This window comes from Arachis ipaensis, chromosome B5 (assembly GCF_059453495.1).
Source record: "Arachis ipaensis isolate K30076 ecotype BB chromosome B5, ASM5945349v1, whole genome shotgun sequence".
Taxonomy (NCBI): Eukaryota; Viridiplantae; Streptophyta; class Magnoliopsida; order Fabales; family Fabaceae; genus Arachis; species Arachis ipaensis.
In genome coordinates, this window is record NC_142440.1 from 25,128,582 (window position 1) to 25,200,670 (window position 72,089).

At 36.6% G+C, this 72,089-nt stretch overlaps 3 protein-coding genes across 7 annotated transcripts; 2 read left to right on the plus strand and 1 right to left on the minus strand.

The window, feature by feature from the left end:
- Positions 1 to 9,473: 9,473 nt before the first annotated feature.
- Positions 9,474 to 13,521, plus strand: LOC107643350 (putative BOI-related E3 ubiquitin-protein ligase 3). 4 transcript variants are annotated; one of them, XM_088489014.1, is made up of 6 exons: positions 9,474 to 9,722; positions 9,836 to 9,882; positions 10,983 to 11,159; positions 11,366 to 11,467; positions 12,071 to 12,432; positions 12,739 to 13,521. In XM_088489014.1, the coding sequence occupies exons 5-6, from the start codon at positions 12,130 to 12,132 to the stop codon at positions 13,288 to 13,290; spliced, it is 855 nt and encodes a 284-aa protein (XP_088345140.1). In that variant the 5' UTR covers positions 9,474 to 9,722; positions 9,836 to 9,882; positions 10,983 to 11,159; positions 11,366 to 11,467; positions 12,071 to 12,129; the 3' UTR covers positions 13,291 to 13,521. The 4 variants fall into 4 exon arrangements, with proteins under 4 accessions (XP_088345140.1, XP_016202450.1, XP_088345139.1 ...); XM_016346964.3 differs by lacking the exon at positions 11,366 to 11,467 and having other exon boundaries at positions 9,481 to 9,722; XM_088489013.1 differs by lacking the exon at positions 11,366 to 11,467 and having other exon boundaries at positions 9,502 to 9,722; positions 12,742 to 13,521.
- A 1,130-nt stretch (positions 13,522 to 14,651) lies between these two features.
- On the minus strand, positions 14,652 to 18,730 carry LOC107640387 (DNA (cytosine-5)-methyltransferase DRM2-like). Of its 2 annotated transcripts, XM_088488305.1 has the most exons (10): positions 18,682 to 18,730; positions 18,342 to 18,508; positions 18,145 to 18,246; positions 17,864 to 17,969; positions 17,714 to 17,763; positions 17,140 to 17,262; positions 16,444 to 16,540; positions 16,178 to 16,305; positions 15,369 to 16,076; positions 14,652 to 15,198 (listed from the first exon to the last, which is right to left on the minus strand). In XM_088488305.1, exons 2-10 carry the CDS (start codon positions 18,342 to 18,344, stop codon positions 14,773 to 14,775), a joined length of 1,743 nt encoding a protein of 580 aa, XP_088344431.1. In that variant the 5' UTR covers positions 18,345 to 18,508; positions 18,682 to 18,730; the 3' UTR covers positions 14,652 to 14,772. The 2 variants fall into 2 exon arrangements, with proteins under 2 accessions (XP_088344431.1, XP_020979056.1); XM_021123397.2 differs by having other exon boundaries at positions 18,342 to 18,700.
- Positions 18,731 to 32,921: 14,191 nt separating this feature from the next.
- On the plus strand, positions 32,922 to 35,030 carry LOC107640388 (uncharacterized). Its single transcript, XM_016343912.1, has 3 exons — positions 32,922 to 33,888; positions 33,965 to 34,496; positions 34,553 to 35,030. Exons 1-3 carry the CDS (start codon positions 32,922 to 32,924, stop codon positions 35,028 to 35,030), a joined length of 1,977 nt encoding a protein of 658 aa, XP_016199398.1.
- The last annotated feature ends 37,059 nt before the right edge of the window (positions 35,031 to 72,089 follow it).

Consider the following 72,089-nt stretch of genomic DNA (forward strand, 5'->3'; position numbering starts at 1 on the left):
TTGTGCATTGGTGTAGGTTGATGTGTTGTTGGAATTGGTGTTAAGTAGTGAATTATGTGATCATATATATATATATATATATATATATATATATATATATATATAAATTGATGAATATTGGGCCGGAGGCCATGTGTTTTGGGCCAAAGGCCAGAAGAGGTAAGAACGGTAAGTTGATGAATGTATTATGTGATTGATGTTTGAAATTGAATGGAATTGTGATTGTTGTTATTTGGTTACAATGGATTGTATGGATTATGTGGTTATTGGTTTTGAGGGAGGAATTGATGTCTTTGTTGATAATGCATGTGAGTTGTATATGATGATATAGATTTATATGTGTTGGGGGTTAATAGAATTCGTATTGTTGGAACTTGAGATGTGGAATGAAATATATGATATGGTATTTTGTTTGAAATTGAGTTATTTGATTGAGATTGGTCAAGATGGTGGATTGGTGGATTGTGAATTTAATGAGAATGTTGAAAATATGAGTTGAGGAGGCTTGAGGTTGATTTTGGTAAGTTTTAGTTGGTTTTGAAAAGGTTTGAAATTGGTTTGTATTGAAAATTTAGATTTTGTTGGTTTTTATGAAAGTTGTGATTTTGGTCTACTTTGACGGAGTAGAAATTGGTCTCCGGATCCTCGATTTGTATCAAACTTATTTTAGAAATAAAATTGGATCCGAGATATTTATGCCGCTCGAAAAACGGGTGGAAAATGATTTGAAACGAAAAAGTATGCCCGTCGGAAGTTTGGGGTTTGAAAATGTAATCCTGCAGCTTTTTAAACTTAGTAAAATTTTTAGTAAAACGTACTCCGACGCGCATGCATGGCTGACGCGCACGCGTCACTCACAATTTTTACTCTCTCACGTGTGCGCCTAGCCGATGCATACGCGTCACTGTATTGATGCAGGTGCGTGGTATAAATTCCAGAGAGTTGTGATGGTAGCGTGCCAGTTTTGTGCGAGGAGCACAAAACGCATCCACGCGTACGCGTGGCTGACACGCACGCGTTACCTACTTTTCTCCGCTTCCCATGCGTGCACGTGGGCGACGCGCACGCGTGACCCCGTTTTCAGCAAAAATGTATTTTTGAGTTTTTAAAGCCGAATTTCAGACTTCTAAACCTCCATTTTCATTCTTTAAGTCCTAAATTTTTATAGTATGCCTAGTAATGAAAAGAAGCTAGAAAATGTGATAACTTGTTGATGAAGAAAGACTTGGAGTAATGAATTGTGATTGAGGAAGTGCAGAAATGATGGTTTGAAAATGAATGTGACGTGTGACCCGGGTAGTAGGCAGTAGTGTTGTCCACTTGCTCTAGGTATGAGATGGGGAAGGAGAATTATGATAAATGAGTTTAATTATGGAGTTTTGAATGAATGTATGTCTGTGATACCTGGGTAGTAGCAAGGGTTGTGGTTCGTCCCGCTTGCTTCGGGTCATTGTTTGAGAATTGGTAATAATGAAGAGTGATTATGAATGAATATGTATTTGTGATACCTAGGTAGTAGCAAGGGTTGTGGTTCGTTCTGCTTGCTCCAGGTTAATATTTGAGATTTGATAACAATGATGATTGATTTTAAACTGAATGAATGTATGCTTTGAGATCCTGGGCAGTAGCAAGGGTTGTAGTTCGTCCCACTTGCTCCAGGTCAGAGATTGTGACGCCTGGGTAGTAGTGGCAGTAGTGGTGATTTCATTCGCTCCAGGTTGAGCTTTTAAACACCCGCCTAGGTAGTAGCCGTAGTAGTGGTTGTTCCACTGGTTCTGGGTTAAGCGGGTAGTAGTAAAGAGGTTGTAGCTCAAGCCCACTTGCTCCGCATGGGTGTTTCTGTTCATGGTTAGCTACCAGGACGTGTCGGATTGGCTATATAATCGACAGATGATATCATCAGCCATATGACAGGCATGCATCATATACATAATATTTGAATTGCTTGCTTTTGCATTAATTGGGTTTGCTTAAATGATTACAATATGCTATTTGTTATATTTTCTATCTGCATTACTTGTAACCTACCTGTGTTTGCCATTGTCTGCTTGAATTCATGTTTCATTTGTCTGTGTGGCTCTACTGATATTTTGGAGGATTGTGGAGGAAGAGAAATAGTTGAGGATTTGGTTCTTGGTTTATTCTGTTGAAAGGTAGTGAAAGTATGAAGAGAATGTGGGTTAGAATAGAATTCCTCTATGAAAGTTACCAAGTTATGGATTAGTGAGAATTTAGGATGGATATGAAGAGTTAAGAAGTTTAAGATGCCTAGTGAGTTTATATTATAGTGCATTGTATTTATTTGGCACTTTTACCGTACTGGGAACCCATGGGTCGGGGGTTCTCATTCCGTATATATCTCTTGTTTTTCAGATACAGGTCCAGGTGCTCAGAAGTGAGCTGTAGTTTAGATGGCAAAGATCTTTATATTCTCTACTTTATATTTTGCTTAGAATCTCTCCACCTTTATTTTGAAAAGCTTATACTATGTATTGAACTCTTTTGAACTTGCTTATAGAGGCTCTTATGTTTTTTTTGGGAGAGATTAGGAGATACTGTTGTCAACTACTTTCATACTGTACCTTAGCCGGCCTAAACTTCGCAGGTCGCGACTAGTGGCTATTTACTTATATTATATATCTATATACTGTCCTCCTCTTATTCTCCTTTATACCTTTATCTGTATATCGCTTTCGACTTCACGCTTTATCTTTTAGTTGTCGATACGTGAGCAATACAATTTTGCAATTTTTATTTTACTCCTTTTCAGACTTCTCGTTTAATACTTCCTTTCACTTTTACTTATAATTATGTATTATAATCAACCTAAGAGTCGTACCACCGTAATATCATTGACTTATGACTCAAGCATAAGGATTTGAATATTAGGGTGTTACATGTCCTAATTCTGGGAATATCACGGAGCAAGGGTAGAAATTTCCAATGCACCCCCGCACCGAATTTGTCAGCAAATAACGTCGTACCAAACAACGACATAATGTGGCACCTGGTATAATGCTCCATAGTCTCATGAGTAGTTAATGTTATTCCATGTTTAACATTACGCAACCACGTTAGCTTGATAAAGCTACCTCTACATTCACTCGCTGTTGGTGCAACTCCAAAGTTCATCAGACATTCTTGTACCATGGCTCTGTGATTACTGTTGGTTGGCCCTCTAACTGATAACCCAATTCCTTGAAGTCTGAGGATCAAAGCTACATCTTCTAAAGTGATAGTACATTCATCTATAAGGAGATGGAACGTATGAGTTATTGAATTCCACCGTTTTACCAAGGTCAATAACAGAGCCATTTGTTCTGGAATTTTTCGAATCTGAGACATGTTGTAAAAGCTAGCAACTCTTAGATAGAGTTCTATTATCCGATCATATGGTTTTGGAGCATATAAGTGTCTCAGTCCAATTACTCTAAAACCCTAACAATGATAATCAATATATAGTGATAACTGTTAAAATAATAATAATAATAACAACAACAATAATAATAACAATGATAATAAGTATAGCCAATGAGTTATAACTCAAATGGCATAGTCTCTCCATACTCACCTAAGAGGTCGTGGGTTCAAGTCTCTTTATCTTTGGTAAAAAAAGAAAAGTATAGAAATGCACTCGAAGATGGAATATCTTTATTTTTAATTAACAATTTAAATACATACGAATATTGGTAACAACTTGTCACAATGCAACAATAGCAAGGATAAAATAATAACAATACTATAAACATAAACACGCACGTAATAATAGTAACATAATAAAATATTAATTCCCATAATATTTTATCGATTTTATAAAATAATAAACACCGGTTGTTGCTGCTGATGATGATAAAATTATTAAAATATTTTTTTCTACGATACCCTTTAATAATATTTTTTATTATTAACAACAATAAAATAATAAAATTTTAACAATTAACTAATAATAACAATAATTATACCAAATTTTGATCAATAAAAACAATTTTCTAATAATAATATATTATTAAAATTATAAAAGAATGATAACAACATCCAGCAATAACATGTGTAATAATGACAACAATACCAACATTATTAATGTTTTAAAGATTATAAAAAATGAATTATAACATTAATAATCACAATAACTATTAAAAGTTAATAACACTATCAATAAATATATAACTATCTCAATAATAATAATAATAATAATAATTAAAAAAATAAAATAGCCACTAAACTCTTAAAAATAGGGTACTCACATGTTTATATAGACTAACTACCATGTTTATATTAACTTAATACACTCAAATATATTATTATAACTAATTTTTACTCTATAATAACACTCATATAAGTTGATTTAAGCAACTTATAATTAATGTTAACATTATAAATAATTTTATAGGCCCAAAAAAATTACTTACATATAAAGGATGATCAAGATATTTCACAATGTGTTTATTCATTGAAATTTTCTTCTTCTCCATCTTAAAAAAAAATAAATCTGGAGCTCCAAAGAACATGCAACCTTCAAATAGAAAAAAAAATAATGGCTTTTGAAAAAAAAGAACCGAAGCAAGAGAGCCAGAGAATTAACAAGTAGTTGTGTTTTGATCTTTTGAATGATGAGTGACGGAGTGTGGAGAGAGAGGAGTCACAGACCACACAAGGACTCCTCGCATGTATGTGAACCATGTGGACTCAACAAATCGGTACTATCGATTTTCTTCATGCGTCCCAGCCGTTGATTACCCATCTTGCGGTTGTTATCCACTGCCTCTGTCTCTTCTCGTGGAGCATCTCCTTCTTTCTGTCTTTCTCTCTCACCACATGCTCACACCCTATGAAATCGGTACCCTCATTTTTCTAGCCGTTCCCAACTGATTCAACGCTTCCTACTTATCTTTCCACACTCTCTCTCCTAATAGAGAACGTTACTAACGATTTGTTTGAAATCGACATTGTCAATTTCTAAAGACGCCAATTATAAATCTCATATCTGTGCATAACACACTCAGAGGCCCATTTCTGGGTATTACACACAATCTTCTCTAATATTAAAAATAAAAGCTCAAATATTGAAGTTGCCGCTAGCAATTAGCATTGGATGTGACATATCACAAATTAGAAAAGCTTTTAAGTATACTGGTATACTAGTGTTTCAGTAAATTTTAATTGTTGATCTTAATTTTATATATATAATTAAAATCAACGGTTAAAAATTACCAAAACACTAATATACCGGTACACTTAAAAGTTTCTCATAAATTATTGGTAGCTTATAGGAACCAAAGTTAGGAGAGATGGATTATTGGATTTGTCTAAATATAATGGTGGAAAACAATCATTTATACCTATGAATTTTGTAAATGCTAACAAAAATACGCATCAAACAAAGAAACTAATGTTATATCCATAAAAGATAGGTTCCGTGTGAAAAAATACCCAAACATTAATTTTTTTGTTGAATTTTTATTAAAATTCTCAAATTACCTTTTATCTTCAACTTCAGTTCCACCCCCTTTTCTTTTCCAAATTTCAAACTTTCACAACCTTCACTACCACCAGTGGCTCCCCTGATTACCACCGCCTCCCCTTCCTCTCAGTCCTTCGCCAACACCGACTCTTTTGTTACCTGTGTCAAGAACTTTCTCACTCTCAACGTGCACACATTTTCGTAGTTCAACAGCAGATCTTCTACCTACCACACACACCATAAAAGAAACTCACAATATTATTTTGTTATATATTAATTTCAACATAAACCACAACAAACAGTCCAACACATTTCAACATGTGATGCAACTTTGGATTAGAGGGATCTAAATGTATACCACGGCTTTGGTCTTTGAGTAGAAGGATCCGATGAAGTTAGGAGTGTCCTCCTCCTTGAAGCTGACACCGGATCCTAAAGTGTGGAGTCATGCTCGAAGATGCACCCAGTAGCGTAGTTGATCAGAATGAGGCCCTTCTCGCAGCACACGTCGACCAGGGTGAGGGTGCCAACCACGTTCATGCGAATGGTCTCCACCTTGTGAGACTCGCACCAGTCCACGTTAGGCCTACTGGTCATGCCAGCTGCATTAAAGACGTGGCTGGGGTTCACATTGGCAATGTCTGAGCGTTTCTCGTGGCGGCCAGAGCTGTACACGAAGAGGATGCTTTGGACTTCAAAGAGCTTGCTGAAGAGGCTGCCAATCCATTCGGTGCACTCGTAGATCAAGAACTTGAGTTGCTCGTCATCGGCGCAGCCGTTAGCTGGTAAGCATATTGTGTCGGTGTTGATAAAAGACTGAGAGGAGAGGAGGCAGTGTAATCAGGGGAGCTATTGAGGATTGGAAAAGTTTGAGATTTGAAAAAGAAGAGATAGGGGTGGAGTTGAGGTTGAAGATAAAGGGTAATTTGAAAATTTTATTAAAAAGTCAACAAAAAAATAAGGGTTTGACTACTTTTGTTACATACAATGTTAGTTTCTTTGTTTGATAGGTACTTTTGTCAGCGTTTGCAAAGTTCATGTATACAAAACAAATTATACTAAAGTATTTATTAATTTACATTTTTATTTATTAAATATGTATTATAATTAATAAATTTGTAATTGGTCAATATAATAAATGCCTTACAATATGACTAGGGACAGATTCATAAATATTATTATGGGGCTAATAACATATATAATATTAAAATAAAATTTATGCAAATAAATTATAGAATAAAGTATCGTTTTTGTCCCCAACATTTGGGGTAAGTTCTATTTGTGTCCCTAACGTTTAAATCGTCCTATTTGTATCCTTAACGTTTGTAAAAGTGATTCAATGTTATCTTACTATCAATTAGACTAACAAATCAGATTATATTTTTTAATTATTCTCACTTAGATGTATTCATTCTCAATTAGGTCTCACTTGGATGTGTTCTATTTTAATATTATAACCACTATTTGTGTTTAGATTCAATTATGTCCCTAGAAAAGTGAATTATGTAAATGTTGTAGGAATTAGTTTCAACATTTGATGAGCTATTTTTCGGAGTAGATCATTGATTCTATTAGAGACATTTGTATTCTAATTTCAAGAAGAGATTTTTTAAACTCAAACTAAAGCACTCATGATGTGTAATTGATGGCAGGATAATATTGAATCACTTTTACAAACGTTAGGGATACAAATAGGACAATTTAAACGTTAAAGACGCAAATAGGATTTACCCCAAACGTTGGGGACAAAAACAATACTTTACTCTAAATTATATAATATAAGATACATTGCAGTAGAAATATACTAATAAATACAAAAAATATGTTTGTACTTTTTATTAATGAAATAGTATACGTCGATTCTTCATATCATAAAATTTATCATTAATAGAATTTTTATCAAATTTTTCAACAATTTTCTTCTCAATGTAAATCAAAAGACAATTAGCAAGAAATTCATCTTCTATTTTATTTTCGATTCTATTATGCACAATATTCATAGTTGAAAAAGATCTCTCAATTGTAATAGTTGAAATAAGAAGAACCCTTGACATAACTCAGAAATTGTGCACAAATTACTTAATTCAACAAGATTAGGAATTATAATATTGAGCTTGCATTCTAATGTGAAATTTTTCTTGATCACTAAATTTATTTGGATAAAATCATTATACTATTTCACTTACTTTTTAGATATTAAAAATTATTAATATTTGGACTAGACTTTTATTTATATTACACTAAATATTAATATATTTTTTAAACAAAAAATAAAATTAAATAATAATTTTATATACTTAATAACTTATTATTATTAATTTTTTCAAAAAAATCTAGGGAACCAAGGTTTCACTCACCCTATATATGCCCGTCCATGAATATGATAAATAGGTCTTAGATTCAGAATGAAACCACTCTAATTATCCTTATTATTATAATACACCTTTAATTATTGAACACCTTTATCCTAAAAAAAAAAAAAATCTCTATGACAAAATAGAAAATCTAATAAAATTTATCCATGCTCCAGAAAATTCAAAAAACTTTAGAAAATTTAGAATATTTATACTAAAATGACTAAACTAGATATTATCATCCAACAAGTTCTTTTTGAATTTGTTACCAAAATGACATGAAGTCTTAGAGAATAGATCAATACTCTTAGTGAATATAAAATATTGCAACTAAAAGTGTTTGCGGCGTGGTTTAGATCGATTTTAAATAAAAAACTCATTCAACCTGAATATTAATTTTACGTGTAGTGCCATCAAATTTAGTATTTACTCATAAAAATGAAAGCATATTTATGCTCATAAAAGTGATAGAAGAGTTATCTCAGTCTTTCTCAACCAAAACCTTCTGTATCCCTAGTAGAGTTAAATTGTAATTTTTCTGATGAAAAAGAGTTAATATTATCGAAACGCTGTTGGGATCGAAACGCTGACTTTACTATTTATGTTTGAGCGTGGCGTCCATTAAAACCTAAAACCCAAATAAAAATAGTATTTAAAATTCAAATAAAGATAGTATCTGATTTTATTTTCATTTAATTCCAAATCAAAAGTAATTATAACTTATTTAATTTAGTATTTACAACAATAAATAAAATTATCGTTGTATAAATTATTTAATTTAAAATAATATAATTTATAATTATAATTAATATATATTACACACAAACAAATAAAAGAATTAAATAATTTTCCAACCATTTTAACCAAGTTACAGAAAAAATTTGGTTAATAAAGCAAAACACAATACAAAATTTGGTTCCTATACTTTTTCAACGGAATAACAATAACATTGATTTATGGTGATTGATAAGAACACGGATATAACCAAAACCAAATTCAAATTAGAAGAATAACGTAATTATGTATTTATTCTATTTTATTTTAGTGAAAAATTCATTAATTATATGGTTAGTTTTATATCTAGACGTATATCTTTTATTTAATAAATTTTCTATGTGTGTTTTTAAAACAATTATCCATTATTACATAATAAATAAATTTGTGCAAAACACGTGACTAACTTCTATTCCATTCTAATCAAAATAATTATCACTTATATTTTTTGTACATTAAAAAATTTATATCTAAACCTATGTTATATTTAAGTATATTGGTTTTTATTGTATTAAGAAAAGTAGAAAAATACCATCATTTTAAAAAGAATAGTAAATAATATTATATGTCAATACTTAAATAGTTAATACAAGAAATTAAAGAGGGACATGATTTTGTGATTAGGCAAATGTTTATGTCACGCATGACAGAGAGTACGGAGAGACTTAGCGGGATTCCGGAAATAATGCTCTCTCTCACTCTTCACTTTGTCGTATCCATTTATCAAAATTCAACAAATAAAAAATAATAAATGAATAATATTGCTTTACAATTAAAAAAAATGAAAAAAGAGAGAAAAACCTGAAATTGGTTTCGGTTTGCGTAACCAGTTTCAATTTCAATGCATTAATATTAATAAATAAATAATAATATAAAATTAAAATTATATGAATATTTTTTGGCTTATTTTCTGCAACATCCACTACTCTCTATTCTATTTCTTCTATCCATCAATCATCACACATCCACTCTCTTAAACCTTCTTTTCCAGATCTCTCTCTCTTCTTCTTTTCCGTGATCCTTTTGGTCCATCGTTCTCTCTCGATGTCTATCAACTTGATCCTTTTCTCTTTCTAGAGGAATTTCCTTTTCTTCTTTCTTTCGGCCCTATTTCAAAGCATTTCATTCTCCAGGTATTAATCGCTTGCTATTTGTGCTGTTAATTCGTATTTTCTTGTTATAAAGTTTTGTTCTTTTCGGGTTGTGGTGTCTGATTTTGAGTATTTTACAATTGATTGCATTGCAGATTTTGTTTTTCCACCCAGGAGCTCAACAAAGTTCGTGAAACTCGAGGTAAACATGAATTTCATACTTAGTTCTTTGTCCAACCATTAAGTTTGATTTTTCATGGAAATTTTTATTTTTATTTTTTTTTTTGTTTTTTAATCTGCGTTGATTGTGATTGTGTTTTTATATTTAGGAACAAGATATGATTTTGTTATTGTTATTCATTCATCTTATGTTTCCCATCCTATGTTGTCTAATTAACATCATGCGTTGGCAATTCCTCAGAGAGCTTCTTGTGCTCAGATTTTAATGTATATCTGGTTTATCTGGAAGTCTAGAGTTTCCATTTCCAATTCTTCACCTGACTTTATGATTAAAAAAAAATGAGAAGCATTGAGGGGTGTTTCAATTTCTAATTTTCTGTGTGTAACCTTTATCATGTTCTCTTAGCATATTGAATGGGGTTTAGCTGAGTTTCAATCCATTTTAGTTTCTGGGTACTCAACATGCTATTGTACTACTTTTATGCTTTTAAATTTTCCCTTGATTGGAATTTGGCATATCTAATTAGTGCACATTTGTATCAGAAAACCTGCTAAATATTGTTTCTGCATAAAAATAAATAAATAAATAAATTTCCTTGCTTCTTATTATGATTCTTTAAAGGGAATGTTAGGCCCTTCTTTCTTGGATTTCGTTTTTGGTTGGACCTTGGAGGAACCCTAAGGGTTAGCTGCTTTGCGCTTTGTAGTTGTTAATATCTGGTGTTTTACTCTTAAACTTGTAGCTGCGAGAATGTCAGCATTTATCTGAGAATCTGTATGATAAATTATATGAAAGTGAAGATATATATGGCCAGCATTTGATATTCATATTGCTTCTGAAGAATTGCATCTTATTATTTTTGCAACCAACCAAACTTTTTTTTGTTTATTGAACTTCAAGTAACTGCTTTGAAACTCCTATTTATCAATTTTTAGAAGCTAGTGTATCGCTTTGTGAGCTGAAGCTTCATTGGAACATCAACTACCCCACACTTCTCAAGATATATAATTTAAATTGTTGTGGTGATATCATTGTTTTGGTGGTTCTTGGATATTTGTTGTTTACTTTTTCTTATCCTTTCAATTTGATGTTGTGTTTGACATTTTTTCTTGTTCGAGTAGGTATTTTTTGGTAGCTTCAACAAAGAAACCTAAAGCTACATAAGTTGAGTTAGGAAAGGGAAGTTTCTGGTATAATGTTGGGGGGCAACAATGGTAACCCGCTTCCTGTTTTCCTGGACGAGACTCAATTTCGATATCAAACAAATCCAGCAAATCAATTGCAGTTGTTTGGAAACTGTGAGTTCTCTTCTCCTTTTGGTTTTGTAGTGATATGATTGCTAGTTAGACGTTATACATTGCGTCTATTCTTTGTTTTGTTCAACTTATTTGTCCGGTTAACTAATTTTGAAGTTACATAACATCACTTTATTTTCCTGGATTTTTAGTCAAGAGCTACTTTACATATTTTTATTTTGAACTTTCTATGGTTCTGTCCCTTTCAGTCTTATCTGCCCCAAGTATGGTAACATTACCATTTTTTGTTGAATGTGGATGGACCGATGGAGGAGTGCAATGTTATGGCTTTTGAACTTGTCCTGTTTAGTGTATGTATGCATATTTTTCTTCTTGCATTGCAAGTATGCATTCCCGATGCTGTAGAACGTGATCAAGATTGTTTCTTGTACTTATCCTGGTCTCCTTTCTTATATATTTTGATGTTTAAATATTAGAATATAGATTGCTTTTATAACAGGTGATTGTCTTTGCTGCTGTTATTGTGATATTCTTATTTTATGTTGCTGAAATTAGGAACTATTTCTTCTTCCTTTTTTTTTCTTTCGAAATTTTGATAGTTGTCCAGTTCCTTGAGTTTTTGATTTTGAAATTATATATAAAATAACATTATTAGTACGGAGAGGATAAGAATGCAAAAAACATGGATAAGAGATTGTACAAAAGCCAAAAATGAGAAATCCCTCAAAAAAAGATCATGTGCTTTGCACCAAATGAAAGCTAAGCACCTACTCTTTTCAACAAGACTTGTCCTAAAAATTTGTCATTGAAGGTGTGAGAATTATGATTTAATCTAAGGTAGCAAACAAAGTATTCCAAATAGCTGCTTAATTAATTATACTTCCTTTAATAATTCTTGTATTCTAGAGTTCTACCTTGTCAGACTAGTGATGAAAGTGCAAACTCTGTTGCAGTACAAGCTGGATGCAGTGTTGATCCAGTTAATTACTTTGGAAATGAGCATATCAGTCCCATGATTCAGCCAAACAAAAGAAGCAGGGAAATGGAAGATATCTCGAAGCAGAAAAGGCTTCAGATTTCCTTAAATTACAATGTCTGCCAAGATGATGCTGATCGATCGGCAAGCATTCCGAATCCTAATCCTGTGTCAACAGGATTAAGGCTTTCATATGATGACGACGAGCGCAACTCATCTGTCACTTCCGCAAGTGGAAGCATGAATGCTGCACCCTCTATCTTGCTGTCACTCGGTGATAATATCAGAAGCGAGCTTGATAGGCAGCAAGAAGAGTTAGACCAATATATTAAACTTCAGGTAATATATCTTCGCAGGATTTTGTTTCCCCTAGATAATGTTGGTTGTTAATGTCATTAGGGTTATTGTGATCCATGTTTATGATATTTGTATCCTTCAGGAAGTTATGGATGATTATCCTACTCTACATCAAAAGGGAGAAATACACACATTATTCACTTTCATCTTTGATGCTTTCGTGCTTTTCTTATGAAATTGCCACTAGTATCATGTTTTTTAATATATCATTGTGCTATTATTTGGGCTGAATTTTCTCCTTTTGGTTATTTTGTGCTGTTCTGAGTTTTCATATTCCTCTCTGGACAGAAGGAACAATTGTCAAAAGGAGTGAGGGACATGAAGCAAAAACACATGGCTTCTCTCCTTACTTCGATTGAAAAAGGCGTTACTAAGAAGCTAAAGGAGAAAGATATAGAGATTGATAACATGAACAGAAAAAATAGGGAGCTAGCAGATAGAATAAAACAGGTGGCTATGGAAGCGCAAAACTGGCACTACAGAGCCAAGTACAACGAGTCAATTGTCAATGTGTTAAAAAACAATCTCCAGCAGGCAATATCTCAAGGAGTTGAACAAGGAAAGGAAGGATTCGGAGACAGCGAAATTGACGACACTGCTTCCTACATAGATCCTAATAACCTCTTCAGCGTTGCAGGCGCGCAGCATATGAAATCCACTTACAAGAATTACCAAGGCATGGAGAACCTGAGTTGCCGAGCGTGCAAGGCGAAGGAGGTTTGCATGTTGTTGATGCCTTGTAGGCACCTGTGCTTGTGTAAGGACTGTGATGGATTTATCAATGTTTGTCCTGTTTGCCAATTGATTAAGACTGGAAGTGTGGAGGTATATCTCTCATAAGTCATAACTCGCAAAATGGAAGTACTTAAAAAGAAAAAAAGAATCACTGTTCTCTCTGTGTGAAAAAGTTCATCATAATGTTCAAGTTAAAAAGTACTTGTCACCTAAAAAAAAATGAACTACTTCAAGGGATAGTTCTATACACTTGTGTTAATAACACTACTACATATGCTCCTTGTACCAAAAGCCTATTTCTATGTAGACTTTTTTTCACCATGGAGCTTCACCTAATTGCTGATGAGCTGCATCAATTGTTACAATGATTATGAACAGTGAAATAGGGGAAAGGTAAATGAGTCCTGAGGCTGACATTACTTGTTGAATAATTAAAATAAAAAAGGAAGTAATATTTGTAAGTCTTTCTTAACAAAGAAAATTACAGTTTTTTTTTTTTTTGAAAAAATAGAATTAGCTTTGTTTTTTTAAAGGATTAGCTATTTCCAACCAATACTTTGATTAGTATTTTCTAACTGTCAACCGAATTCGTAATGTTGTATGTTACCTAATAATAACCTATCCCGCTTTTAAATTTAATAAATGGTGGTCACCAACTACACAATTAAAAAGAAACTGAACTACATATTGTTGGTAAAATCTTGTGGAAGTCTTTGCAATTTGCGTAGGCTAGGATTGCTGAGCTGATGCATCTGTGTCAAAATCACAAGTCTGACTCTAACAACTCAAGCATTATCTTCAAGGCAAGCCAGGATATGTGATGAACTCACTTGAACTGTTATATTTGTCTATATGTGTGATGTAAATTCGTCCTTAGTTTGTTTTATACTATTTAGAATTGTGTAGAGCTTTTTGACAAAGTCTTAGACTTGGATGTTCATTACTGTTATGCCATGTCAAATTATAAATTACTCATTGTAAGGAGGCTTAGCTTTGATTTTCAATCAATGAAATTGGCTGCTGTTGACTAACAAATAAAATAATAAAAATAATTTAGTTAAAGAGCGCCTTAAAAATATTGGTTAAAGAGTGAAAGAGAAAAGTTTTTATTTTCTCAATGTAAGCAATGTATTAAAAAAAAATTTGAAAAAATAACATGAATTTAATTTTTGATGTACTGTCAATAAAATCAGTTTTATACGTGCATCTAGTTATATAATGCCACTTCAGCAAAAATAATTATTTTTTACAATAATCGTGTAAATAGTCATAAAAAACGGATATTATTGAACAATTGTATACAATATTTTATATTATCAGTGCATCAAAATTAAAACTCAAATAATATTTAATTTATATTTGCTATCAACATTTTTCGCCCATAATATCCTAAACAAGACCTAAGAAAAGGGTGAAGAAGAAATTGTATGTTAGAACAAAGATCTAATAAAATATGCGTAGCCATAGTGCTGAAAGAATCATGTCCCATATAAAACTGAAATGTAATAGTAGTCTTAATATTCAAGTAACTTTCACCCTCCTTTAAGTGGGAATCCCCTCTTTTTCCACTATCAAAAGCACAACACATTATCGTTGTGCTTGCATTACTTCATTAACAATCCTATAATATTCATAAAAGAGTGAGGAATGCTCCCCATCCAAGCCATCTCTACTGACTCTGTTACTACCAGAAAGGTTGTTACATGGGCTCCCACCAATGACAAGGTCAAACCCACCAAAACGGTTTATCCAATGGCTTATATGCTCTGAAGTCACCCTTTGTACATCTTCAACCTCAAATAGGTTACCCCTTTGTTCTGTCTGTTCCCACCAACAGCGAAGGATGTTTCTGTTGACTTCAGATATTTCCGCGGACACTACATTCTTGAGCTTTATTCCTAATCTATGAAGAGCAACTTCAGCACCTCCAATGCCAGAGAAGAGGGACAGAACATTAACGCCATTTGGATATTGATCCTTCAATACTGAAAGATGATAGGCAACTGTGTCAACCTGAAAACCAATTCCATTTGTTTCCACTGAATTAGTTAGTCATAAAACACCAACCTCTCCTAGATAAAAGACAAAGGTTTAGGGGAAAACATTTTTAGTTATTATAATGGCAAAACATTTTTTATGACAAGCTAAAGTTAAGTGCGTGAGAGGGTATAACACGAAGAAACCTGAAAGGCATTCCCAAGTGCTTTGTATCTATCTGTTCTGCTGATTCCTCCACCTCTAGTGTGATCCTTTGGGAATCCCAGCAGCATCTCATATTCATCAGGTTCAAGGGTTGCCACCTTGTTTTTCCCAACCCAAACCAAGTTCCACTTTTTACACAGTTTAAGCACAGTGTCTTGGACATTTGGAGGAGGAGTTTCAGCACCACACTCTTCAAGGTCTCTTCTTATTTTCTCTGTCACTGTGGCAGCTCCAATGCTTGTTAGAAGGCAATTGAGCTGTGTTCTTCGATCCCATTTAGGCCACCACTTTCTGGTGGTAGGCAAAGCCTCTTGGACAGTGAGGGGTTGGATAGGAAGCAATGGGAAACGGTTTTCAGTGGGGAGATTATGGATATACCCTCTTTTTCTTGTTGAAGCACAAAATAATTTTGAATCAACAAACTCTGGCTGAATCCCATATAGAAAATTTGAGATTTTATTCCAAACTCCTACAGGAGCAATAGCGACGTTTTCATAATAAAAGTATGGTGGACCTGCTAGTTTATCTGGGATCTTTCTTACAACCCTGGGATAGAGTCCTTTTGCTATGCTAAATCCATTTGTTGGGATAGATAGTTCTATCTCCTCCATGTCAATTTCTAAAGGCTTCTTTTGGCTTGTCCTGCACATTCTGCTTTTCTTTTTCCCATTATAGTAGTGATCTCTTGACTGGCATAGAAGAAGGCATAGACCTCATGTCAGAAAACTGCATGCATTACTTACAAGTAGAAACATCAATGATTAATTTGATAAGTTTATAAGCCTCAAACCCTTTTATGCACATGAAGAGAGGTATCATGTATCCTGTTAGGTCGATCTTGAAGATGAGACTCAATTTCCTTTTCTAATTGAGCAGCACAAATGAAATCTGCAAGGTCACTGAGATCTGCTCCAGGACCTGGCAGTGCCAAATGTTACAATAACAATTCAAGAATCAATATTAAACAAATATTGTGAAGAATGGCCAAGCTATTGAAAAAATAAACAAAACTCAAACATGCTAATTACTCATACAAAGATAGCAGAGTACATGTACCGCATTTGTCTATAGCTATCAAAGCTTCCTTGAAAGGGTATCCCATATTCACAAGTATTGACAAGGTCTCATCCTTCTCTGATGTAAAGGCATCTTCCTGCATAAGCATAACCAAGATTTATATATCTAGTGACTGCAAACTTTTTTATCTTAATTAGCAAATGGATTATGTATCTATGTTGCGAAGTTGATTGAGTTTGAAAAGATGTAATCTTTGCCGACTCACACTTAGATGTGTCAAAATTAATTTATCAAGATTATGACAGAAAATCAAAGGTCACACTCAATTAATGAAAGACTTCATTTTTTAACTCGCTGATTCTAGTGGCAATCCAATGACATGACTAGGCTTGCTATGTATTTCGTATATCACAACTTCACGAGTGTTGACTAATTATGATCCGAGTTTTTTCATCTATTATTGTCATTTCATGTTCTATTTGAGTTACAATAAGGATATCAAGCTCAGAACCCCGAAATACTCCTAATCTGAAAGAACCCCAAGGTCTAGCTAACCTACAGAATGCACAAAAATGCATAATATCACCCCTGTTGAGTTTAATGTATAATTGAAATTGAGGTTTAAACAGAGTAAATCCAAATGAGAATACTATTTTACAAGGGATAGGCTATTGCAATTACAAGGATGGAATGAAAGTTATGTGTATCAAAGAAAATTATAGAAAAGAAATCCACCTCAATTTCAGAATCACTAATATCATAATCATCATTATCATCAGATATGTCAATTGTTGTAACACTTTTCTTAGCAAAATCACATGGTTCTCTGAAAGCTTCTCGCATAGGATCGTCGATGGTCTGCAAGCTCGAGGATTCCATTAAAAAAATTAAAATCATTGCAACCCCTGCTGCTAAAGACAATGAAATCACTTGCTGCTAAACACATATTTTTGTACTTCTACTTGACATGAGTCACGAGATAAAATAGATGATAATATCAACAAGATTATCTTCACTTCTACATACTTAACTACTTCAAAGGATCGACAAATATAAATTCACTGAATCATATATGTGAAAATTAATAAGTAGCAGTTAATGATATTTAAAACTCTGCCTATGTTTATTGCAAAGCTTTCATAGCCAGTTCCAAGTCTGGATAAAAAGAAGTTTGTGATAGGTTATCGACAGCCAATGGAAAAACTTTGTCAAACTTTATTAATTAAATAAAACGAAGTGGTTGACTTCAATAGTAAATGGATAAGATGGTGAAATAGTAGGCAATTGACAGAAAGTAGTGTTTTCTCACAGCTGCAAGTGTTAGTAGAGTCTCCAGAATGTTTTCCTCATTGTCTTCTCCTACAACAGTTCGAAACAAAAATAAAGTTGATACCATTCAGATGCAAGGCGGAGTAAGAGTAATGCTTTCCAAATATGTGAAATGAGAATGCACAACAACCATCTTCCTCAATAGCTTTGATCACTTCCTCTACGGAAAACCCCATTCCCAAAAAGTGATGAATCAGCTTGCTGTTCTTGGCACTTGAACAAGTTGAACCACTCTCCTAAACAGAACATTGAATACATCCACCACATTATAGCAACAAGACTGAGAAATATGAAATACGAAACATGAAATTTGAAATTAATATTATGACATGTGGATTAATATTAAACAAGACTTTATACTTGTGTGATCTTAGCAAGTCTATTTGTAACACATTTGGACGCAGGATTTACCTCCACACTGTGTACATTGCTCTCTTGAGGCATGCCAAATACCTCAAGGTCGTCATCACTGTCCCAATCATATTGATTCCTTGAGCTTGAACCTTGTGAATGCTACAAAAATAAATAAATAAATTCAATAGCACAAATAAACACAACTGAAACTCTAAATTGGTAAGCGTAGATTTAGAAAGGGAACATGAACATACCATGAGTTTGAAGCTAAGAAGAAGAAGAAGAAGACGAAGAGTCAACCAATTTTGCAGAACTAGTTTCAAAATCCAAACACTACAGCTGTCACATTAAGGCTATGTTTGGTTGAGGAAGAAAATTTTCCGTGAAAATAATAAAAATTTTCAGTCCAACCAGACATACCCTAAAATGTATCAGAAAACACAATCGTTACTTTTTCTTGAAGCAGTTGAATGAAAATAGCGCAATGTAACAGTAAAACAATGGAAGATTAAACAAGCAAAAAATGATTGAAAAGGTAGGAACAATAGATGGAGAAAAAGCGGAGATAGAGAATGAGAGAGTAGAAAAGGTTACTACGCTAACACGGCGGTGGAATCAGGATTCAGAAGGAATGTGGTGTGTGTATTACCGTACTGTGTACGTGAGTTTTCTTGAAGCAGAAGAAAAGAGAGAAAAAAAAAAATGCGTCGTTCAGTAATGAAAGTTTAGTTCATTTCAAAACATCCATAATAATTTATGGATATTAATCCCATACTTATACAAAAATGAGAGGATAAATTAATCCTTCTTTTATGTATTATTATAAAATAAATTTAATTATATAAATGTTTAACATCGGAAAAAAATATATTTTATTTTAACTTTAAATATTATGTTTTAACTAAATTCTAAATAATTAATTTATCACATCATTTCTATTTTTATAGAACTATAAAACTTGAAAAATACTTGCTAATCTTATCGTGTATTTAATTTGTTGTCCAAATCTTATTTTTATATAAATTTTCACTATATATTAGTTAAAAAAAATGATTAGAAAGATTAATTGATTTAATTCTGTTAGGAAACCAACTAGAGGAGTAGCTAATTGGAGTTAATTAGTTGAAAAAATAGGTTCATTATAGAAAAAATAAAAAATAACTTTTTACTATCTTAATTTTTTAAATTTTAAAATTAAAAATAAGAAGAAATTAATTGAATTGGCTTATATTATAGTTAGTTCCTAAATTTTTTCTAATTGATAAGTCTACTTATTTTCCTGTAAAATTGACACTCACTCTACTATCATTTTTTTTTTTTTTTTTTTGGGAAATGCCAGGGTTATTTTTAGTGAAAAATAATAATACAGAGTTCGTTATTATTAGTTTAAATATAAGACAGTATAAAAAAATATATGTCACCTAAATTTTTTTTATTTTTTATTCTTATGTTACTCCTCAGACCTCACTTTCTTTCATATCTTTTTCCTACTCCCTCAAACTCAAAAAATTCTTCTAATTTCTCAATTCTCAAATATAAAATAATAACATCATCTTCCAAACTCAAAAAATTGAAAGCTCCTTCATGGAAGCATAATTAACCTACCAAAACGACCACAAAAATCATTGATCACTTGAGATACTCCTTCATGACACCATCATCGTCTCTCTGAAGTAATGTGTTCATGTTCCTTAGCCTTAGCGATCTCCACTGATGTAGTGTCAAACATTTTCTCTCCCTCCTACTCAACTTTGTTGAGAGTGACCCTGTAATCGCTATTAATAGTGTCATTGCCAACAACGCTTCTAACAGTGGCTTTGTCGTTGACATTGACAATTCCATGTCCACTCAACATTCACTCGGCAATAACTTTTCTGTTGCCCTTGCCAATGATGGCTTTGTCGAAAATTTAGAAGAAACTACCACTAATATTATAAATTTTACACATGTAATAAGTTGAATAACATTAACACCGTTATTTTTTATATTTTACATTATTATTATTATTATTATTATTATTATTATTATTATTATTATTATTATTATTATTATAATAGTATATAAAACTGAGATTCTTATTCTTATTCTATAACATTGATTTTAAACTTTGTTGATGTACATTTGTGAAAAGAAGAAAGGCACAAAAGAAGATTAATGGAGTCTATCTTAAAAGATAATAATTTAATGCTAACAGATTTTTTTTAACTTGTTTTCATGAAACTTTATTTAGTGTGATCTTTGGTTTATGCATCTGCAGATTTTATAAAATAATTATGAAAACATGACTAATTAGATTATTAAAATATTAAAGTGGTCATGACAAAAAATTTTATTTTTACCCTTTTGTTTTTGGATTAATTGGTGTATTAATTAGATATGTGGTTGTGCTTTTGTTATTATATGTCATTGTTCATTTGGCAATTTTTGTTCTATATGTGAAACTATTTCTTTATCATTTTCTTATATATTTGAGATGAATTAAATTTTGAATCTAATTATATAAAAGTAATGAATATTACTGAAATCTTTTTATTATAATTGATGATTTAACAATATTATAATTGAATAGTTGTAAAAAAAACATGAATAAAAAAGGATTAATCTCTACGTACAAGTGATTTTGTTATACAAGTCTTACAAGTCCTCTAATTGATATTACGCTCAAACGCGCTTGTTATGCACATATGTTTCACGCGCCTCTAACAGATTTTTAATTTTTAAAAGGATTCTGTTTCCTTTTTCGAATTTCTTGCCTTCTTTTTCTCTTTCTTTATTTACGTGCTTTTCTCTCTATTCTCTTTCTTCGTTATGACTTTTTATCTGACGGAGGGTGAATTGTCTTATTCTTTTAATTGAATTGTTTTAGTTTTTGTTTAGTTATGATTCATGAATCTGGTTTTTTTTATTTTTTTATGATGGTTTTATAGTTGTATTTGCATTCTATAGTTTATGCTTGTTTTAATATGGTGTATTTTTTTGTGTATTTTGCAGCCCTTCTGTGGTGTATTTTGCAGCCCTTGCTGATTTTGGTGGCTGATTTTAATGTACACGTAACATAACTCATTTTTATATCTGCAGCAAATTTGGGTGTAAAAATGAAGATATTTGGGTGTAATACGAAGATATTTGGGTGTAAAACGAAAATATTTGGGTATATTTTTATTCTGATGAGTTCTGCATAATTCAGAACTCTTCCTCTTCCTCCTCCTCATCTTCTGCTACTTCTTCTTCTTCATCTTCTTATTTCATATTCTCATAATTCTTTTTGGGAGAAAAATCAAACAAAGAAGAAAAAATAGTTGCAAAATCAAAAGAAGAATGAGGAGAAACACGATGATGAAGATGAAACACGCGAAGAAAAAAGAGGAGAAACACAAAGAATGAGGAGAAGAAGAAGGAAGAAGAGGAGGAGGAGGAGAAACGCGAAGAAAAAATGACAGTTGTGATTTTCATCGAGGAAGAAGAAGAAGAGTCCTTCATAATGGTGAGTAGCGCGCTTTGAAAACATGAAGTGGTTGAGTAACGTGCGTGTTTTTACTCTTGAATGTGGGAGTGTAATGCGCGTGTGTTTTGTTGGACTTGTGCCAACTTATAAAACTTGTAAGCCAAAAAAGCTTGTATATGTGTAACATACCTGAATAAAAAATTGATGATTAGAAAAGAGAAATATTCATTAAAGAATAGGTAAAATTTTGGATTGAATTTCTCTAAATCGAGTAGGTTGATAAAGTGATGCAATAATCACTCAACTCATAAATAATAAAAATTATAAATTTAAAGATGATTAAAATATTATTTTATTAACTTTTTATTTTAATTTTTTTTTACAAAATTTTAATGTGTTAATTTTTAGAGTTAAGCTAATTAAATATTTTCTATAACTTCTCTTAATTGAATATGTTATTATATCTTAAGTCAAAAATACATAAAATAGGCTACTATATAAAAATATATATGAGAAATCATAATTTACATTCTAGTTTCTGAAAATTATCAAAGCATTTACCTTTTGTATTTTGGAATATGCTCCAAATTTTTACCATCAATATAACTTTTTTTAGCATAATATAACTAAGAATTTAATTTTAATGTGCTGATACATAATTTTTTAATTATATCTATTTTTGAATGGTTATTCTTATAATTAATATAAAAATAGATATTTTTACTAAAATAACAATACATAATTAGATATTTATGTAAAATAATTTTATGATGACAGTACATTAAATTAAATTCGTATAATTAAATAACTTAGTGATAAATATTATATAAAAAAGATGAGTGTATTATATATTTTAAAACAAAAAACCATTGCTCTGACAACCAAGCTGAATTGGCCACCAAATCAATCCAGTTCAGGGTTAAAATTAATGGGTAATAAATAAGTCAAAAATTAGAGAACAATCGAATAGCCGATTAAACGACTCTGATTTGTAGTAGTTAACGAGTTTAAGATAATAAAATAAAAAAAATTTAAATTATATATTTTATATATAAATTAATGAATAAAGTGACTATTAAATTATCGAGGATTTCAATCTCGAATAATTAGTCTTTGAAAAAAAATATCAATTAGGTCCTTCACAATAATAAATAGTGAACATATATGTCTTTTTTTCAATAGATAGTGCGAAATAAAATAAATTTATCTATATGTATTTTATTATCTATGTGTGTTTTGTTGGTGCCACATGAACATGAAAATAATATAGTTTTGAACTGTAAAACATTTATTATATATCTTTTAAGTTTCTATATAACATTTATCAATTGTTCTTTTTTTTTTTTTATCACAAATCCTACCAAAATAGATGAGGTTGCGTTCCAAAAGTTGTTATGTATATTACGATTTTTCATAGATAGGCACGTCACAATAGTTAATGCTATATATAAGTAGGGCTGTAAGTGAGTCGAGTTGAGTCGAGTTAGACCAAGCTCAAGCTCGGCTCACAAAAATTGAGCTTGGCTCATGACTCGACTCATTAATAATTGAGCATATATCTTAAGCTCAAGCTCGGATCACCAAAAGCTCACGAGTTGGCTCAAATTATAGAAACATAAATACGTAATTTATAATTCTATATCAATAAATTATAACTTATGTATTTTAAAAAATATTTAAAAAGATCAATTTTATATATTTCTATCTATCAAATAAATTATAAATTTTTTATTTATGTCCTACATCAAAATTATATGTAAAAAATAAATATAAAATTTTAAATAATTAAGATTATATATATATATATAATATTAAAAATATAGATTAAATGCATATAGGATATGTGTATATATATAATCGAGTCAGCTCACGAGCTAATGAGGTGAGTTTATCCAAACTCAAACTCGACTCATTTAATTTATAAGCTCAATTCCAAGTACAATCTTAGCTCACTAGCTCACGAGCTCAGCTATGGGCTGACTTGACTCACTTCCAACCCTATATATAAGTATTACCGTTAAATTTTACATGATAAATCGATAAAATAACATCATGTGTCTACGGTTTGCTATCATAAAGAATCAAATTAATATTTTTTTTCAAAAATTAATTAATTCAAAATCAAAATCTTCAAGAATCTAATTATCATTTATTCTATTCTTTTATTATATCTAAATAAATTTTAATTAAATTTTTAATCCTTTAAACTTCTAGTTATATCGATTCAATTTTTGAACCCTCAAGAATACAAAAAACGCTATGACAAAATCAAAATGAACCGAGGCGTAGAACTAAATTTAATTATTTTTTTTTACTTCTCAGCTCCGTTCATTCTAAATAATTACATTTATAATTAATTCAGATCTTCTATAAGTTTCTCAAACTATGACAAACATTTTTTCTTCCATCTAATAGAACAATTGGATGTAAATTTTTTAACTAGACTTATGTGTTGCCACTTGTTAAAAAATAAATGAACGAAACATTTGATGAAAAATAAAAATTAATATTTAAATAAAGACCACATTTCTTTATAATAGTAGTAAGATGAATTGATGATTTTTTCCCGAACATGCGATGAATGGATGATTACAACAATTTCATTCTTTAAACTTTTTTCTTTTTTTCTATTTTGTATATGGTGAGGTGGAGTTAAATGTTAAAGACTTAAAGTGATTTTTTAAGTTATATTCCAGACTTAAAATAGTTTCTTAAATTTATAATTATTTAATTTTATCTTTAAAATTATATTTTGAGATTCATAGTAATTTTTCAGCTAGTTTTCACTTAATACTGGTTATTGAAAAACTGAAGTGGCCTGCCATGCTGGCATATCAACGGTTAGCTGACATGGCAAAGTAAATTCTTTTTTTTACAATGTAGTCCTTTTTTTTCATTTTAAAACCATAAGAATAACTCCAATAAAATCAATTTTGAGTATCACTTTTGACTTCTACAGTAATTTAAATAATTTAAAATTAACACTTACATTAGATACGTATTATCTTTAAAATGATACTAGTATCAGTAAGAAGATACCGTATCATTTTAAAAAAAGATGAGTAAAATGGTGCCACATGTATAATCCATTTATTCCAGACTCGATTCCTGGGTCCCTTATCGGAGCAGCAACAACCCAATCACACAGGCCCAGGCCACCACCACGGCCCAAACCGTTCAGTGACCACAAATGCCTAACCAATATTCAAATTCAAATGCTTCCCTTATCTTAGCCAATAAAGATAAGATAACAACCACAGGCTATATAAAGGGAGCAAAAGGCTCCCTCTGGTACATTACACATTCCTAACCCCTACCTATACCTCTTAGATCCATTCTAATTTGAGCATTAGAGTGTCTTTGCAGGTACCACCCCCCTGCCGCTCTAGAGGTTCGACCCCGTCACCACCAAGGCCGGCGAATCCCTGATCCTTCCTCAATCCGTATCAGCGAAGTCCTGTACGTTGGCGCTGTCTGTGGAAACTTGCCAAGTTTTAGCGGCATGACGGAAGAACACAAAGGGCGGTTCTTAGATCATCACCATGAACCAGATCCACCGAACCCAACGCCCCTACCACGAGTCAATGATCGCCCACCGACCGACTAGAGGATAACCAGTTTTGTGGACACCCATCCGACCCAAGGCAGACAGCAACTACAAGAAGACGACTGCTAATCTAACGAGGCCAGAACAACCGATGGCTTGGGAGAAAAAGAGGTCCAAATAATTCAAGAGCTCTACCAAAGGGTATAAACCATGGAAGGCTGAGTCGCTTCAAAAGAACGATACCAACCGGAACACGCAAGCAAAGCAATCTCCAAGGGCATATCACGACAAGAAGCCATGAACGAAAGATCACCTAACTGGCACCACCACAGACGCCGAAATCGCAGCATATCCCGAGAATGCGAACGTCAACACGACGACGACGAAAGGAGGTACTAGAGAGACTCCAAGCGAAGGAGGAGCGAACACGTGATAATGGGAGCCACCCTGTTCACTGAGAAAATCCTAAGAGCCAAGTTACCGAAAGGTTTCGACAAACCAACCGACACGAAGTACGACGACACTAAAGACCCACATGAACACCTAATGGCCTTTGAGGTCAGGATGAACCTAGAAGGAGCTGCCGACACAGTTTAGTGTAGGGCCTTTCCGGTAACCCTAGCTGGCCCAGCAATCAAGTGGTTTAACACCCTCTCGTATGGCTCGATAGCCAGTTTCGACAACGTCTCCAGGAAGTTCATGACATAATTCACCATTAGAATCACAAAAGCGAAACACTCGATCAGCCTACTCGGAGTCATACAATGACCGGATGAACCCACAAGGAAGTACCTAGACTGATTCAACGACAAATGATTGATGGTTGACGGGCTTACAAACTCAGTGGCCAGTCTATGTCTGAGCAATGGGCTAGTGAATGAGGATTTTCAGAAACAACTCACCCGGTCTGGACAATGCATGAATTCTAGAATATGGCAAGGGAATACATAAACGACGAAGAGGTAAGCCAAGTCGTGGCAGCCAATAAACGGCACCACGAAGCCACCTGGTGCCCAAAGAAATCCCAAAAGAGCATTTCAAATCCATCAACCCAACCAGCCACCTAGGGTGGGGAAGTTCACGAACTACACCTTCCAGCCGGCCCCAATCACAGAGATCTACCACCAGATAGCAGCGTGAGGCATCCTCCTGGGAGCCAGAAAACTAAAGGAGCGAACAAGTAGTGACAAAAGCCTGTACTGTGATTATCACAGAGGATATGGACACAGGACTCAAGATTGCTTTGACCTTAAAGATGCCCTCAAACAAGCCATTTGAGACGACAAACTCTCCGAGTTTGCCAAAATTATTCGAGAGCCCAGGAAGGACGCAATCTCGAAATGGTGAGGCCGATGCACCAGGAAAGCCCGGAGACCAACCCAACGATAATAATAAATGTTATCACTGGGAAAGACACATTTAAAAAATTCAAATCTGCACTGAAGAAGGATCTTCGAGTGCTAGCCGTAAAAAACAAAAAAAGAGCCCCCTCCCTCTTGACAACAATAATGTTCTCCCCTGATGATTGCCAGAATAGCACTTCGGCAGAAAACGCCCCTTTTGTCATCTTAGCCAAAGTCAGAACCGGGTTAGTAAAACATATACTGGTAGACACCGGAGCCAACTCCAACATCTTCTTCAAAGAAGCCTTCAACAAGGTAGGACTCCGAAATGAAAATCTAGAAAGCTACCGTAATAGGGTAACCGGACTCGAAGCAACTTCCTCAAGCCAGACAGATTTATAGTACTGCCAGTCACCATCGGAACTAGAAGCCAGAAGAAGACCACACTCTCTGAGTTCGTGGTCCTAAAGGATTCTACGGCCTATAACATCATCCTCAACAGAAAGACAATCAACAACCTCTCCGCCGGCATATTTACTAAATTCCTAATCATGAAGTTCCTAGCGGATGACGAAACAATAGCAACCATACACGGCGAAAGGAAAGTTGCAGTGGAGTACGACAACACCATTCTAGCCCTCTGAAAACGATCCCGAGATGCGGCAGGAATCTTCCTAGCCAACCTGGACGCCCAACAAGTCGGCCAACCCAGACCAGAATTGGAAGGAGACATGGAACAACTACAGATAGGGCCAACCAAGGATGAGTTCACCTTCATTAACAAGAACCTACCCTTTAACTTTAAAGTAAACTCACGGAACTCCTTAAACAAAACAGAAACCTTTTTGCCTTTACTCCTGCCAACATTCCAGAAATAGACCCAGATATGATGTCTCACCATTTAGCCGTAGACCCAAAGGCCAAATCAGTTGCCCAAAGGAGAAGGAAGATGTCTGTTGAACAAGCAATTGGGGTCAAAAATCATGTCAAGAGCCTGCTTGAAGGAGGCTTCATTCGGGAACTCTCGTACGCAACTTGGCTGGCCAATGTCGTGTTGGTAAAAAGGCAGACGACAAATGGCAAATGTGCGTCGACTACATGGACTTGAACAAAGCCTGCCCAAAGGACACCTTTCCCCTACTAAACATCGATGGACTGGTGGACACCGCCTTAGGACACCAATATCTTATCTTCATGGATGCGTACTTGGGATACAACCAGATCCCTGTGCACAAGCCGAATAAAGAGAAAACAGCGTTTGTAACCACTGAAGGCACTTATTCTTACAGAGTCATGTCCTGCGTGCTAAAAAACACCAGAGCCACCTATCAAAGGCTCATCACGAAAATCTTAAAAGATCTCTCTGGAATCAAACTGGAGGTTTACATTGACGATATACTGGCCAAAACAGAAATAGGCGAAGAACTCATTGTCGATCTCAAAGTTATACTAAGCATCCTGAGGAGGCATCGGATGCCCCTCAACTCGGCCAAATGCGCATTTAGAATGGAGGCTGGAAAATTCCTGGGCTTCATGATCACTCAATGAGGAGTAGAGGCAAACCCAAAAAAATGTCGGGCCACCCTCGAGATGACCAGCCCTGCAAATCTCAAGGACGTTCCAAGGATGATCGAACGACTCGCCGCCCTCTCATGCTTCCACGGACCCTCGGTCCAAAGAGTCATCCCTTTTTTCAAACTAATGAAAAAGGGCATAAATTTTAAGTGGGAACTTGAATGCGAAGAGGCCTTCCAATACTTCAAAAAGGTTCTAGCAGAACCTCCCTGCTCTCAAAACCCAAAGCGGGAGAAACGTTGTACCTTTACCTATCCATAACGGAAGATGCATTAGCAGTAATCTAGGAAGACGAATAAAAAACACAAGGGCCGATATACTTCATAAGTAAAGTTCTCTAGAATACCAAAAGACGTTATTCCAGACTCGAAAAACTCCATGCACTGCTCACGGCATCCTGACAGCTCCGACAATATTTCCAGGGCCACCCTAACACGGTCTGGACTGACCAGGCCATCAAGCAAGTCCTCCAGAAACCAGGCCTATCGGGGTGAATGCTTTCCTGGTCAGTGGAACTCTCCCAGTATGAAATTCAATTTGAACCCAGAAACGCGATTAAAGCTCAGGCCATGGCAAATTTCATCGTGGAGATGTCCCCTAAAAATAAAGCTCTTGAACAATGGAAACTCCATGTTGACGGCTCGTTAAATAACAACTCTGACAGAGCAGGGATAATATTGGAAAATGAGAACAGGATCACAATCGAGCAATTAATTCGATATGACTTTCTGATTTCTAACAATCAAGTAGAGTATGAAGCCCTCCTAGATGGACTAACATTGGCCAACGAGATCAGTGCAAGAACACTGGAGGTCTACAGCGATTCTCAGATAGTCAGTTCACAAATAAACAGAAATTACCAAAAACGAGACGCTCTGCTGCAACAATACCTATCCAAGTTTAAGGAGTTGATCACCAAATTTGACCTGGTGTCTATTCGGCACATTTCCAGAGAAAGGAACGCAAGAGCCGACTTACTCTCAAAGCTGGCGAGCACCAAGTCAGTCTCAAGAAACCGCTTACTAGTCTAAGAGGTCATCAAAGAACCCTCCGTCGCGACCACACCCTCGACAAACCTGACCTTGACCAATCAAAACTCATGGACCTTCCCAATCCTCATGTACCTCACAAACGGGGAACTGCCCGAGGACCCAAAGGAAGCTATAGGTGAAGCAGGAGGCTGCAAAATACACCACGATAGTGGGACAGTTGTACAAATGAAGAATGTTCCAACCCCTCCTTAAGTGCATAAAACCCGACGAAACGGACTACATACTTCACAAGATTCACGAAGGATGCTGCGGATGTCAGGGGAAAAACCTTGGCTCAGAAAGTCATCCGAGCCGAATACTTCTGGCCCACGATCATTAAAGATGCTCTCCGGTTGGTCAAAAGCTGCAAGCAGTGCTAAGTGCATGCCGACCTCCACTAGGCAGCCCCTCACCAACTCAGTACGATATCGACAGACCACCCCTTCAAAACTTGGGGAACTGACCTCGTAGGACTTTTTCCCATGGCTCCCAGACAACTCAGATTTCTCATCGTAGCCATCAACTACTACACAAAGTGGATTGAGGCCGAAGCACTGGCCGCAATCAAGGCCAGCCAATGCCGAAAAGTTTTTTGGAAACAAGTCATAACCCAATTCAGAATCCCAAAAGTTGTGATCTCAGATAATGGGACCCCGTTCACTGACAGACATTTTAGAAAATTCCTAGAGGGACTCGACATCTCACAGAAGTTCAGCTCGGTTGAACACCCATAGACTAACGGCCAAGTAGAAACGGCCAACAAAATCATCCTAAAAGGGCTCAAGAAAAGCCTACACAAACCCAAAGGATTGTATGGTGACGAGCTCAATTTAGTTCTCTGGTCATACCAAACATTACCACAAACCAGGAATGGAGAGACCCCTTTAGGCTAACATACAGTTTAGAGGCCGTCATCCACGTAGAAATCAGGGAACATAGCCCTCGAAGGACCATAGGAGGTCACGAAGAAACAGCGAAATGAGGTTTCGTAGACGAGGCTAGGAGTATAGCCCACCTGCAAGAACTCTCCTTGAAGCAAAGGATAAGTCTACGGTACAACCAAAATGTCGTGAAGTGAGATTTCAAGCAAGTGGACCTGGTTTTATGACAAAACGATATCGGCCCCTCGACACCCGGAGAAGGAAAACTAACTCCCAAATGGGAAGGACCCTACCAGGTTAAATCCATAATCGAGAAAGGGAGCCTACAAACTGTAGCGACTCAACGACACTGAGATACCCTAGTCGTGCAACGCCGTAGACATTTGCCGCTACTACCCATTGACAGACCTTCCCGAGATGACAACTTAGGTTTTTTCTTTTTAGCTTTAATTCTTTTATCTCATATCTTTTATTAATTATTAAGTTCATGGTGTTTTCTTTTCTGGGCACTCTTTCCTACCCAAACACAATGGGAGGTTTTAACGAGGCCTAAGTCTTTAATACAAAGTTTATTTAAAATAAAATTTCCTTTTGAATTTTTAACATTTTTACTCGAACAGATAGTATGAACAAACACGGCTACCACCGGGGCACAATTAACCCCGAGGCCAACGAAACAGATATCTCAAGAAACTAGCAACACGTACAAATTCATCCTGCCAAGATGCCTAAAACACAATTCATAACAAAACGACCAAAACAAGACAACAAAGACGTTCAAGTCACCGACTAAACGGCTTAAAAACAAAAAGAAATTGTTGCATCAAAAAACAAGCAATATATATGCCGAACAGATGGCTTACAAACTTATAAGATAAAGACAAACAAAATTATTCTAAATCCACGATCGCCCCATCCCTCACGGTCTAGAAGACCCCTATGACTAACACGTTAACATCGGGTGCCAACACCCGAACCTGAGCCTTCAAAACCTCCTCCGTTGTAGAGATCGTGTCTTTTGCATCAGTAAGCAAACCTTCATTCTCCTTATTTAGCATGGCAATCTCAATCTTTAAAGTTTCCACATTGGCAAACAGGGAAGCGACTCTCAACTCAGCATCGGATGCCCATTTTCGCTCCCGAGACACTTGGGAAAAAAGCAAAGTTTTCAACTCGGAGAGACGGAGGATCTCCGAACCAGAATCCTCACCATCCTTCACAGGCTTCAACCGAGCAGCCTTCAATGCCCCCAACTGCTCCTTCAACCTACCAGATTTTGCTTGGGATTAGCAAAGCATGCCATCCAAAAGAGCCACTTGAGACAGCAATATTGACTCCACCTTCATAATGATAGCAGCCAAGCGAAGGATAGCGTGGTATAGGACTTCGCCTGACCGGCAACGTCACAATCATGGAAGAAGTCCTTAGTGCCTGGCAGGAGGTGTTGATCGATGAAATAGGCCCCTCCTCTTCCATGTTCTCCCTGCTACTCACCTCAATTGTTCTCTTCCGCTTCTTACTATATTCTGGAATAGGAACCTCTACGACCTCAACATTGACCCCGGCAGCAGCCGCCTCACCCGCATGATCTTGTTTGGGCATAAAGGTTTAAATTAGTCCCTACGTGTTGCGCATAATTCTGTTTTAGTCCTTAAGGTTTAAAATATCCTATTTGAATCCAAAAAAGTTTCATTTAGTTTCAATGTAGTCCTACCGTGAGGTCAAAATTAAATAATTAACGAAATGTCCTACATGACAGCAATATAAGAACAAGGTCGATAATCTGGAGAATAAGTACAAGTACAAGCTCTAGAGGTACAAAATCAACCGTGGATACATCAATACATTTATTTATCATTCTCTTTAGTTCTATAGAAATATTTCATTTAAATTGTAAGAAAAATAATAAATAAATACATTGATGCATCCACGGTTAATTTTGTGCCTTTGGAACTTGTACTTATTCTTCAGATTATCCATCTTATTCTTATACTGCTGTCATGTAGGATATTTCGTTAATTATTTAATTTTGACCTCACGGTGGGACTACATTGAAGCTAACTGAAACTGTTTTGGATTCAGATAGGACAATTTAAACTTTAAAGACTAAAACAAGATTACACCCAAACGTAAGGACTAATTTACTACTTTACCCTTGTATTTATTTAATTTAAATATAAAAAAAATCTCACCTCACACTAGCTACATATATATAATTGTGATTCGTGACAGTGGCTTTTTTACCTAAATGCGCATCTAAAAAACATTAATTCCCAAAATGCGCATGGCTGGAAATGTTTCTGTAAATGCGCATTGCCATTTTGTGGCCTCTGCCCGTGAAATAGAAATGAACTCTATTTCAATTATGGTGCCCACGAAATGGGCAATCCATGTCATGCCAACCACACACGAAATGGCTATCCCATTTCCATGAGGGCAGCAGCGAAATGGAAGGAGGAACTCAGAGCAGGCATCAGCGAAATGGGTGTACGGCTGAGTTCAGAATCCATGTCTCCTGTACCGCACACGAAATATCACAAATTTGTGTGTACTGCACACGAATTGGGACAACGGCTAGGCTATAAAAACCCTTTGCCAGCAGAAGTAAAGCCACATTTCTCACTCTCACTTCTTCTACCCTTCCTTCTTCTCCGAAAATTCCACTCTCACAGGAGATACTTTCACTAATTTTTGGGTGTCATAATGGCATCTGAATATATTTATGTGGTCATATATCCTAACGGTGAAATTTCGTATATAGCTGAGGGAGTGACCTTTATGTGTGACGACCCACTTTGGATAATGATTTCCCCACAGTCGTGTCTGCAACAACTTAAAAATATGATTCTGATGAACACTGGGCTGATTGAAAAAAAGGAGATCAGTACGCTCATTTACAGGATGTCCGTTGCTGTAGCAAGTTCGTTTACATATCAGAAAATACATATTAAATCTGACCAGCACGTGTCGATGATGTTTTCATATCATCGTAGTATCAGAAGCATCTATTCGATGGAACTCTGCGTGAAGCTCCAAGATGTGGGGGGCAGCTCATCTAGTTCGAATAACGTGGAGGAAGTGCGAAATTCTGGTGCTGGTGAAGGCATTCTATTTTTGGACATAGGTAGGGGTCATAGTCCGTCTTTTAATGCCTTCGTGGCCCCCGCCCAAAATACAGAAACACCTGACCGACGTCCCTTCCCGAATGTCCATGTTGCGTATCCGGAAGGAATGGCCGACGGGTTGGCTGACTCATCTGAGGAAGACGAGATTGAGAATGATAGTGGAGAGGAAGCAGAGGTTGTTCCGGAAACCCAACTGGTTCAGGGAAAAAGGGTCATCCCAAGTGTTGTTGAACCGATCAATGTTGCAAGGGTCGGAGCTCTTTCCAGCGGCACCCCCGACCATTACCTGCACCTCAGTCTTGGTCCAATGAACTCGACAAATGCGGAGGACATACCCAGCAACTATGGTTTGACCGGTGAAATGGAGCTAGAGGTTGGCCTGAAATTCCTGACTAAGGATGCAGCAATGCTTGCTGTTAAGAACTACAACATCCGTCGAAGTGCAGAATTCAAAGTAGTGGAGTCAGATCATACTAGGTATGTTTGTCGATGCAAACTTTTTGGTGACCAATGTTCCTGGATGGTGAGGGTTGCGAAGACGAGGGCGTCCAGATTTTGGGAAGTTCGAAAATACCAAGGGCCTCACACTTGTTTGGCGTCTGCGACTTCGCAAGATCATGCTCAACTGGATTCAAATGTCATATGCCAGCACATATTCCCCATGGTTCAAGCAGACGCAACCATTTGCATAAAAGTGTTACAGGGGTCCGTGGAGTCGGCATACGGATACAAGGTGTCTTACAAAAAGGTTTGGCTAGCGAAACAAAAGGCAATAGCGAGAATCTATGGAGACTGGGATGATTCTTATAACCAGTTACAGAGATACTTCAATGCGTTGCAAACCTTTGTTCCAGGTAAGCCTATCTATCGGATTGCATACTAGTTTTGTAATAGTTTTCATGCTCTTACGAATTTGCAATTTCGTCATAGGGACAATTGTTGACCTACAAACCCGACCATACTATGCGGACAACACCCTCGATCGTGAAAGCGTCATGTTTCATCAAGTATTCTGGTCATTCCTATCGTGTGTCGAGGCATTCAAGCACTGCAAACTTCTAGTTTCGGTTGATGGAACACACCTGTATGGTAAGTACACGGGTACCTTGTTGATGGGAATAGCACAGAACGGAAACAACAACATTCTTCCCATAGCTTTCGCGCTAGTGGAACGGGAGAACACAGATGCATGGTACTTCTTTCTGACCAACTTAAGGAGATATGTGGCTACGCAACCAGATGTTCTACTGATCTCTGACAGGCATGCTACCATAAAGGCTGCGCTGGAGCGAGAGGGTTGTGGCTGGGAATACAATGTTTACTGTGCCCGACACATTGCGTCCAATTTCGCAACAAACTTCAAGAGTAAAGAAGCCAAAAGACATCTTGTTAGCGCGGCATACTCGAAGACCCAAGAGCAGGCACAATACTACCTAGAGTTAATCGGCAGGCAGAAGCACAGGTTTCATGTGGCCAGATCTTTTCACAGTTCTTGCAAAAGGCAATACTTGCCAACAGGGAGGGAATCACGCAGATGCTTGTCATATCACACGACAGGGCGACGTCGATCTTCACCGTCGATGAGATAGCCAGCGTAGGGTCTCAATCCAGATTCAGAGTATACCTCCGGCAAAGACGGTGTGACTGCGGCTACTTCCAGGTATTGCACTACCCATGTGCCCACGCGCTTACAGCATGTGCCCATGCCAGGCTTGATTGGCAGTCTTATGTCGACGATGTCTATCGGGTCGAAAATGTGTTCCGGGTATATCAGATGGAGTTTCCCCCATTGCCTGATGAGGAAGTGTGGCCACCCCACGAAGGACAACTTCTCCGTTCTAATCCCCACCTGCGACGATCGATGGATGGCCGACCTGTGTCGACAAGAATTCGTAACGAGATGGACGACGTAGAGCCTGACCCGGGAAAGCGATGTGGAATTTGCAGGCAACCAGGACATACTAGGAGACATTGTCCTCATGTCACTGGCACTTAGCGGCGTGGCTGGGTCGGAGATTGAGTGTTGTTATATTTTCAGTTTACTTAAATTCTCGTTTCTAGTCGGTGTCATGTTATATGTTTTAGGATTAAAAAGATGAATGCAGTATTTTCTTTTCTTGTCAAATGATCACACACGTTTGCAACCAGTACAACATGGACATTAACAACACCGAATTTAAAACATAACAACACAGATAACCGTAAAAAGTTACAACCACGAAGTCCGACACACTAAAACATAAAAAATTACAAACGAAGGAAAAAATACAACCATCGGACGATAACAACTCACCTTAAAACCATAACGTGAACTAGTGATGGTGTCCACCATGTCCCAACCTCCCACCTGTACCACATGAAGGTGCTCGAGTGTCGCGGCGGGGACGTCCTGCCTGTGCCTCCTCCCCCACATCATCAGCCCCCGCATACGATAAACGACGGCCCTCTAACAACGATGGCTCGAACGGGCGCATCTGGGATCCGGCCGTGTCACCTACAGAAACAGATCTCCTCCTTCCGACAGGGGGGTGACTACCTGAATCAGACGGTCGAAGTGCAAGTCCTAAGTCGGTGGGTGTGCGTGGTGATGCCTGAGAAGGAATGAATTGATCTAGGCCATCAAACAAAGATGAAAAGTTTGTCCAACCAACTCGATCCATAGAGTCAATCAGGTCCTGTGTACCTCCCCCTGCGATGAACCACCCTCCTCGTAGGTACTATTGTAAGGCATATACTGATGGATTGTGGATGACTGAAAGGGGTCCTCTGCGACGAACGGCTGCGGGCAGTAGACATCTCCCGGGAAATGCACTTCCACCGGTGGATGTTCCTGCTGAGTCCAAACATTAACCTGAGGTGGATCCGGAACTGGAGAGTCTGGGACCTGCATCTCATCAACTTCGACAGCCTGATGTCTTCCACGGCGGGAATGATGGCGTCTCCTGTCCTGTGGAACTGCTGGTAGCAGAACAACTGGGCCTCTACCGTACTCTGTCGGAGCTCCTCGAGGAATATCATCTCCTCGGGGATCCTGGAAGGCCTCCGGGGGTGACAGAAACCTCTTTGTTCTCGAGCAATACCACCTGTAATAATCCTGACTGGGATGCAAGGTATCTGCCCTATCTATCTCTAGCCGATATGATACAGTCCGTCTATTTGCCCATACTTCAAACCATGTCTGCAGGCGGATGGGCCACCATCCATCGTCGTTGCGAGCCGACTGGCGATGGAAGGTGTCTATGTTTAATGGAGGGCTCGGTGGACCTTGTTTGCCGCCGAATTGCCGCATGACTCTATCGATGTTAACAATCTCGATCCAGCGGAACAGAATAAGTGGCACGACCGCCGTATAGAAATCCCCATGTGGAGCACCAAGAAATTCCGCAGGCACCCTCGACAAAATCCGTGCATCCCTGTATGGCATCCACAGAAACTACAAAATCCGAGGATCATTTAAACAGGTGGACCAAATTTCATGGGACAAAACAAATTCAAGCGAGAGTCATGCAACAGGAATAGTTACCTCATCCACCTTCAAATTGTCCAACCTAAGCCGGTGCCTTTGTAAGCGTTGCTCGGCGTAGTCATTCTTTCCTCTCTTGCCCGCCCACCTGCGAAAGAACACAATGATCTCATAACCACATTAAAAAAAATACGCAGAGGAAATAAGAACACAAAGCACAGATACAGAAAACATGCAAGAAAATAATTTACGTTGTAGCTAACGGAAACGTGTATGGGCTCGTCACGTCCGGTGCCCAAAAAGGAAGCCTGAAGTATATCCAAGACATCTACAGTGTATGACAACCAGACATTCCCTCGACGTTATAATCAGTCGCTAGGCACATGCCTCTATACAACCAACAGAGCATGGTACTACCCCAACTATATGTACTAATGGCTTCATAGTTTGCCAGGAGAGGAAGATAACGTACGTGAACCGTGTTGTTCGCTTTGTCAGGAAGTAAAATGTCACCCAATAGGTACATAATGTAACAATGTGCATACCGTACGAGGGCCTCCTCGGGAGAGTCAAGAAGCATCCGTTGCAGTCTACTCCTGAGCCACTTCAGTTTAATGTTATACTTTGTGGTCCCAACATGTCCGTCAGGAACTTCTCCAAGGAGTTCCTCACACCATTGCCAAATATCCCTCTGGTGGAACTTACTCCATGACCTTAGAGTGCCGCTCACCAGTTCACCGTCGATTGGTAACCCCACCTGCATGGCAACATCCTCCAAAGTGATAGTACACTCACCCCATGGGAGGTGGAATGTATGGGTCTCAGGACGCCATCTCTCCACAAGAGCGCTAATCATTGGGTTGTCGTACTCAAAACGCTTTATCAGAGACACGTAATAGAAGCCGGCTCTTCTTAGATACGGCTCCAGCATCTGCCTCCTAATCTCTATGCTAGGATCTACTTCGTCTACAGAGAAAACATCAACCAGCGTGCCATGCGGAGTCAGCACACGTGCCGGCTGAAATTGAAATAGATCAAAACACAATTATATAGTTTACAACAATTTCTTAAATTATTAACAAAATTTTTTTTATTAATTTTAATTAAAAAAATAAACTCACCTTAACATGTAAATGAGCAGAAATATGAAATTCATCCAACCTATTAAGGTTTTCTTTCACATTAATTTCACTACCACTCATTTTTTTAATAATAAAATTACTACTCCACCCCTCTTTTTTTTTCACCGAAGCAACAAATAAAAATCTCTCCTGCAACTTACTACTTCACTCCTCTATTTTACCTTGGTCCCCTCCCTTCCCTTCACCTCCTTTTATATCCTTCACCCTCACAACACAACAATAAAATTGCCTCACTTTCACCCAATGCATGCTCGTACAGGAACTACAACACTGAGACTTCCTGCTTTGACTGCTCCCCCCCCCCCAACATTTCGTGCCTGCCACACTTGAAGAGGCCATTTCGTGTGTGCCTGCCATGAAATGGCCAACTCGTGGATGACATATGCGAGTTGGCCCATTTCGTGTGTGCCCTCCGTGAACTTGCCCATTTCGTGTTTGCTATGGGTGTAGTGGTGCACTTCGTGGACACCCTTTGCGACATGCTCCATTTCGTGGACACCCTCCTTGAAATGTAGCCCTTTTCCATTTCGTGGGTGATCCTTGCGAGTTGGCAGTGCGCAATTTGAGAAACATTTTCAGTCATGCGCATTTTGGGAAATAAAGTTATCTCCATGTATATTTACGTAAAAAAGCCTCGTGACAGTTCTAATGTCTAGACAAACTGAGTAACATATAGTGCAGTTTGTCTGATATTAAGCGAACTGTACAAAAAAAAAAAGAATATCGATAATTAAAGCCATTTTAATATTTTTAGGAAATAATAAATTTTTTAATTTATTTCAGAAAAAATACCACCCTTGGTCGTGCACTTCCCGATTCCTGCAACTCCAACAATATTAATAGTGCGTTAGTGACTTGTTAATAAATTTGACGGTGAGACAAAATTGAAACGATTTTAAAACGTTAAGAATTTAAATAGGACAAAAATATTGGGGACAAAAATAATATATTACGAATTTAAGATTTTTATTCATTATAAAATACTTATAAAATGACTAATAAATAAATTTTCGAAAAAAAATGAATATAATACATATATAATAAAGTATAAGTTATATATTTTTATCTCTAATATATCGAACTTCTTTAATATTTTATTTAAATAAATTTTATTTTTAACTTTGAAATAAATTTTAATTTTATTTTTAATAATATCAATTTTTTATGGTACATAGTTATTCAATTATTTTTTAATTATATCTAAATAAATTATTTTTAGTTACATTATTTTCATGCTAAATAAATTTATCTTTTCTTTTATTCTATTCTTAAAGATAAAAAACAAAGTACATATAGAATAAAATATAAATTATACCTTCTTTTATTAAGAGCAAAATTTAAAAAAATTGAATAATTATCTGTCGTAAAAAAATTTGAAACTACTAAAGAAAAAATTAAAATTTATTTAAAAGTTAAAAATAAAGTTTAACTAAATTAAATATTAAAGAAGTTTGGTATATTAATCAGTAAAATATATAATTTATACTTTATTGTATATGTACCATGCTCTTTTTTTTTTCCTTTTCCAAAAGTTTATATACTAACCATTCTACAAATACGAGTAAAAATCTTGAATTTGTAATACAATTTATTTTATTAAAATTTATTATTATTTTACTTGATTTGATAATTCTTCTAAGAGTAATATATTATTTTTATTTCCAACGTTTTTGTCCTATTTAAATTCTAATATAATCATTCTAATTTTATCTCACTGTCAATTCCATTAACAAATCACAAACGATGAAACAATATTAAGACGATTTTAAAATATTAGGGAAAGGTGGCAAAGCGGGCCGGCCCGCCCCAACCCGCCCCGCCCCGCCTAAGCCCGCCCTATAAACGGGGCGGACCGGCCCGTCTCGCCAACTAAAATGGATTCAAAATGCTAGCCCGCCCCGCTTTATGGCGGATTGGCGGGTTGGCGGGCTAGCCCGCTTCCTTTTTTTTTGAAAAATAAAATTTATTAAAATTAACCAAAAAATAATAATTAAAAAATCAAATACAAATAAAAAATAGTCAAATTATAATATAATTTTTTTTACTATTTTTTTTTATTTTTAACTTCAATAAAATTGTTCAAAATAATATTTGTCAATAGAATCATCTTTATTTTAAAAAATAAGTCACATAATTTGAGTATATATACGAAATTGTAAAATAAAATAAATAAAGTTAATAACTAAAGAAGAATAAAAACAAAAAATGAAAAAAATTGATTAAAAATTCTATAATTATTAATTTTATAACAGTAATCACTCTTTTATTTAATTAAAAAAAAAGAAAAATAAAAATCTTCGGCCCGGCGGACCGGCCCGTCCCGCCCCGCCAAAACCCGCCAATTTGGCGGTGCGGGTTTGGCGAGTTTTTGTAATTTGGCGGATTCCAAATCCTAACCCGACCCGCCTTTTTTAACGGGTTTAGCGAATCGGCCCGACGGGCTCGACCCGTTTTGCCACCCCTAATAATTTTACTACTTATTCCAAATATTTTGGGTCAGTAGTTGCATTTTTCTCTTACGGTAGGTGATGTAGATGTTGAAGCGGTTGGTGCAGCACACTTGTCAAAAAAAAAAAAGAAGTTGGTGATTGACCAAGGAAAAAAAAAGGTTGGTGTATCACATATAAAGAAAATTTTTACATTAGGTATCTGCAATTCGTTTAGGTTCAGATGGTAAACTTCCATGAGGATTGAGAACTAATATTTTGTAATCTACTTAATATATTAAAATTGAATTTTTTTTCAACTAATAAAGGTGACGTATCGATCTCTCATGACTCTATTTTCTTTTCAAAATGTACTTTCCTATTCTCTATTCTAAATTATTTTATAAAAAAATATATTTATTATAAAAATATTATAATTAATATTTAATGAATAATACATAGTTATACTAATTTAGGAACATATCTTTATTTTTAGAAAATACTATTTTCATGTAATTAAAGAACTCTTCTCTCTTCTAAAAATATTTTTAGAAAAATATCTTTATTATAATTATATTACAATTAGCATTTAATGAATAATGCCTGATTATACTAATTTAGAAAAATATCTTTATTTTTAGAAAGTACTATTCTCATGTAATGAAAGCACTATTCTTTCTTCTAAAATTATTTTTAGAAAAATATCTTTATTATAATTATATTACAATTAGCATTAATGAATAATGCATGATTATACCAATTTAGAAAAATATTTTTATTATAATTATATAAAATAATCTATTTAATATACTAAAATTAGTTTTTCCCCCAACTAATGAAAGTAAGGTGTCAATTTCTCATGAATTTATTTTCTTTTCAAAATAAAGGCACTATTCTCTCTTCTAAATTTATTTTAAAAAATATCTTTATTAGAATTATATTACAATTGGCATTTAATGAATAATGCATAATTATACTGATTTAAAAAATATCTTAATTATAATTATATAAAAAGTTAAACATAAATTTATAATTCTAATTGCTATAAATATGATACTAACGTTCATAGTGGTAAAATAATATTGTAATAATTAATTTCTATAATTATTTTGTACTACTAAAAGCTATATACAGTGTTTCTTTGTGGTTAGTGAGTCTAAAAATCTAAGAATCAAAGCATTTTTTTCTAATTTGTTATTCTTTTTTGATTGAACAATTGTTTCTAAGGAGTTTTGTAGGTCAAGTTCATGTCACATTCCCTCTACGTTTTCTATGTTTATCCAAAAATATTCGAAGTGGAGCATGTAATGAGATCGAATTTCTTCAATTTAGGTTCAATTTTGAAAAATTTGTGCCACCTTGAAGATGCAATTCAAAGATTGGTACTATATTTAAAATTTTTTTTCTTAAGCTTTTTGTATTAAAAATAATTTTATAACATATTGTATTTTTTCAAAAACTACCGGTCTTTTGGTGCATTAATGCAATGCCATTGAAGAGAATAAAAGTCAATTTAATTTGACAATTTTAATAAGAAGATAGTCTGAATTTGTACCGATTCTAAGTATTCGATCTTATGATGTTATTTCGGTTGGTTGTTACGAGAATTACTCTAATCTATACGTATCTAAGGATTAGAATAGATTAAATATTATTTAAATAATTTAGTTCTAATATTGGTAGTTGATTAAATTAGTTTTAGAGAAATTTAAATTGTTGTCCCAATTTATATATTATGACCAGTGGCGGAGCTTGAAACAAAATTTTGGGGGAGCCAGATAGAAGATAATTGTCAAGATGTTTTTGATATGGACCTCATTTAAAATAATCTCGTCTAACCTCATCTCTCTAATTTGGGTGATATTGCCAAATTTAAAGCCGTTTTCCAGGGTCTCGTTCCAAAAAATTAAGATCAAACTCATCAGATGCAACTTTTTGAACGTTTAGAGGTTGTATCTCACTTTTTTCATGATTCATTAAAGTAGAAGAACTATCTATATGCGTTGATATTGTAAAAGTTATATGTTCTCCTTCTTGAATATTAGCCTTCCTCTTAAAAAATGCATCAATTCTTTGATTTTTCATGATTATTTTATATAAAAATTTGAATATATATCCTGTAAAATATGTAAAAAAGAAGTTAGAATGACAAATATTAAAATTTATAATATTTATTGAATTTTTTTATCAATTTATATAAATACAATAATATCAATACTTATTGAATATTCTAATATTTTTTATCATATAAAAAATTAAATTAAATAAACAGTAAAATATAAAATATAAAATGTAAAATGTAAAATGTAAAATAATACTAAATTACATAAATAAAAAATACCTAACTTTTTATATTTGAACTCAAAGGTAGAGAAAGTGTTGCTTATTGAATAGATAGCTGCGAAATGTGAATACACTCAGTTAAGTCCAAATCCAACATGTTTTGAATATTTAAAATTAAAAATTACTGTACAATAAAAGTAAAAGATGAAAATTGAACTTTGCTATTTTAAGTCATAGCAAAGTATTTAAGCCAATTGAACTAATTTTTTTATTTTTTGAAGAAGAATTACTAATTTTTTTCCAAAAGTTTAGGGGCCATGGCCCTCCTTATCTTAACTAAGCTCCGCCCCTGATTATGACTATTCTTTATGGATACGTTATTTTTAAACTTTTTAATATGATTTTTTTAAGTTTGTTTTCTTTTTTGATATATGTATCACCTTTTTTTTGTATTTCAGATTAGTAATGCAATTATTAAGAGAAATATAATTCATCAATAAATTAGAATGATTAAAAGTTTAATTAAGATTAACTAACATCTGTTTTGGACACAAGATTGATTAATTAAGATTAAGGCGTAAAAAAGGAAAAAGAGTCATAATACGTAGTTTTGCTTTCTTTCTAATATATAAAAATACGTGAAAGAAAAAAAATTAAAATATCACCATTTAAAAAAAATTGTTAATCATACATATGAAAAGAGATTGGAGAATATACATGGATATAAAAAATAAAAAATTATTACTCGATTGTAGAATAAAAAATAATCATATATATATATATATATATATATATATATATAATCATAACAAAAAAATAATTAACATATGTGACTTAAATTTTTATATGTACAATATATATATATATAAACAAATATTTAGAATTATTTAACAAAATTAATATATATGTATAGATAAATAAAAAAATTATTATAATTTATAAAAATTACACATACGATGACATTAATAATAAAGAATAAAAAAATTATTGAATGATTGTAGACTCAAAAAAATTAATTATGATAAAAAAAATTAATTAATATATACGATTTAAATATATTTACATACAATTAATATATATATATAAACTACATAAAGAAGTATTTAGAATTATTTAAAACAATAAATATATTCTAAAAATAAGAAAATTATTAACTAAATAATTGATATATATATATATATATATATATATATATATATATATATATATATTATGATTTATGAATATTATTATGCATATGATGGTATTAATGGAATAACAAAATCAGTATAATTATTGTAGGCTAAAAAAATTATTTATAATAAAAAAATTAAAAAATAATTAATATATGTGACTTAATATATGTGTACTTAAATAAGAAAAAATTTAAAATTACTTAAACAAAATAAATAAATATATCCTACGAATAAAAAAATCATTGACTAATCGATTAATATATATATACTGGTAGTATAAATAAAAAATCATTAAATAAAAAAGAAATAGTATGTTTTCAATTTTGGGAATAAAACGTAAATAATTATAATATAATAATTTGTTTAATTATTAATATTTATAATTGTTATTTTAAATCATAAATTTAGAGAAAAAAAGTAGATTAACAAAAACGATTAATAACTATATTAGAGTTGATACACATAACACTAGATTAAGAAAAATAAACACAATTACTACAATTTAAATTAATTTTAATAAAATAATTTAAAATTATAATTTCAAACTTATCACGTGCATAGTACGAATTATTGAACAATTTATTATCATGTACATGGCACGGATTATTAAACAATTTCTCATGTATTTTTTTTCCAAAATAAAAATACTATTTTTACTTATAATTATTATTCTTTATCAACTCTTTCATTTAAACACTAATATTATTTATTAATTTTTTTATTTTTATTCCTCACATTTATTAAAAATTTCTTTTCAATAATTTAGGTATTAATTGTTGTTATTTAATTAACTTATTTTAGGTATTTACTTATTAAAATTTTAGGTATTAATTATACCTCAATCATGGTATTAAGACTTTGAACATAATTTCAATTTAATTTTGGACAATATCTATTACGGCCTGGTCCGAGCAGTTTACGGGCCGGCCCGACCCGAGCAATACCCGACCCGAACAGTCGAGGGCGAGATGCTCAGACTCCGACCCGAACACGCGTCCCTGACATGCATCCCTGACAGCTTCGCCACAACTGTGCAAGGGAGGCCTCGAAGAAGGTGGGCCTATCCCTGCAGGGCCCACCTCTGACACGGTATAAATGGGAAGGATCTACCCTTCCCCCAAGGTACGTCACATACCAATCTTCCCCTTTTTTCGCCTGCACACTTGACTGACTAGAGCGTCGGAGTGTCTTTGCAGGTGACACCCCCTTTCACATATGAAGAGCTCGGGACCTCGTCTACCCCCAACCCGGAAACGTACAACCAGACGACTTCCCCTTCGTTGACTAGGATACTTATCCGATCCGTCCGGTACCCGACCTACCGAACATTGGCGCCGTCTATGGGGAGGTCCATGGACTTCGTACTGGTCCAAAGTGGAACAGGCCGCGAGGCCGAGCCCGGAGAGGACGCTGCCGCGACTACCTCCCAGCAGCGCACAAGATCCCCTCCAAGACACCCAACACAATCTCGCGAGGGACGCCCCTTCGGGGGAACTGGCGACAACCACGCCAGAATAATGCAAGAACTGCGCCACAGGATGCAAGACTTGGAATGCCGGCTGGCAGACAGAGAACACGACCAGCACACCCCAGAACAAAGCCACTCCCGCTCTCACTCTAGGAGCCACTCCAGACGCACGCCCATCCCCCAGGCTGAATCTGAGAGTGCTGGAAAAAGAGGACGCGCGAGAAGATGCCACGACCCCGTCATTTATGCCAGACAAGAAAGGTGGCGCACTACAGGTCGAGGAACCGAAGATGCTCGTCGGGAGGACGACGAAGGAAGAACGACGAGAACACGGGGACCCGTGATAATGGGGGCGACCCCATTTCATCGTTCCATACTCGAGGTCCGACTGCCAAAACACTTTGACAAGCCAACGGACATGAGGTACGACGAAACGCAAGACCCGCTGGAACATCTCACGGCCTTTGAGGCCAGAATGAACCTTGAGGGAGTGGGAGACGAGGTAAGGTGCCGCGCCTTCCCGGTCACCCTGGCGGGGCCTGCAATACGGTGGTTCAATAACCTCCCGCAGGGCTCGGTGACCGGCTTCGCAGACATCAGCCATGCCTTCTTAGCCCAATTCACGACCAGAATTGCAAAGGCGAAGCACCCAATCAACCTGCTCGGGGTGACCTAGCGACCTGACGAGTCGACCAGGAAATACCTAGACAGATTCAACGATGAGTGCCTGGAAATCGACGGGCTGACGGACTCAGTCGCAAGTTTGTGCCTGACGAACGGACTCCTGAACGAGGACTTCAGAAAGCACCTCACCATGAAACCAGTGTGGAGTATGCAGGAAATCAAATGTGTGGCCAAGGAATACATCAACGACGAAGAAGTGAGCCGAGTCGTGGCCGCCAACAAACGGCAGCCCTCTCACAACCAAGACCGGCACCGCAGAAACAAAGAAGGACAAAAGGAACACGCCAGAGACGGCGGCCCGAGCAAGGCTCCCAGACCATTTCCTCGTGTCGGGAAGTTCACCAACTACACTCCCCTCACCGCGCCGATCATGGAAGTTTATCAACAAATTGCCGAAAAGGGGATCTTGTCGAAGCCCCGACCACTGAAGGAACGAACAGGGGGAAATCGAAGCCTCTACTGTGATTATCACAAGGGCTATGGGCATAAAACCCAAGACTGCTTCGATCTAAAGGACGCACTGGAGCAGGCCATTAGGGATGGAAAGCTAGCCGAATTTTCCCACCTCATTAGGGAGCCGAGGCGACGGAATCGCGACCACGACAGTGAGGATAGGACTCGAGCACCGAAGCGACGCCAAGAACCGGAGGACGACGACCGGGGCCTCACTATAGTGAACGTGGTAACAGCTAGGAATGCAGCACCTAGGTCAAGGTCGGCACACAGGAAAGACGCCAAAGTCCTGGCGGTCTCCTCATCCTCTACGCGAAGCACTAGGAAGCTCCCACCCATTTCGTTCGGCCCGGAGGATCAGTGATTCGACGAGATCGGAGAGAGTCCTCCCATGGTCATAACGGCCAGAGTAGGAACCGGTCTCGTCAAACGAATCCTTGTAGATACGGGGGCAGACTCGAACATCATGTTCCGCAATGTGTTCGATGCTTTGGGCCTAAGGGATGCCGACCTACAGATGCACCAGCACGGTGTCGTAGGGCTTGGCGACCATTTCATCAAGCCAGATGGCATAATCACCCTGCCGATCTCACTGGGACAAGGACAGGGGAGAAGAACGGTAATGGCCGAATTTGTGATCCTACGGGACTCCACCGCCTACAACATCATCCTGGGGAGAAAGACAATCAACGACCTAGGAGGAGTCATCATCACGAGGATGTTAGTAATGAAGTTCATAACTGAAGAAGGGTCAGTAGGATCTGTGAGAGGAGACCTGAAAACGGAAGTCGCTTGCGACAACGCCAGTCTCTCGTTAAGAAAAAAGTCTAAAGAGGCATCGGGAATATTTCTCGCTGACTTGGATGCCAGAGTCGATGACAAACCAAGACCCGAACCCGAAGGGGACCTGGAGAAGTTTAGGGTCGGGAACTCAGAGGAAAAATTCACGTTCTTGAATAGGAACCTCCCCCATGAGTTAAAAGAACCTTTGATGGAAATTATCAGAGCCAATGGCGATTTGTTTGCCTGGACACCTGCCGACATGCCAGGCATAGACTCCGGTCTCATGTCGCACCACCTAGCCATCTGACCGGAAGCCAAATCAGTGGCCCAAAGGAGGAGAAAAATGTCTCAGGAAAGAGCAGAGGAAGTGGCCAGACAGACGGCCGGCCTCCTCGAAGCGGGGTTCATCCGGGAGCTGGACTATTCGACCTGGCTATCAAACGTGGTCCTGGTAAAAAAGCATAATGGGAAATAGAGAATGTGTGTGGACTACTCCGATCTCAATAAAGCATGCCCTAAAGACTGCTACCCCCTTCCCAACATTGACGCACTCGTCGACGCGGCTGCGGGATACCGGTATCTGAGTTTCATGGATGCCTACTCCGGCTACAATCAGATACCGATGCACTGGCCAGACGAGGATAAAACGGCGTTCATAACGCCAGGGGGGACCTACTGCTACAGAGTGATGCCGTTTGGCCTAAAGAACGCGGGGGCAACGTACTAGAGACTGATGAACAAAATATTCAGCAACTCATCGGCAAGACGGTGGAAGTTTACGTGGATGATATCCTCACAAAAACCACCCGCCCTGACGATCTCATAAGCGACCTGGAGAACGTGTTCGCATCCCTTCGACAACACGGCATGAGGCTCAACCCGCTTAAGTGCGCCTTTGCCATGGAGGCCGGAAAGTTCCTGGGATTCATGATAACCCAGAGGGGAGTGGAGGCCAACCCTAAAAAGTGCCAAGCAATACTCCAGATGAGAAGTCCGGGCTGCATCAAAGACGTTCAGCGGCTGACGGGAAGGCTCACAGCGTTGTCCCGTTTCCTCGGTGCATCGGCAGCAAAGGCCCTACCCTTTTTCGCTTTGATGAAGAAGGGAATAGCATTTGAGTGGACCCCTGCGTGCGAAGAAGCTTTCAACCACTTCAAAGAGATTCTAGCAGCACCCCCAGTGCTTGGGAAGCCGAAAGCCAAAGAGCCACTCTATCTGTACCTAGCCACCACAGAGGGGGCGCTCGCAGCGGTGTTGGTGCGGGAAGAAGGGAAGGCCCAGCAACCGATCTACTTTGTGAGTAGAGCACTGCAAGGGGCAGAACTCAGATACAGCAAGCTGGAGAAGCTGGCACTGGCACTTCTGGTCTCCTTCCGCCAATTGCGATAGTACTTCCAGAGTCACCAGGTGGTCGTGAGAACAGATCAGGGGATTCGTCAGGTGCTCCAAAAACCTGATCTAGCAGAAAGGATGATGACCTGGGCCATCGAATTGTCCCAATCTGACTTGAACTACAAACCTCGACATGCAATCAAGGCGCAAGCAATGGTAGACTTGCTGGTGGAGGTAATCGGGAATCCAACCGAAGTCACGAACATACGGTGGAAGCTCCATGTAGACGGAGCCTCCAACCAGACGTCTGGGGGCACCGGGATTATCTTAGAAAGCCCGGCCGGAGTCATCTACGAACAGTCGGTCAAGTTCGAGTTTTCCGTATCGAACAACCAAGCAGAATACGAAGCCCTCCTGGGGGTTTGGTTCTAGCTCAGGAAGTTGGGGCCACGAGGCTGGAAGTATGCAGTGACTCGCAAGTCGTCACTTCGCAAGTGAATGGAAGCTACCAAGCCAGAGACTCACTGCTACAGAAATACTTAAAGAGGGTCAAAGAGCTGAGCAAACAATTTGAAGAGATCACGATCCAACACGTTCCAAGGGAGAGGAACACACGGGCAGACCTCCTATCCAAGCTGGCGAGCACAAAACCTAGAATCGGCAACTGCTCCCTCATCCAAGGCATCACGAAAGAGCCGGCAGTTGCCCTCCACCTGACCAAAATAAGCCCTTCTTGGATGGACCCCATCACTGACTTCCTGGAAAGCGGCAAACTTCCTGAGGATGAGAAGGAAGCCAAAGCGTTAAGAAGAGAAGCCGTCAAATACACGGTCATACAAGACCAGCTATTCAAAAAGGGACTCAGCCAATTTTTGCTGAAATGCTTACACCCCGACCAGACGGACTACGTACTTAGAGAAGTCCATGAGGGGTGCTGCGGCCATCACATCGGGGGCAAAGCCCTAGCAAGGAAGCTTATCCGAGCTGGATACTACTGGCCAACAATGATGAATGACTCCAGAGAATTCATAAAAAAATGTGCGAAGTGTCAACAGAACGCCAACTTCCACAAAGCTCCAACTTCCAAGCTGAGCCTGCTGACGTCTACCCGACCTTTCGCACAATGGGGAATCGACCTCTTAGGACCCTTTCCGGTCGGCCCAGGACAAGTCAAGTATCTCATAGTTGCCATCGACTACTACACCAAATGGATAGAGGCTGAACCACTGGCCAGCATATCCTCATCCAATTGTAGAAAGTTCCTGTGGAGGCAGGTGATAACCCGATTCGGCATCCTGGAGATTGTCATATCAGATAATGGGACACAGTTCACTGACAAGAAGTTTGCAGAATTTCTCACCGGCTTGGGGATAAAGCAGAAGTTCTCCTCGGTTGAGCATCCCCAGACAAATGGACAAGTGGAGTCCGCAAATAAGGTTATCTTATTAGGTCTCAAGAAGCGTCTAGATAGCAAAAAAGGTGCATGGGACGACAAGCTCGCCTCGGTCCTCTGATCCTATAGAACAACCGAACAAAGTTCCACAGGAGAAACCCCCTTTCGCCTAACATATAGAGTCGATGCGGTGATACCCGTAGAAATCGGTGAGCCGAGCCCGCGGTTACTTCTCGCAGGAGTAGAAAAAGCAGTAGACAAAGACCTGGTAGACGAGGTCAGAGAGATGGCCCACTTATCAGAGGTAGCGCTGAAACAAAGAATAGCCCTACGCTACAACACCAAGGTCCTCAGGAGGGAATTTGAGGAAAGGGACCTTGTCCTGCGGCGCAACGACGTCGGGCAACCGACCCCGGGAGAAGGAAAGCTGGCAGCAAACTGGGAATGCCCCTACAGAATTAAAGAAGTGCTTGGCAAAGGCGCCTACAAGCTGGAAAGGCTCGACAGCAAAGAAATCCCGAGAACATGGAATGCAGGTAACCTGAGGAGGTTCTATTCATAGCTTGGGCGCACCGGCCAAGCGGCCTGACGAGCTAGATAGATGTTTACTTTTACCAAATGTTATTTCCCAATGGTTTACTTTTATCAAATTCCTATCGTGTTCATGAATTCGTTTAGCTAACGACTAATTTTTACTTGTCTAAATTCTTCCATCTACTATTCTCCAACACGTACCCCACACAATCGCGTTCTTTAACGGCAACCCGGGACTGATCACCTCGGGAGCCAGTCGGATCATAGCCATAGCTAACGGCCGCGATAACGTGACCAAGGCGGTTTCAACCATGCTACCAACGTAAACGGCAAAACGGACACAAGTAATAAGTCCACACCGGAACAACGGTAACAAAAAACACAATACTAAACAAACAAGATAAAGGCAATACTTTAAAGCCGACCAGGCGACCATTAAAACGTAGCAAAGGTCTTAACAGTTGCAACAAAAGTATCTTACAAGGCCAAACAAAAGCAAAAGTTACAAGAGTTCACTTTCGGGGCATATCAACAATCTTGCCGTCCTGAATTGTTTTGAAGACCCCAATAGCCGACGTGTCGAAGTCTGGAACCACGATCTTCACTTGAGCCTTGAGAGCCTCCTCAGTTATAAAGATCACGTTCTTTCCTTGCACTTTAGTCGCCTTGTGCTTCTTCTTAAGCTCTTCAAGTTCGGCCTGGGCAGCCTTAGCCGACGAAACGGCCTGGTCGCGCTCCTTTTCCACAGCAACCACACAACCTTGCGCGGCATTGAGCTGGCTCTCCAGATTCATCTCCGCTCGGTCAAATAGGAAACGATGGCATCGGAGGCCTTCATCTTTTCCTCAAAGGACGCAGCCCTCTCCTCGGCACCCTTGCGCCCTTTCTCCACCTCGAACAGCTGTTCCTGAAGCTTCTCAACCTGGGCCTTGAGTTCGTTGTTGGCTTTGGCAGCGGTTTCAAGTTTCCTTCGCAATGCCTACATGCCCGACAACTCGAACTCGGCCTTCCGAGCTATCACAGCTCCACGAAGAAGAGTGCGATACATCCATCTCGCCTGGGTCGCGAGCTCGGTACCGAGAAAGTTGTCCTCCGTACCAGGGATCAGCTGATTGTCTATAAAGGTACCGGCATCGAAGTTCCTCTCCATCATGGTGAGAGTTCCTTCCGGGCTAGAGGAGGCCCTCTGCCTCTTGGGAGTAGGGACAAGCTTGAAATCATCATACTCCCGCTGGGTGGAGGACGACTGCCCAATACCAGCCGCCTCCTTGAGAATAGGAGAAGCCTGCGTCCCAGTGGAATTCTTGTCGGACATCGCGGTGTCTTAAGGAGAGGGCACAGCTTGGCCCCCCTTCTCCTCGGCAGGGCCTTCCGACTTCCCGTCGACCTTCTCGTCCGTCTTCTCCTCGTCGCTATCCTCTAAAAAGGTCTTGACCAAACCTTCAAGCCCAGTTACCGAGGCAGACATCTCCACTACAGCAAACAAACAAATACGTCAGTTGTGAAGTCGGGAATAACAAACAATGATAAACAACACAAAAGTATAAGACAAAACGGCTCACAAATATAACTCCTGGCGGCCTCCCGTTCACCTATAAGGAGGTGGGGGTTCACGGGGTTCTTTCCAAAAAGCGCAAACAACACGTCGACAATCCTCTTATTTACAGGGGATATTCCCTTGTAGGTCACTTTTATGAAGGAGTTGGACCCCGCCCCGAAACTCCAATATGTCGGGATGAGGCGTTCTCCCTCTAGCGACAACCAAAAGGGACGGCGACCTTTGACAGGGCGAACTTTGAAATATTTGTCCTTGAACCCATGATAGGAGTCCTCGAACAAGCCAAATATCTTCTAACCTTGGGCAGATCGGAAAGACAGGAACCCTTTCCTCGCTTTCCCTTGTTTGGAAGGGTTAGTAACGCTGAAGAAGAAGAGAAAGACATCCACCGATGCCGGCAGCTCGAGATATTCACAAATCATCTCGAAACAGTGGATAGAAGCCCAGCTGTTTGGATGAAGCTGCGACGGGGACACGGATATCCGATTAAGAAGCGACATCTGGAAGTCGGAAAACGGTATGCGAACGCCCACCTGGGTGAACATGGCTTTGTAAAACCATATCCAGTCGGGAACCCGGGGGGGAATGAAAATTAATCTCATACAGCCGCTCATTGGGGCAGGATTGAAGACCTCGTAATTGGCCTCCTCGTCTGTCCCCCCACAGAGATACTCGGCTTGACAAAATTCCGTCAACTCCTCCAGATCCATCCTATTCGGCGAGTCCTTCACATCGGAGGTCACCCAGGCGTAAGGGTCGTAGCTCGCGGCGGAAGGGGAAGCCTGGGAAACGACGCGAGGCATACCTACAGTGGGGGTACCACTCCGTTAGTCTATGAAGTTGGGTGCCCAGGAAAAACCCAAAAACTATGTCCATCCTATTCAATAGTTAAGATCAGGCATGGCTAAAGTTATCTATCATGCAAGCTACCTAAAAGCCTAACCTGGAATGGTACCCCTCCCCTAACACATCTACTTGGCACTAAAAAGTCATCCACCAACAAAAATCAAACAAGACAGCAAGAACACAAAGCAGATACAAACAACAAACGTACAACAGTGAAGCAGAAAAGAGAGAGGATCAAAGATTACCTGAATCAGTTGCGAAAACTGAGAAGGAAGAAGGAAAGATGCACAGAGATGCTAGGATGAAGCTCTGGGATGCTCTGGGATTTTCTAGGTGAAGAAGAATGAGATAGTAGGAGCAAGAGTGTAAAGGAAAAAGATCAAAGCAAAACTGTTTAAAACTGCCACCCAGGAAGCGCGAAAGACCTGGGGGCAAAATAGTCTTTGCATACGGGGTTTTCCAGCCCATTATGAGCATTAAATGCCCTGCGCGAAGAACGAGGTCGCTCCAACAACAAACAGACACGCGCACAAGAGGCACGTCTACCCCACGGATGGCCGGCCTGACGACACCACGCGAGAAAGGAGATGACGCGCCACCAACTATCCTCTCGATCGTTGCTGGCACGTTGGGGGCACTGTTACGGCCTGGCCCGAGTAGTTTACGGGCCGGCCCGACCCGAGCAACACCCGACCCGAACGGTTGGGGGCGAGACGCTCAGACTCCGACCCGGACACGCGTCCTTGACAGCTTCGCCACAGCTGTGCAAGGGAGGCCTCGAAGAAGGTGGGCTTGTCCCTGCAGGGCCTACCTCTGACACGGTATAAATGGGGAAGGATCTACCCTTCCCCCAAGGTACGTCACATACCAATCTCCCCCTTTTTTCGCCTGCACACTTGACTGACTAGAGCGTCGGAGTGTCTTTGCAGGTGACACCCCCCTTTCACATCTGAAGAGCTCGGGACCTCGCCTACCCCCAACCCGGAGACATACGACCAGACGACTTCCCCTTCGTTGACTAGGATACTTATCCGATCCGTCCGGTACCCGACCTACCAAACAATATATATATATATATATATATATTAGGTATTAATTATTATTATTTATTAACTTATTTTAGGTTTTTAATTATTAAAATATTAGATATTAATTATATTCTGTTTACCATGTTAAGCCTTTAGACATAATTCTAATTTAATTTTAGATAATGTAAGAAGCAAATATATATATAATATTAAATTAGAAGAGTAGATTTTAATTTTACATAAAATAATATAATAGATATAGAGTATAAATAAATTTACTTGACAAATATAATTATTCATAGTGTGATATTTTATTACGATAACATATCTTTGTGCATTGACTCCCTATATAGCAATAATATATATATCCATTACATGACATATTTATTATTATATTTCAAATTTAGAGTTTCTTTGATCTAACATTGCAGTGAAAGAATACTAAGCAAAAATAAAAAATAAAAAAAAATATGGGAATATTCTAAACATGATTACCGCTAATCTTTTTTTCTTTAGTTTTCAAATATATTATTTATTTTATTTATTTAGAGTAATAAATAAATTTATTATAACTATAATAAAATTATCTTTAAACTATTAGTATTATTAGTAAATTTTTAAAATTATTGACATATTATTAGTATATATAATAAGCAGTAAATTTTCTTTCATGTTTATTATTTAAAAAATTTATAATTTTCACATAGTCTTTATTCTATTTTTTTCATACCTAATGACTATTGACTACGATCCTATTAATAGTATCACCTATAGTAGATTATACAAAGAGAAAGTATGAAAAATAAAGACAAGAATTATAAGGCTATAAAAAATTCCATTCAAGTTTGACAAGAGTAAGACGGTTTACATAGAAATAGTTCTGATAGATGATAAGATTAATTGATTCATTTACTAAATTTTTTCAAGTAATGCTAAGTTCAATTTATAAATAGAGTTTAATTTTGATGCACTGACAGTGTAAAGCGTTTTACATAGTCGTGCAATCACATCCGTTCTTTTGGATGACCATTCACACGGTCAATGTGAAATGTATTTATTTTTATTGATGTGTCATTACGTAATTGGATACACGTGTAAAACTACTTTACACTGTCAGTGCATCAAAATTAAATTCTTATAAATATTTGTAGTTCATATTTTAAGTTAATTTTATAAGTATACCATTTCACAAGTCAAAGACAATTCTTTTTAATAGCTTTGTAAATGCTAATAGCTTTTATATTTAATTTATTTTGCAATACGATAAAATTTATTGTTCAATCAAATCAAAGACAATTTTTTGTAATAGCTTTGTAAATGCTAATAGCTTTTATATTTAATTTGTTTTGCAATACGATAAAATTCATTGTTCAATCAAGAATTATTTGACAAAAATATTTGAGAATGAATTGGTAGAAAGGAAAGTTTATGTCTTCTCAAATTTTGAGATTGAGAAATCAAGCGGAATATATCTTCTGACGGTACACACGTGCAAAATATCTTTTAAGATGGAGTCAGGTATAGTATATTTGGTCGATGATCGTAAAATTCTGGATAATCATTTTAATTTGCTTGCTCGTGCTGATATATTGAAACAAACAAATGAACTATTCTACTTATTTGGTACGTAATTAATTTATATTAACCCACACAAAATTATTTTCCTTTTGATTTTAAGTTTTGCCAAAAAATTGTATAATAACATCATTTTATCGATAACAAAAATTTTAACAGTTTATTTATGAAAATATTTGAAATTGTATTGTGACTTTTTCTAAAGGTATATCATTTTATTAATATACTATTATTAGTTTTATCGTTTAATATAAAATAAATCAGTAAATTTTTTTTATTTTATACACGTTCGAAGTTATAATTTCTTATATTATTCACTCATTTGTCCTTAATTTGGTACTTTTAATTCAATTTTTTGTTCAATTAGATATTATTAGATTCTTGACTAGAAAAAAAACTCATATCATGGTCAAAAATAGGGAGAAGTGACCAATACATTGTGATTGATCTTCATGATTTACAGTATGTAAAATTTTAATATGAATATTTCTTTAGGTTATAATTATGTGTTGTGGTGCAAATTTTTTTTTCTTTATATATTACTACTTACTCCCTTAATTCTCGCTTTCATTCAAAAATGAGAAAAAAATTTTATTGTACACTATGAGATCAATTTACAATCCAATTACTTGCTCATCTATGTGATCACCAAGTAACAGAATACATAATTTATTCTCTAATTTATAAAATTTAACAAAGACATTGGTAAACATATTGGTTTCACATTTATTTATATATTTTATTTATTTATGTTATATTTGTAATTATATTATATCTATTTTTATCAATATATTTTTTTAAAAAATATCGTTAGTATTAGTACATTGTGTATTAAATAAATTAAATGATAGAAACACGTAACTATTTTCTTTTTCAGTCAAGATTAAGTAAAATACTGTAATTTGGACTTGCAATATCAACATATTAATAGTAAAATGAAGAAAAAATATAATATTATATAAAAATAAAATTTAAATCATAATTATAATTTATGATTTAAATCATAATTTAAATGTTTTAAACGGGATAATTTCATTTAGAGAATTCATAATTCAAACATAATTTTTATACACTTAATAGCTATATTCGAATTAATACATTTAATATTATATTTAAAAAAATACAAACAATGCACATCATATTATTTATTTATTAATTAAATTATTACAATTCAAATTAATTTTAATAGAATAATTTAAAATTATAATTTCAGTTTTATAGCACGGTTATTACACTTGTTAGTATTAATATCACATTAACACTTTCATGTGTTTGATCAAATTAAATTGCACTATATGGGGCTTGTTAACTCAAGTAACCATAATAAGCCCACTAAAATTGCTGGCCCGAAATGAAAAATATAACTAAAACTAGGACCAATTGGCAGCCGAGGCCTTGGATCAATGGCAGCATCACCTGCTTCGCTGGGAGTTGCACCCGGATTTGAATCTTCAGTGAGGAATATAGAATCCATGTTAGTAATATTCATGTAGTGTGTGTAAGTGTGTTATGTGAGTGTGTAATACATGAGTGTAATACCTAGAATTGGGAGTTGTCCAATTCACTTGACAAAAAAAAAAAAAAAAACTAGGACCAATTGCTATTATTTAGTGAAGGAAAATAAAGATAGATTCTATTGGATGATTGATTTGTAGCGGTAACAATGTTCTTATTCGGCTTCATGTTGATGCATAGCGACACACACATGAATTCTGCAGAAAGAGTTTATAAGCCTGCAAAGACATTGACAATGTGGTCCACTTTGTAATCAATTGGGACCAATTGACTGGATGGATAATTTACTCCCAAAAACAAGCTTTGCTAAAACAACATGAAAAAATGGGGGCAAAAGAACAAAGAGGATATTATTGGCTTCTCTTGGCTTGACTCTTTTTGTTGTGGTGGTATCATGAAATTCTTAACAAGACAACTCATGTTTGATATTTCAAACAAAAAATCATAATGCTTGCTCTTGTGGCTTAGACTTATTTTATATTTTAAGTTGTAACTACTAATCTGTTTGTATTTCTGAGCTGGTAAGGTCCTCAAACTTTCAACAATGTTATTATCAATACTGCATATATTTTATCCATGATCGAATTTTCTTAATTTTTCTCTCAATTAATTTTATAAATTATAATTTTATTAGGACCTATATTGTTAGATCAAATAACTTTTTTTTTTTTTGCAAATGTATAGTTCTTGTCGATTTTTGTTTAAATACACGCTGAATTTTTCCATAATCCATAGTGCATACTAAATTCCTTTTTTCCACTTTTTTTTTATTAAATTTTGTTTATGGATTTAAATCCATGAAAATTAAATGAACAACAAAATTTAGTGTCTTCTAACTGGATTTATTTTAAATAAATATATTTTATTTATAGATATAGATAATTTGTAGCACATTTATCAATTTCCATTTCCTTTATATATTTCATTTACAGTGTAAACAATTAAAATTGTTTTTCGTTTACAATAGTGTAAACGAGATATGTATATTATTACAAAAAAAATTATGATTAAAATAATATTCATGGTATGATTTGGATCAATTTACAAAATAAAAAAAAGATACAATTTAGGGTTAAGTACGATTTTGGTCCCTAAAGTATAGGCCCACAAATTTTTTCGTACTCAATCTTTTTTGTATACAAAATCATCCCTAAGTTTAACTTGATTTTAAAATCGTCATTCGAATTAAAATACCCTTATTCTTCACCAAAATACAGTTTCTATTTTTCTTGTAAGACCCAGAACTTTTGAAAAGTCTTATTATGATCAAGTCTCAAATCATATAGTTATTTATAGCCTTAATTTCGGAAATCATTTTATTAAAGATAATTAAGGCAAGTTTTGATTTATTGAATTTGAGACGAGTTATGATTTTTATCCAATTTTATAATTATTGGGTTATTTTCTATATTCAGATTATGAATTTGGCAGTTATGAAATAAAAGGGGTTTTACATGATTTGGATTAAATAATTAATATTTTAAATATTAATACTGCTATTTTGGAAAATAGAGAAATTAATTATATTATTTCTAATTTTTAGATTTGGACCTTTTATCGAAAATAATTTGTGAAAATGATGAACAAATGGTATTTTATATATATAATTAGTGTTGGATTTACATTGGGTTTCAATTACTATATTTTTCCCAATTTCATTTGAATTTACCAAATTGCCCCTAACCATAAGTTTCAAAAATGAAACCCTTACCCTGAAAAACCTAACCCGACCCGGTTTCCCCACAACTGCAGTAGCCCCTCCCTTCTAACAGCAGCGGCAACACACGCAGTTTCCTTTGATTTTTCTGAAAGAAAGAAACAAAGAAAGGAGAGATTTGAGAAGGGGAGGGGGAGGTCTGGAAGAAAGAAGGCAGGGGAGGCCTTGTCACCGTCGATCCACTACCTTGGAGCTCGCCGTCGAGCTGCTTTGCGGCGCCGTTCATGGAGTCACTAGTTCGCATCACCGCCGATCATCGTCGAGCCACCGTCAGGAGCCGAACAGCGAAGGAGAAGGACGCAAGGCAGGGGCCGACGAGACAGAGGAAGGGCGCGCGTGTAGGAGCTCAGCCGCGGGAGAGGAGAGGCGCGTCCGAACCTTCACCGCCGTTGGAGTCGTGCAGAGAGAGACGCGAAGAGGGAGAGCAGTCGCAAATCCAGATGCGTCCTCACCACCGCGGGAGGAATCGTCGCCGTCGCCCTGGGGTGTAGTCCGCCGCTGTCGCCAGTGGAGGTCCCTGCTGTGGAACGGAGGTGAGAGAGAGAAGCAAGATGAATTTCCTCCGCTTCTGGTGCTCTGGTCCGCCGCTGCCGCCGCCGGAACCCTTGGGCGCCGCCGTCGTTCTTGTTGCCATTAAAGGAAGCTAGTTGCCGCCGCCATTCAGATCCGCTACGGTCTCTGTCGGAAGCCACCATGGGAGCCATGGAATGAGGGGTTTCTGCCACCTTTGAAACTCCATTACTGTTGTTGTCATGGCCGCCACGCCGTTGGCTGCCGGGATCGGTATTGTGGCTGCCAGAAATCGTCTTTTCTTGGTAAGCGTTTGGTTTTCGAAACCCCTTAAAGTTAGTGCCCTGTTATACTTCGTTAGAGATTCTGAGATGTTGGTTACACAGGGTTGAGTTCCGATAAATGTACGTCGAAACTAAGGTTGTTGTTGAGCCGCCGGAGCTTTTTGCTGCTACGGGGCTGTTGTCGGGTCGGTTCGGAATCGCAACTGTCCCTTTGTGTTATTTTGGTAAGTAAGTATATTTCGAAGAGCCTCGCGTTAGTATTTTGTTGTGTATGGTTAATGAATATTAGTTTTAATAACATGGGGTCGAGTCCTGATTATTGTATGTTGCGATTAGTGTTGCTATGGTTATTGCGAACGTGGCTGGGAGCTGAGGTCTTGGTTGCCATCAGTTCGAGTTGAAGCGGAAAGGACTCTGTGAGGCGTTTGGGTTATGGAATTGCATTTTGAGGTAGGGGCGCTTTCCAAAAACTATGTTTTGTGTATTGGAATTATTACATATGGATACTGGTGTGAGATATTGTGTATTTGGTGATTGTATCGGCCTTATGTATAATTTGATTGTATCGAATGATTATGAATGTTTGTTTGGCTGAATTGTTGTGCGGCTTTGTGAAATGTAATGTTTTGAAGCTGATTCTTTAAATATTTGAAATCTGAGTTTAATCCGTTGAGGATTGGTTTGAATTGAGTCAATTGTTTTGATGATGTGAAAGATAGAATACTCTTTGAAATTCAGCCTGGTTTGCTTTCACTGATTTGGTTTTGATAAATGATTTGTTGCTGAACCGATTCTTTAAAGCTTTGGAAATGAGTTAAATTGATTGATATTGAGTTGATTTCTGAAATAGTTTCCTTGAGATATGCCACTGAGGCGACTGTTGGATTTAGCTTACTTTTGAATTGATTTCTGGTTTTGGGCTGTTAAAAAGGAATGAGAATCGGTTTAGTTGGGACCCGAACCGGGTGGCAAAAGTCCAAATTTTAGGGGAGGTGCTGCCGAAATTTCTACAAAATCCTACTCTTGTTTGTAAAGTTATTTAAAAAGGGTTGGATTTGAGAAATTGTATTAATTGATTTATTAAGAGAATATTTATGTTTTCAAGCTTAATCTATTTAATGAACTTTATGCGTTGAGTTCAGCTTATTTAGAAACGAACTATTTGTACAGTTTAAATCACTGAAGGAAAGAATGATGCTCTAATATTGATTTCAATATAAAAAGGAGCTTTTAGTGATTTTAAAGGAATTTAGACTTTTGATTGAGTAATCAAGTTTGAGGCATTTTGGAAGAGTTGGAAAAATGGGTTCCAAAAAGAAATCTGAAAGCGGTTTGATTCAAATGAACCGGTTCCGTTTCAAATGAGTTGATTTTTGGACCGGGTTGAAACTTGTGATTTTGTATGGTTCGGTTTCATAATAAATTCAATTTTATTTACTTGAACCGAGAATCTATGATTTTAAGAGTTTCAATGAATTTTAAGGAATTGATGTAAGTTGACCTTCCCCTAAAGACTTGGGACTCTGGCAAGAAACTTTTGTTATAAAATCCCATTGTTGGATGGGTGATTTTGAATGTTCCCAAAAAGAATCTTTAACTTTCCATGGTTTTGGAAGTTTTGGAAAGAGAATGCCGAGAGTGGCTTTGCTTTAAAAAGGAAACTCACTTTGAGTAAATTTGGCTTATGAGCCTGAGATGATTTGAAAATGAGATCTTCAAAGTCAAGGCTAAAAAGAGTTGAAACTCTATTTCAAGTGAAATGATTTGGGAAAAAGTGATTTATGGCTTAAATGCCGATTTTATGAATTTATGATGTTGAATGTGGAAGTGCTGTTTTGTTGTGAGCCGGAATGGCTATGTATGATTATAAATATTGGTTGGTTCTGGATTGAACCGTGAGCCGAAATGGCTGTGTATGATATGAATATTGGCTGGTTCTGGACTGAACCGTGAGCCGGATGGCTGAGATGGATGTTGATCCATGGATGAGATTGAATGCATGTTTATGTTGAATCATTGATAAATGTGAATGTTGCACTTCCACTATCTGAGATACGAGTTTCCCTGGGTAGTAGCAGTGGCTAGCCACCACGTGCTCCAGGTTGAGACTTGATACTCTGTTGACCCTATGTCGTAAGTGTGGCCGGGCACTGTGAAAGTCCCGGATGAGCTCGCCCCCGTAAATATTCACCAGTTAAGGTGATGGATATGGATCATGATTATGATCAAGTTTATGATGAGTATAACTCGAGTTGGGGATGCGCGACAGAGGGACAGTCCAATGGTTAGCTACCAGGACTTGTCGGGTTGGCTCTATAACCGACAGATGATATCATCAGCCATTAGGGACAAGCATGCATCATATGCATCTATGTGACATTGTTTGGGTGTGCATATCATACTTGGTTTGCCTATGTGATTAATTGCTAATTGTTCTACTTGCAATAACTGTTTGTTTGTGCTTGCATCTTCCTTTTTGTGTTTGCTACTGGGACTTTGTTGGATTGTGGTGATTGGTTGATGGTTGGATTGTTTGGGCCTAGGGCCGTGGTTGGAATGATATGAACCGATGGTTGATTTTGGTTTCGTGTTTCTGGTTTGGAATAAAATATGAAAAGCTATTTTGGTACAGTATAGATAAACCTTTTTGAAAGGCTTTGATGTTTTGAGAATAGAATGATTCCTCTTTCAGAAAAGATTTCCGACTTTTATTGTAAACCGTTGTTTTTGAAAAGAGGCATAAGACGGTTATAAATCACTGGCACGGTTTATCTTCATGTATCCTATTACAGTAATTCCCAAAAACCCTCTACTGAGAACCCTTTCGAGGATGATGTTCTCACCCCCCTACATTTTTCCCCTTTCAGGATATGGGCGCAGAAGTTATGAAGAGCTTATTAATTGTTGTTGTGATGCTCTGTATTGTTTTAGTTATGGTTTATTGTACCCTCGCCTTTATCTTGATATATATTCTGTAAGAGGGATAGGAATTGTATTGGTTAATGTTTGTAATATTATTTATATATATTTATGTATATATATGGATGTACTCTTTTTGAGTTGTTGTAAGTTGAATGGTATTTATGGATGTACGTTATCGAACGAAAGTATTTTTGGGAGCGGTGTTGTGGTTTAAAGTTTTAAACAGGCTCATATTTTAGTATTAAATAGTATAAGTGTCGTCGTAATGTCCGACCTATCAGAGTCGCGCAGCCGGAAGCGTGAGCTTTGGTAGTTAGGGTGTTACATTTCTTCTCCATCACAGCAATATCTCTTCTTTTTCTTCTTCTTCAGCAACAACAACAATAAAGCAAAAACAATGTAATAAATATAAAAAACAGAAATGCAAACACAAACAGAATCAAAAATAGAAAAAATAGAAGCATAAGCAGAATTAGAAACAAAAACAAAAGTAGAATTGGAAACAAAAATAGAAATAGAAATATAAGAAGAATCAGAAGCATAAAAAAAGAAACAAAATCAAAAGCAGAAGAAACAGAAGCACAGAATCAAAATTTGAAACAATGTGATTAATAATAGATTAACAAAATCAGAATCAAAATCAGAATTAGTGGATTAACAAAATCAGAATAAAAAACAATGTGATTAACAATCTAATTAACAAAATCAGAAATAGAAGCAAAATTGGAACCTAGGGAGGATAGGTTTCTCCAATCTTGCAAAAATCGGCGGTAGTGGTGATGGAGAAGACTTGGCGGAGGACGTCGCCGTTACCATGGCAGTGGCGTAGGAGGGCGAGAGTGTGGTCAAGGGTCTTGGAGACATCAGCGACAATGCGGTGGATGACACGCTCATTAAGGGGCTGAGCAGTGGCAGCACAGATGACGGATCAGAGGTTATCACAGAGAAGCTAGACCTTCTTGGTGAGTTCGGCGCAGTCGCATCTCCTCTTTCCCTTGCGAGCTCTCTCTCTCTCTCTGGTTCTGATTCCCGACGGCGCCTCCAAGCCTCCCTGCGTTGTCCCCCACCCCCCCTCCCCCTCTTCCTTTCTTTTCCTTTTTCTCCCCCTGGCGTGATTCCCTTTCCCCTTTCATCCGTTCTCTTGCTCTTTTTTTTTTTTTTTATAATTTTTTAGGAATAATTTGGTAATAAAATATAAAATTTAAGTATAAAGGACTATTTTAAAATTACGTTAAATTTTAGGAATTATTTTTTGTGTAAAAAAAGGTTGTGGACAAAAATAATTTTTGACCTATACTTTAAAGAATAAAATTGTACTTAACCCTATAATTTATTACTATTTAGATCAAATTAGATCAATTTACAAGTAAAATTTAAATATAATATAATTTATGATTTATCTAACATGTGCTCTAAGGACATATGATAAACTTACCATTAGTGTAAAATTTTAAATATTTTTATTTAATGAATATAAAACAAATGTATTGAAAATTAAATTTTTTATATTTTCAATAAAAACTTTTTTATTTTGTAATCTTAACATGTGCTTTAAGGATACATGATAAATAAACTCCTATAATTTAAATTAAACAAAATAAAATTTAAAAATAAATTGGTTAACTGCAAGTAACTTTTTGAAAAAAGTTATTAATAATTACTTTCCCACTCACAAATAATTTTTATCCTACGTTATAACATTCTTTTTATATTTAAACCGTTAATTTTTTTTAACAAAATTTAATCTCTCCCTCAAACCTACAAGCTTTTGATTTTTTCTGACGTTCCCAATTTAAATTTAAAAATTAATACTCATAAGAGCACAAAATTTTTTATATACCCTTTTGAGTTTTAATTTTTAAATTTAAATTATATATATTTTAAATTTTATTTATTGTATGCCCATTTATCATATTGAGGATATTAAAAAAATAAAAGATTTATAAGTTTGTGGAAGGGATTAACCGTTTAATTTTACAACGTAAAAGATAAAAAATACTCGTGAATGAAATACAATAATAGGAGAAGTAATTATTGATGACTTTTTTTGTAAAATAGAAATCACTTGCAATTATTTGTTTAGGAACTAGGTCTCCTAAATTATAACAGTACCAATTTATCACTAACTTTTTTTTTAATTAAAATTATATTATATGTAAATTTTACTTGTAAATTGATCTAATTTAATTTAAATAGTAATAAATTGTATCATTTTTTATTTTGTAAATCAATTTAAATTATACTATAAATATTATTTTAATGTAATTTTTTTTATAATAATACATATATAAATAATTTTAATTCGTTTACACTATAAACGAAATATATAAAAGATAAAAATTAATAAATATATTATAAATTATTTATTTAAAAAGATCCCAACAAAAATGACACACAAGTTATCCTAATTTACATAGTTATTTATGTTAAATATTAGATTTGCTATATGTTTTATATTTGGATAATGAGATACCTACTAGATTATATATGCATACAAACTCATATAAGATAAAAATAATATTTGAATATATGGGAGACATATTATTAGATTATATTTGTATATAACAATATGAGATAAGAGAAATATTTAAATATGTGAAACACATACTAAAATATATATGTACATAGTAAACCAATATAAAATTAGAGAATATTTAAATATGTAGGACACATATTAGATTATATATATATATATATACATAAATTAAACTAATATGAGATAAGAGTAATATTTGTACGTCAATCAATTATAATTCAGATGATATAATTTTTTCATAATCATTTAAAAATTGTGAGTTTAAGTCTCATTTCTAACTTAAAATTAAAAAAAAAGGTAATATTTACAAATTTTTAACATAATTAAGATGTATATCGAACTAAAAAATTTATCAAACTGCGTAACATCAATTTATTATCACTCTTGCTTTTATTTTTAAGTACTCTACTGTTAAAAAATTAAATTATTATGTATTATTATTACTATTCTCATGATTTTTTGAAATATATTTTTATAATAAAATATTAAAATATAAATTTAACAATGTTACGTTAAATATAAACAAATTTTTAATATAAAAAAGATATATTTTGTAACATCCTACTACACAGAACTTTACGCTTAAGTCGTAGAACAGAGGTAATGTGGTGTTATGGACCTCTAATCATAAAATACATACGTATAATAGAGGAAAAATATAATATACTAGGAGTCTTGAAAAACGGGTAAAGCGAAATCGCAAAATAAAAAGCACAACACTCAGGAAACAGAATTACTTGCGGGCTAAGAAACCTAAAGTTCATAAATATGAATAAGCGAAAGAGTGGATAGATAGCCAAAGATACAGCATAACTAGCTCTATCCTATTTTACTATAAAATTAACATTTCAAATTTTTTTTATTAAAATTTAATTTATTGACCAATTATTCGCTAATCTTGCAGGGTTTACATCCTACCCACCTAATTAAGAATTTTGTCCTCAAAATTAAAATTTAGTTACCTGAAAAGAGGTGTGGGTAGTCTTTCTGCATATCCGATTTGAGTTCCCAAGTATGCTCTTCGATCTCAACGTGATTCCAAGCAACCCTTATTATCGATACTACTCTTCCGCCTAGTCGCTTATGCTGGTATTGTCAACCTTAACCGATGTTACTCAGCACGTCAAATATCTTTTTCAATTAAATTAACTCAAACCGTAAAATGTGGTTTATCTCAGAGGCATGCTGCCGGCGTGGTGGAATGTGGGTATGTCGTGCAGGTTCAGAGGATACATCGAAAAAACTGCTGGATACCTCACAAGCCCCTAATCTGTCTTAATACCTCAAACGGTTTAGGGAAGAATAATTCCAAAGTTCCAAAACCCTTGGTTCAAATTCAATCTTCCATAACTTCTTGCTTCGAGCTCCGATCGCCGCACCATTTGCGGACGCAACCGTGGCGTCGAGTTCTACAAAGCCCAAAATATTGTGAGGTAAGAAATCCACATTTTCTTCCTCAATTTCTTCACTTTCAGTTTCAAAATTTATGATCAAGGGTATTGAAAATCATTCAATTTCGATATTTAGACTCGAATTAGCTTGAGGAGAATGTTCAATCTTGCTTCCTTGGTGCTTGTGTAAGGTGAGAATTCTAGAACCCTAGCTAATTCCTTGGTTTAGTATTTTGGGTAATGAATTTTGGGAATATATTGTGATAATTATGTTAGGTGCATGTAAATATATGATATGAGGCAATTGGATATGTTGGAAGCTTAATTGGAAGCTTGGTGAGAGTTCTAGTTGTTGGATTTTTGGTGGTTGAGGCTTACAACTTTACCTTGTGGGTTACCTTGGATAAATACGTGGAAATTGGCCAAGGTATGGTTTAGGTTTCGCGTACTTAATATATAATGCTCTGTGAAAACTTAGACTAGACGACCCTAGGATAAGTTGGAATGTAAAGGAACGTTTAATGTTTAGTATCCTTGTTGTTGAGTTGTGTATTGGATTATTGTTGTGGATGATGATAACAGGATGTGAATTGATGAATTTATGACTATGAACTTGTTGAAAGAATATATGAATGTCTTGGATAGGTGGATGACAAATTTGTTGATATATTTGTAAGGTTGATATATGATATTGTGGAATTGGGTTATGGTAGTTATGGAAGGATTAATGTGGTAATGGTAAAGTGATGTTATGTTGACTTTGGTGCTTGTTGGCTAGTTGGTGATTTGATGCATTGGGAAGTGTATGTATGTTATTGTTGATTTGAGGTATGGTTTATCATGGTGGCTATTGTGGTAATGTTATTGATAGGTTGTGTTGATAGATATAAAGATGGTAAGTTGAATTTTTTAAAGAAAATGGAGGTTTGAGGTTTTGAACGAAAACTTGATTTTTATGAACTTTGACAGTCCATAACTCGAACCTCAAATTTTGGATGAAGATGAGATTTGTTTCCAATCAAAGAGGGTTTTATAAGCTTGAGAACAGTATAAATTTTGCGGAAAACCGAATCCTATAGAGGAAGTTATGGATGCCGAAAATCTGGTGCAAAAACTGAAAATTTTTAAAATACAACAGAACCAGAATTTCTGGTGTATACCTACGCACACTAATGTATGCACACACCCAGCAGTAGCAACAACTTCACTTGTGCATACCCACACACACCTGGTATTTTACAGAAAATGTGCGTACGCACGCCATGGTGCGCATGCACGCACCGGGGTATGCTTTCTGCTGGTGGCGTTCGCATAGGTGAGGCTCACACACACTAAGTAGTTCCTGGTTGGTGTGCGCACGCACACTAAGTAGTTCCTAGTTGGTGTGCGTACGCACACTGATGTGCATCTGCACACACTCTGTTTTTGTTAGCACTTGTAACTTTGTGATTCAAATATAGTTTCGAACCTTTAAACTTCTATTTTTATCCTTTTAACCCTAGATCTTATTAGTAAGCTTAGTAATTAGTTGAAACTAGAAAATTGAGGTAACTTGGGGATGAAGAAAATGGGTAAACATGATGAATTATAAGAGAATGATGTGAAGGTCAAATGAAATCATGATGTCATGGCTATGATGAATGATTATATAATGAATATGAATGGTTATGAATATTATGCGGCTTATGAATTTAATGATATCTAAGATACGAGTTTCCTTGGGTGACAGAACCGTGGCTTGCCACCACGTGTTCCAGGTTAAAACTCGATACTCTTTTGACCCTACGTTGTAAGGGTGACCGGGCACGTATAAATTCTCGGGAATGGATATCCCCCATTGAGTAAGTTATATGTGAATGAATGAATATATGAATTATGAATGAAATGTGAAAAGCTATGCATAGACTCATGGGGATGCACGACGAGGGACAGTCTAAGGGTTTCAGACTTGTCGGGTTGATTGGATAACTGACAGATAAGCCTCATCAGCCATAGGACAGGCATACATCATGTAAGACCCGGTTAATTAACGGCTAATTAACCCATATATGAGAATTTATTCTAGAAAGCCAAAAATGATATTTTTATGGCTTAATATGATAGAGGAAATTGAGACGAGAATTTCGGTACCAATTTTATAGAATTCGGACCAAGATTGGACCGAACGGGCCAAACCGGGCCAACCGGACCCAAAGTGGGCCCTTGGCCCAACTAAACTAAACCAAAACCCTAGTTTTCAGCACTCTCTCTCCTCATTTGAGACACTAAACACGCTGAAATGGAGGCCATGGAGGGAAGAACACTCTCTCAAGTTCTATCTCTCACTTGATCTTCAAACCACCATAACTTTTGATCTAGAGCTCCGATTGCCGCTCCGTTTGCGGCCACGCGTTCACCGCGGAGAGCTCTACAAAACCCATACAACTAATCTTGAGGTAAGCCACGTGTTTCTGTTCGAAATTCCAGCCCTTATTTTCGAGTTTCATGGGTAAAATGTTGAGATTTTGGGTTCTTTGATGTTATAGGACCCAACTCTCTTGAAGGAGAAGGTTAATGTTGTCTCCTTGGACCTTGGGTGTGGTAAGATTCTCAACCCTAGTGTGATTTTGTTGTTCTATGATGTTTGGGTTTTGAGATGTTGTGTATGGGTATGATGGTTGTGGCTTAGGTTGTGTATATGTGAATATTGGAGCTTGATTGGTGACTTTGAAAAGCTTGGAAAGGGTTTGGTGGTGAAAAATCTGTTCTTGGAGGTGTTGAGGCCTTGAGAGCTTGTGGATAAGTGGTTTGGAAGTGCTCCGGGGGAGCTTGGGAAAATCGGCTAAGGTATGGTTTTAGTTTCCCGTATCTAATATGTAATGTGGTAGGAAATACTTAGGCTAGAGGCCCTAAGATAGGCATTGAATTGTTGGTGTTGTTGAATGGTTGAAATATATGATGTGTTCATATATGTGATTATGAATATTGATGCCTTGATTGTGTGAAATATGAGAAATGCATGTTGTGATATATGCTTGATGGATGATTGAGGTTGAATTGATGGGTGGTACCATGTTGATGGTGAGTATGATTTTGATTATGTATAATGATGGTTAATTGGAAATGGTATTATTAGAAATTGGGATGAGGAAGGATGTATGACATGATATTGTGTTTGTCCCTTAGCCATTTGATTGAGAAGTGTTAAAATGGTTGGATGTGGTTTTGGAAACCTTGGTAAAGTGTCAATGTGTGAGTTGAGGATGGCTTGTTGTTGATTTTGGTACATTTTGAATGATTTCAAAGAGAAGGATTGAAATTGGCATGTTTGATTGATTTTGAAAAGAGTTGAAAGTGGCTTGTTTTGAAAATGGCACCTTGTGGTTTTGTATAAAAACATGGTTTTTGGGCATACTTTGACGGGACATAACTTGGACTACGGATCTTTGATTTGTGCCAAATCTGTTTAGAAATGAAATTGGATCCGGGATGTCCATGCCGTTCGAAGAACGAGTAAAAAACGATTTAAAATGAGGAAGTTATGTCCGTCGGAAGATTGGGGTTTGAATCTGTAAATTCTGCAGCTTTTAACTTAGAAAATTTTTAGCAGAATGACCCCTCGCGTGTAGGCGCACTTGGTGCGTACGCGCCGTTCTTCGAGAAAGCGCCATCCACGCGTGCGCGTGGAGTGCGCGTACGCGTGGACCTGTTTTCATCCCAAAGTTGATTTTTGAGTTTTAAAAGCCAAATTTCATACTTCTAAGCCTCCGATCTCACCACTTATGTCTTAAATCATTATGATATGCCTAGCATGAGAAAAAGGGCTAGTGAATGTGGTAACTTGCGAGTGAAGCAAGGGAAAAATGAATGATCATTGAGGATCAAAGATGATTATGTGAGATGCGGATAATGGCCGTGGAAGTGCTTGTTGTGCCATGGGCCGAAGGGCCGTAATTGTTAATGAATTGGCTGGTTATGGATTTAACCGTGAGCCGGATGGCTAGATTATTGCCGTGTTACGGCGGAGCCATGTTTATGGCCAAGTATAAATGCATATATGATGTTGATTGAATTGTGAAGGTTTGCACTTCCACCATTGGAGATGAGGGTTTCCCTGGGTAGTAGCAATGGCTAGCCACCATGTGCTCCAGGTTGAGACTCGAAGCTCTTTTGACCCTATGTCGTAAGTGTGGCCGGGCACTGTGAAAGGCCCGGATGAGCTCGCCCCCATAAATATTCACCAGTGATGGTGATGGATAAATATTCACCAGTGAGGGTGATGGATATGGATCATGATTATGATCAAGTTTATGATGAGTATAACTCGAGTTGGGGATGCACGACAGAGGGACAGTCCAATGGCTAGCTACCAGGACTTGTCGGGTTGGCTCCATAACCGACAGATGATATCATCAGCCACTAGGGACAGGCATGCATCATAAGCATACTACATGAATTGTTTGAGATTGCCTATTTGACTGCATATTACTTGCTAATTGCCTAAATGCCTTATTTGTTCCTATTTGTAAATCTCTTGTCTGATATAACTGTGTTTGCTATATTATACTCCTGCTGGTTGTTGGGAGGTCTGAAGGAAGTAGAAAGGGAAGTATTAGTTAGACTGAAGAATCTTTAGTCAGATACCCTTATATGGTTTAGCTTGTTTATAAGCTTTGATATTATCTGGAGGAAGTTCTAGGATTGCCTTTGGCTTTCCTCTATTATTATGTATTATATATGTGGAAGCTGTTACCGTGCTGGGGACCTCTGGTTCTCACCCATGCGGATTTTGTGGTTTTCAGATGCAGGACGCGAGGCTTCTCGTTGAGGCATGCTGGAGACTTCTGGATTAGCGAAGATCCTTTGTTCTTGGGACTCTGTTTTGGTTTATATATCTTGTTTAGATACTTTTATCTCCATTAAATAATACAAACTGTGATGACTCCTTCTAGAGGAGATTTTTGGAGAATAGGTTTTCTGTATTTGTGTCCCTTTGGGTTTCCTTTGGGGTTTCCTTATTTTATCATATGTATATATTGCTATGCTCGGACCGGTTCTCTTCGCAGCCGGGTTTTGAGTCTTGATATTCTTGTTTTTGACACTCTTTATATATATGATCTCGCGTTAGCTTATCCCGGTTCGTTACGTTATCGATCGGAGTGTTGCCCGTTCGAGTTACGGTTTTTGTTTACCCCCTTTTTCTACAAAGGCTCCTAGTTATAATCAATTATTCATACTACTATACGTATTAAATTTTTGTTTTAGAGGTCGTAATACCTTGCCATCTCTGAATTATGACTTAAGCATAAGACTTTGTATGGTAGGGTGTTACATTATGGTATCAGAGCAGTTCGTTCCTGTAGAGCCTGAGGAATGGACTGACTATGCTTCTGTGCATTCTCTGTATGTGTGTTATGTGCTGTTAGTATATCTACTTGATATAGTTGGCATAAACGTTCATGAGCATGCATTTGGGACTTTGAAGCACTAAACTTCCGATATTGAGACTGATCAACTTAATATCGATTGTTTGGTGTGTATAGGAACCAGATGGCGTCTCGTGGACGCGGTAGAGGCCGTGGGAGAGGACATACGAATGCTCGTGCGCCGGAGACTAACCCTAATAACCCGGTGAACTTTATGACTGCGTTGGAGAACATGGCTGCTGCTATGCAAGCCACTGCTGAGGCTCTTGGTCAACAGATGAACAACCATGGTAATGACGGAGGTGGAGTTCAGGGTCCGATGACCTTGGCAAACTTTTTGAAGGTTAATCCGCCTAAGTTCAAGGGAACTACTAGCCCGACTGAGGCTGATACATGGTTTCAGGCTATAGAGCGAGCATTACAAGCACAAGTGGTACCTGAAGGACAGCGTGTCGAGTTTGCCACTTATATGCTCACCGGTGAGGCGTCGCATTGGTGGCAAGGCATCCGACGTCTTCTGCAGCAGGGTGATGACTATATCACCTGGAATGTCTTTCAAGAAGAGTTCTATAAGAAGTACTTTCCGACTTCTGCTAGGACGGCTAAGGAACTTGAATTGTTACAGCTGAAGC

What these genes read in the sequence shown, in the direction of transcription:
- LOC107640387 (XM_088488305.1), bottom strand. An exon ending in GCAATGTACACAGTGTGGAG is followed by an intron (nt 17,970 to 18,144) that starts GTAAATCCTGCG and finishes TGTTCTGTTTAG; the next exon opens with GAGAGTGGTTCAACTTGTTC. An exon ending in CTCTACTAACACTTGCAGCT is followed by an intron (nt 17,263 to 17,713) that starts GTGAGAAAACAC and finishes TCGAGCTTGCAG; the next exon opens with ACCATCGACGATCCTATGCG.
- LOC107640388 (XM_016343912.1), top strand. Translation starts at nt 32,922, where the DNA reads ATGGAACTCTGCGTGAAGCTCCAAGATGTGGGGGGCAGCTCATCTAGT. An exon ending in GTTGCAAACCTTTGTTCCAG is followed by an intron (nt 33,889 to 33,964) that starts GTAAGCCTATCT and finishes ATTTCGTCATAG; the next exon opens with GGACAATTGTTGACCTACAA. An exon ending in ATCGGCAGGCAGAAGCACAG is followed by an intron (nt 34,497 to 34,552) that starts GTTTCATGTGGC and finishes ACTTGCCAACAG; the next exon opens with GGAGGGAATCACGCAGATGC.
- LOC107643350 (XM_016346964.3), top strand. Translation starts at nt 11,057, where the DNA reads ATGTTGGGGGGCAACAATGGTAACCCGCTTCCTGTTTTCCTGGACGAG. An exon ending in ATTGCAGTTGTTTGGAAACT is followed by an intron (nt 11,160 to 12,070) that starts GTGAGTTCTCTT and finishes ACTCTGTTGCAG; the next exon opens with TACAAGCTGGATGCAGTGTT. An exon ending in ACCAATATATTAAACTTCAG is followed by an intron (nt 12,433 to 12,738) that starts GTAATATATCTT and finishes CTCTCTGGACAG; the next exon opens with AAGGAACAATTGTCAAAAGG.